The sequence below is a fragment of the Babylonia areolata genome, chromosome 9 (genome assembly GCF_041734735.1).
Source record: "Babylonia areolata isolate BAREFJ2019XMU chromosome 9, ASM4173473v1, whole genome shotgun sequence".
NCBI classification, from domain to species: domain Eukaryota; kingdom Metazoa; phylum Mollusca; class Gastropoda; order Neogastropoda; family Buccinidae; genus Babylonia; species Babylonia areolata.
In genome coordinates, this window is record NC_134884.1 from 48,710,752 (window position 1) to 48,782,840 (window position 72,089).

At 45.5% G+C, this 72,089-nt stretch overlaps 2 protein-coding genes and 1 long non-coding RNA gene across 3 annotated transcripts in view; 2 read left to right on the top strand and 1 right to left on the bottom strand.

Annotated features, from left to right (window-relative positions):
• The first annotated feature begins 8,404 nt into the window (after window positions 1-8,404).
• LOC143285904 (uncharacterized) lies at window positions 8,405-42,256 on the top strand. The gene is made up of 7 exons (XM_076593352.1): window positions 8,405-8,464; window positions 10,754-10,822; window positions 11,320-11,388; window positions 21,162-21,256; window positions 28,550-28,649; window positions 36,593-36,730; window positions 41,999-42,256. Exons 1-7 carry the CDS (start codon window positions 8,405-8,407, stop codon window positions 42,254-42,256), a joined length of 789 nt encoding a protein of 262 aa, XP_076449467.1.
• An 18,663-nt stretch (window positions 42,257-60,919) lies between these two features.
• Window positions 60,920-63,999, top strand: LOC143285563 (uncharacterized). The gene is made up of 2 exons (XR_013055699.1): window positions 60,920-61,799; window positions 62,037-63,999. It is a non-coding gene; the product is annotated as an uncharacterized LOC143285563 (long non-coding RNA).
• A 1,918-nt stretch (window positions 64,000-65,917) lies between these two features.
• Window positions 65,918-72,089, bottom strand: part of LOC143285561 (putative Na(+)/H(+) antiporter nhx-9) — a 73,635-nt gene continuing 67,463 nt past the window's right edge. The window contains exons 11-13 of the mRNA XM_076592948.1: window positions 70,144-70,345; window positions 69,406-69,561; window positions 65,918-66,742 (exon numbers count right to left, since the gene is read on the bottom strand). Coding sequence (XP_076449063.1) covers window positions 66,060-66,742; window positions 69,406-69,561; window positions 70,144-70,345 — 1,041 coding nt within the window. The 3' untranslated portion in view covers window positions 65,918-66,059. The remainder of the gene's footprint in view (window positions 66,743-69,405; window positions 69,562-70,143; window positions 70,346-72,089) is intronic.

Consider the following 72,089-nt stretch of genomic DNA (forward strand, 5'->3'; position numbering starts at 1 on the left):
CAGCAAGCAGGCATTGTCCAAGCCAACTGGCATGATGCACTGTGACCATTTCAGAAATATCAGTCTGATCAGTAGAGAACCATGCCATTTCAGAAGTATCAGTCTGATCAGTAGAGAACCATGCCATTTCAGTAGTATCAGTCTGACCAAAAGAGAACCATGCCATTTCAGTAGTATCAGTCTGACCAGAAGAGAACCATGCCATTTCAGTAGTATCCCCCTGACCAGAAGAGAACCATGCCATTTCAGTAGTATCCCCCTGACCAGAAGAGAACCATGCCATTTCAGTAGTATCCCCCTGACCAGAAGAGAACCATGCCATTTCAGTAGTATCAGTCTGACCAGAAGAGAACCATGCCATTTCAGTAGTATCCGTCTGACCAAAAGAGAACCATGCCATTTCAGTAGTATCAGTCTGACCAGTAGAGAACCATGCCATTTCAGTAGTATCCGTCTGACCAAAAGAGAACCATGCCATTTCAGTAGTATCAGTCTGACCAGTAGAGAACCATGCCATTTCAGTAGTATCAGTCTGACCAGAAGAGAACCATGCCATTTCAGTAGTATCCGTCTGACCAGAAGAGAACCATGCCATTTCAGTAGTATCCGTCTGACCAGAAGAGAACCATGCCATTTCACAAGTATCAGTCTGACCAGTAGAGAACCATGCCATTTCACAAGTATCAGTCTGACCAGAAGAGAACCATGCCATTTCAGTAGTATCAGTCTGACCAGAAGAGAACCATGCCATTTCAGTAGTATCCGTCTGACCAGAAGAGAACCATGCCATTTCACAAGTATCCATCTGACCAGAAGAGAACCATGCCATTTCACAAGTATCAGTCTGACCAGAAGAGAACCATGCCATTTCACAAGTATCAGTCTGACCAGAAGAGAACCATGCCATTTCAGTAGTATCAGTCTGACCAGAAGAGAACCATGCCATTTCAGTAGTATCCGTCTGACCAGAAGAGAACCATGCCATTTCACAAGTATCCATCTGACCAGAAGAGAACCATGCCATTTCACAAGTATCAGTCTGACCAGAAGAGAACCATGCCATTTCACAAGTATCAGTCTGACCAGAAGAGAACCATGCCATTTCAGAAGTATCCATCTGACCAGAAGAGAACCATGCCATTTCAGTAGTATCAGTCTGACCAGAAGAGAACCATGCCATTTCAGTAGTATCAGTCTGACAAGAAAAGAACCATGCCATTTCAGTAGTATCAGTCAGACAGGTGCAATTGCCGAATGGTTAAAGTGTTGGACTTACAATCTCAGGGTCCTGGGTTCGAATCTTGTTGGTGTCTGGTGGGTAAAGGGTGATTTTTCCGATCTCCCAGGTCAACATATGTGCAGACCTGCCAGTGCCTGAACCCCCTTTGTGTGTATACGCATGCAGAAAATCAAAAATGCACGTAAAAGATCCTGTAATCCATGTCAGTGTTCGGTGGGTTATGGAAATAAGAACATACCCATCATGCACCCCCTGAAAACTGGAGTATGGCTGCCTACATGGCAGGGGAAATAAAAGAAACAAAACAGTCATATACATAAAATGTTACATGTTTGTCTGAGTGTGTATGTGTGCGTGCCTGAAATCTGAATGACACAGGAAACAAATGATGAGCGCCCAATGGCAGCCATCAGTCGGTTCTACCCAGGTAGGCAGCCTGTTGTGTAAATGGCCCTGTGTTCATAAATCGCTTAGAGCTTGGTCTCCGACCGAAGATAGGCACTATATAAGTATCCATATCAATCAGTCAATCAGAAGAGAACTCCATGAATGCATCTCTGTGAGTGTCACTCAGATTTCCTGACCAACACTGCAGGTGTCCTTATTTCTTGGGCCTGCTTGATGCCAGCACACATTATGAAAGGAAGCTCAGACTTGAAAAAAACAAAAAAAACAAAAACAAAAAACAACCCTTGTCACATTGTCCCAAACAACAGGTTGGTGATATGGATAGAACACTTTTAAGTCTGAGACTCAGAAATGTACTTGTCATTATTTTTGTTGATGATGTTATAAAACTGATGTCAAACTAAAACATTCTGACAGAAACATAAGGTGTTGGTTCCAGCAAGTACAGCAATGGATCACACAACCCCCATTTTCTCATTATCTTTGAGCTCCACTGTTATTTCCTCACCACAGTTCACTTGTTCCTGTTTACCTGTTCTGTTCCTTAAAAAGAATAATGGCTGTGAGTTCTTTGCTTCTATTTAAACTTTAAATATTTCACACACTGAAGGGAAGAGTTGCTTGGTAATTGTTTGTTTTGCCATTGTTTTCAATCATAATGACCAGTTGCCTATAATCATGTATATATTGTGGAAAGTAGTCTTTCAGTTTGCTCTCTACCTCTTCTTAAAGATCTGTGTATGCCCCTTGCGCTTTCCAACTGTGTTGTGCTTTACATGAACTGGTACATGGTATCCAGGTGTTTCCCTCCATTTTGAACAAAACTTCATTTATTCAATATTTGTGAGAAAATATCAGACATTACACCATGAAACGTCTGTGTCCTTCCTGGAAGGGGGGGGGGGGTGGGGGGGACCTAGGAATTGACCTTTTAGGGCTGAATTACATCATGAAATGTCTGTGTCCTTCCTGGAAGGGGGAGGACCTAGGACATGACATTTTAGGGCTGAATTACATCATGAAACGTCTGTGTCCTTCCTGAAGGGGGGGGGGGGGGGGGGTTCCTATGACATGACATGACATTACATCATGAAATGTCTGTTCTTCCTGATGAGGGGGGGCGGGGGACCTAGGACATGACATTTTAGGGCTGAATTACATCATGAAACGTCTGTGTCCTTCCTGAAGGGGGGGGAGGGGGGGGTTCCTGTGACATGACATTACACCATGAAACGTCTGTGTCCTTCCTGGAAGGGGGGGGGGGGGACGTAGGACATGACATTTTAGGGCTGAATTACATCATGAAACTTCTGTGTCCTTCCTGAAGGGGGGGGGGGGTTGTTCCTGTGACATGACATTACACCATGAAACGTCTGTGTCCTTCCTGGAGTGGGGGTGGTACCTATGACATGACATTACACCATGAAACGTCCGTGTCCTTCCTGGATTGGGGTGGGGTGGTACCTAGGACATGACATTACACCATGAAACGTCTGTGTCCTTCCTGGAGTGGGGGTGGTACCTATGACATGACATTACACCATGAAACGTCCGTGTCCTTCCTGGAGTGGGGTGGGGTGGTACCTATGACATGACATTACACCATGAAACGTCCGTGTCCTTCCTGAAGGGGGGTGGGGTGGTACCTATGACATGACATTACACCATGAAACGTCCGTGTCCTTCCTGGAGTGGGGTGGGGTGGTACCTATGACATGACATTACACCATGAAACGTTCGTGTCCTTCCTGGAGTGGGGGTGGTACCTATGACATGAGATTACACCATGAAACGTCTGTGTCCTTCCTGGAGTGGGGGTGGTACCTATGACATTACATTACACCATGAAACGTCCGTGTCCTTCCTGGAGTGGGGGTGGTACCTATGACATGACATTACACCATGAAACGTCCGTGTCCTTCCTGGAGTGGGGGTGGTACCTATGACATGACATTACACCATGAAACGTTCGTGTCCTTCCTGGAGTGGGGGTGGTACCTATGACATGACATTACACCATGAAACGTCCGTGTCCTTCCTAGGGCCAGCCCTGGACACAGTGGGTGTCAGCTCACTGCCCTGATGGCAGTAAAGGGCCATGAGACCTTTTTAACCTTTAGTCAAAGATGACAGCCAGACCATGGGAAAACATGTCAGGTCAGAAGGCAGTCAAACTTGTTCAGGAAAATCGGTTTCACCACTTGAAAACACACAGAAAGCAGTAATTGCACTCACCCTTAAAGCCACAGTGATGATATTCCAGCAAGGGTCAGCAGTTAAGGGGTTAAATGGACAGTGACTGAAGGGCACGCTGCACGTTAAATGGACAGTGACCGAAGGGCACGCTGCACGTTAAATGGACAGTGACCGAAGGGCACGCTGCACGTTAAATGGACAGTGACTGAAGGGCACGCTGCACGTTAAATGGACAGTGACCGAAGGGCACGCTGCACGTTAAATGGACAGTGACTGAAGGGCACGCTGCACGTTAAATGGACAGTGACCAAAGGGCACGCTGCACACTATGGTACGATAGCTTCAGTGCGTGGTGGTAGGCAGGATGTGTTGACAAGTACCAGCTGAATGCTTCAACATAGGACTGTTTAATCTGACCAAAGTGAGAAGTTCCTGGCACAATTTTCAAAGTGACGTCGTTGTGTGATATCAGTAGCACTGGAATTTATTTAAAATTCTCTTGTATTCACTACACATTTGAAATTCCGGCGGCAAGCAAGAGTGTGGAACACTTCGGGCAAGTGTGGTAAAATGTGTGTATCAGCTTCTTTTTTACTTATTTTTTATATTTTGTTTGGGGAAAGGGAGAGATGTATATGACTTATCTACAATATCATATATAGCATTAAATATTTTGGTATTTCTTGATGAGCGTGGGATGTGGTTTGCTTGCTAACCTACACAATTATGAAATAGGTATCAGCTGTTGACTAGTGGAATAAATAAACTGACATGCAAATACGTTTGTGTTGTTATTCCTGTGTTGTGTTGCAACACGCCTTGTTACAGGATGGAACAGACTGAAGTAGATGTTTGTGTGTGTGCCCATAGTTATATGCATGTGAAGTTGTGATTGTGTGTGTGTGTTTCATGTGAGCAAGTTTTTATTCATTTTTTGTTTTTATATGCAATGTGTGTGGTCCGCTGGTGACCTTACTTCAGCAGTTCCCTGTGGACTGTCAGCACCGAGACTTTGGCAGACAAATAGGGTGTGACTGTGTGTGGGGGACTGGGAATGAGGGGTAAGGGGTGTGGCTGTGACAGGGGCACTGGGAATGAGGGGTAAGGGGTGTGGCTGTGTATGGGGCACTGGGAATGAGGGGTAAGGGGTGTGGCTGTGTATGGGGCACTGGGAATGAGGGGTAAGGGGTGTGGCTGTGTGTGGGGCACTGGGAATGAGGGGTAAGGGGTGTGGCTGTGTATGGGGCACTGGGAATGAGGGGTAAGGGGTGTGGCTGTGTATGGGGCACTGGGAATGAGGGGTAAGGGGTGTGGCTGTGTATGGGGCACTGGGAATGAGGGGTAAGGGGTGTGGCTGTGCATGGGGCACTGGGAATGAGGGGTAAGGGGTGTGGCTGTGTATGGGGCACTGGGAATGAGGGGTAAGGGGTGTGGCTGTGCATGGGGCACTGGGAATGAGGGGTAAGGGGTGTGGCTGTGTATGGGGCACTGGGAATGAGGGGTAAGGGGTGTGGCTGTGCATGGGGCACTGGGAATGAGGGGTAAGGGGTGTGGCTGTGTGTGGGGCACTGGGAATGAGGGGTAAGGGGTGTGGCTGTGTGTGGGGCACTGGGAATGAGGGGTAAGGGGTGTGGCTGTGTATGGGGCACTGGGAATGAGGGGTAAGGGGTGTGGCTGTGCATGGGGCACTGGGAATGAGGGGTAAGGGGTGTGGCTGTGTATGGGGCACTGGGAATGAGGGGTAAGGGGTGTGGCTGTGCATGGGGCACTGGGAATGAGGGGTAAGGGGTGTGGCTGTGTATGGGGCACTGGGAATGAGGGGTAAGGGGTGTGGCTGTGTATGGGGCACTGGGAATGAGGGGTAAGGGGTGTGGCTGTGTATGGGGCACTGGGAATGAGGGGTAAGGGGTGTGGCTGTGCATGGGGCACTGGGAATGAGGGGTAAGGGGTGTGGCTGTGTATGGGGCACTGGGAATGAGGGGTAAGGGGTGTGGCTGTGCATGGGGCACTGGGAATGAGGGGTAAGGGGTGTGGCTGTGTATGGGGCACTGGGAATGAGGGGTAAGGGGTGTGGCTGTGTGTGGGGCACTGGGAATGAGGGGTAAGGGGTGTGGCTGTGTATGGGGCACTGGGAATGAGGGGTAAGGGGTGTGGCTGTGTATGGGGCACTGGGAATGAGGGGTAAGGGGTGTGGCTGTGCATGGGGCACTGGGAATGAGGGGTAAGGGGTGTGGCTGTGTGTGGGGCACTGGGAATGAGGGGTAAGGGGTGTGGCTGTGTATGGGGCACTGGGAATGAGGGGTAAGGGGTGTGGCTGTGTGTGGGGCACTGGGAATGAGGGGTAAGGGGTGTGGCTGTGTATGGGGCACTGGGAATGAGGGGTAAGGGGTGTGGCTGTGCGTGGGGCACTGGGAATGAGGGGTAAGGGGTGTGGCTGTGTATGGGGCACTGGGAATGAGGGGTAAGGGGTGTGGCTGTGCATGGGGCACTGGGAATGAGGGGTGTGGCTGTGCATGGGGCACTGGGAATGAGGGGTAAGGGGTGTGGCTGTGTATGGGGCACTGGGAATGAGGGGTAAGGGGTGTGGCTGTGCATGGGGCACTGGGAATGAGGGGTAAGGGGTGTGGCTGTGCATGGGGCACTGGGAATGAGGGGTAAGGTGTGTGGCTGTGTGTGGGGCACTGGGAATGAGGGGTAAGGGGTGTGGCTGTGCATGGGGCACTGGGAATGAGGGGTAAGGGGTGTGGCTGTGCATGGGGCACTGGGAATGAGGGGTAAGGGGTGTGGCTGTGACAGGGGCACTGGGAATGAGGGGTAAGGGGTGTGGCTGTGTATGGGGCACTGGGAATGAGGGGTAAGGGGTGTGGCTGTGACAGGGGGACTGGGAATGAGGGGTGTGGCTGTGACAGGGGGACTGGGAATGAGGGGTGTGGCTGTGACAGGGGGACTGGGAATGAGGGGTAAGGGAGTAATGCCACTGACAGGATGCAGAAGATGGGGCAACTAGGAAGTAAAAATCTTGGTCCATACATGGAACTGGACAGTGCACACTTCCTTGTCTGGGGCATTGGCTCCACTTGTGACCTCACTTTGGATTTCCCTCCACTTCTATGCTTGAGAGGGAGTTCTGTTGTGGTCCACAGTGTTGGTAGATCCCCGATGACAGATGTAGAAAGATGTGGCGACCATCATTCCACTTCAGGTGCTCATCCAGGTTGCCTTTATGACTCAACAATAATATCAATGATACATTTGAATAGCACTTTGAAATGTATCAACACACTTAAAAGTAATGTGTCAGTCAGACACAGAGCACATTAGAACACACACACGCATGCATATACGCATACAAAAACACTGTGTTTAATCAGAGCAGGCACGTCTGAACATTAACAATCATAGAGCAGCTGAGCAGGGTCTCCCCTGATGTGCAGCTTCATGGTGACCTGACATTGACATAACTGTGGACTGTTGGCACTGGGACTGGCAAACCAGACTGGGTTTGGCTGTGTTCGGGGAAATGGGGATGAGCAGCATTCACTTGTTTCTGCAAGTAGGATGTTATGTGTTCAGCAGTTTTTGGCACCACCTTTCTGGCAGGCAAACGTTACTTTGGCAATGCACATGCTGGTATGCTTGTGTTTCCCATAACCTATATCATGTTTCCCATAACCTATATCAAACACGGATTTGACTTACCAGATCTTTCATCTTACACATTTGTTGGTCTACATGTGTATACATGCAAAAATAGTGAAGGCACTTGCAGATCCCTGCAGTTTATCTGTGGAGGTCGTGAAGAAGGAGATTTGTGGTGATCATTGCTCGGTAAACACGCTGACAGCATTCGACTCATATAGATCAGTATCTATGCAACTGACACTGACTGGAGATAAATACCTCTTCAACATTATATTGATACTGACAGGAATAGCAGGCACGTGCAGCTACTTGCAGACACTATCCCAAAAACAGAATCAGTTCCACCCTGACATACACAACACAAAATGAAGTATCATCATATCTAACCTCTTGACGCTGCCGATGTGCATGCTCGTCAGTGCATGAAGGATAAAGTAAGTGTTGCCAGAGATCAGATTTATTCATTTCCACTCTTTCTTCCTCTGACTGCATTGTTTTTGTTCAGCAAGCTCAGTTACTACACCGCTTAAAAGTACTCAAGAAGCAGTCCTTAAACTTCAAATCCATGCCAAACTGATCTCATTTCATTCACATTCAGAAGTCAAGGGGGATTATTCAGCCTACTACAATAACAGGTCTACTATTAACAAGGGGTCCAGACGAGTGGACAAACCATCGGGAATTCTTTCCCCTATAAGTGCAGCTACATCTTTTGAAGCGCTTTCAGACTTAATTGGGTTTGTTCTTGGACAAGAAGAAACGAACCCAGATCTAAGTTATTGAGAGCACGCGCGCGCCTTCAGTTTTTCAGAACATGACCAAGGGAAGTAATTCTTGCTTTCCGTGACGTCATTACACAACCCAGCAACCGCGAGTGAAATCTGCCGGAGCTCCCTGGCTTGACGCTGTTCCGCCAGGATGGCCAAATATCCTCAGCCGGATGATGTTTTCCAAGTGCTCCTTGCTAGAATTCAGCAGGTAATAGTTAATGATCAGTTAACGCTTGGTGTGATGTTTAGATCTAGTGTAAACAGCTGAACAACAGTTCAGTAGGCAGGGCCTATCGGATGATGTACGTTGCAGGTTTATGTTGGTCATCTCCCTCGGGGTTTCCTGAACAAAAACACGCATTGTCTTGATAACGGATATAAATTATATCCAGCGGCAGGAATGGGGAAGCGCATGATTTAGGGACTTTGTGCGCAGGTTTTATCGCTTTATTCTTCTACCTTAATATAAATTTTCTATATATATTAAAATATTATATATGTAATATGTATAAATAGATCCTAGATAGTACTTATATGGCGCAAATTCCCCATATAATGGGCTCCTATGTACCTCATGAAACAATACATATATATGCAAGTGCATAATAACATGCCTCTGCACATGAAAAAACAACACATATATGTGTATACACTGAGCCAGTACTACAAATTACAGATATGAACAGTCACACACACACACACACACACACACACACATGATAAGAAATACCCTTCATACACACACAAACACACTTGCACATTACATGGTGATTCCATGAAGTAGAGGGTAAAGTGGGGTGGGCAGGAGGAGGAAGAATGCAGACAAATAGCTGTGCTTCATCACACCCAAAGGCCTGTTTGAACAGGTGGGTTTTCAAGTTTGTTTTGAAAGAGGACAGCGTTGGTAAGTGATCCAGAAGAAGAGAATTCCGGACAAGAGGTGCTTGATACTGAAAGGTCCATTGGCCAAATGTTTATATGATATATCTTTCCTTTTTTTCCTGTCTTTTTTTTTCAAAATCTGGAGCAAAAAAGGTTGAAATTTTACAGACACAAAGATGATAATTATGATTTTTAATCCTTGCAAAAACTATAGCTAATGGTTTTGTGTATGTGACAGATCCTGAAATGTGTTGTTGTTTTATATATTAGTTACCCTTCCCAGTTGTCCCATTGTGTGTTTGTGTCTGTGTGTGTCTGTCTGTGTCTGTGTCTGTGCAAGAAGACAGTTTTGAATTTCAGGAGAGGATTGTTTTTGTGGACACTGCCAGATCAGTTATAGGACATGCATGAATTCCGTTTTTAGCATGTAATATCCAAAATCCTCTAGATTTATACCATATACTGACATGGTGTGTGCTTATGTTAAATCATTAGAAATAATAGGCCTGAATGACTTTTATGAAGAAAAAAAAAAGAAAAAAAAAAGTCATCAGTGTGAAGGGGTAGAGGAAAGGAGGCATGGGTGAGGTTGTTCACTTGCTGTCATGACTTGCCTTTCATATCTCTGTCAAACTTGGACATGTGCAGGAGACAGGCTGTGAGGTTGTTCACTTGCTGTCATGACTTGCTTTTCATATCTCTGTCAAACTTGGACATGTGCAGGAGACAGACTGTGAGGTTGTTCACTTGCTGTCATGACTTGCCTTTCATATCTCTGTCAAACTTGGACATGTGCAGGAGACAGGCTGTGAGGTTGTTCACTTGCTGTCATGACTTGCCTTTCATATCTCTGTCAAACTTGGACATGTGCAGGAGACAGACTCACCTTTTCACGTGCTGTCATGACTTGCCTTTCATATCTCTGTCAAACTTGGATATGTACAGGAGACAGACTGTGAGGTTGTTCACTTGCTGTCATGACCTGCCTTTCATATCTCTGTCAAACTTGGACATGTGCAGGAGACAGTGAGGTTGTTCACTTGCTGTCATGACTTGCCTTTCATATCTCTGTCAAACTTGGACATGTGCAGGAGACAGACTGTGAGGTTGTTCACTTGCTGTCATGACTTGCCTTTCATATCTCTGTCAAACTTGGACATGTACAGGAGACAGACTCAACTTTTCACGTGCTGTCATGACTTGCCTTTCATATCTCTGTCAAACTTGGATATGTACAGGAGACAGACTGTGAGGTTGTTCACTTGCTGTCATGACCTGCCTTTCATATCTCTGTCAAACTTGGACATGTGCAGGAGACAGTGAGGTTGTTCACTTGCTGTCATGACTTGCCTTTCATATCTCTGTCAAACTTGGACATGTGCAGGAGACAGACTGTGAGGTTGTTCACTTGCTGTCATGACTTGCCTTTCATATCTCTGTCAAACTTGGACATGTGCAGGAGACAGACTGTGAGGTTGTTCACTTGCTGTCATGACTTGCCTTTCATATCTCTGTCAAACTTGGACATGTGCAGGAGACCGACTCACCTTTTCACGTGCTGTCATGACTTGCCTTTCATATCTCTGTCAAACTTGGACATGTGCGACATGTGCAGGAGACCGACTCACCTTTAGAGAAGCTGCAGATCTTGTACTCATCCAAAGGCTACTTTGATGCAACACAAGTAAGTGAAAACGCTTTGGCCTGAATTGTAAACTGGCAAGAATGGGACACAATGATGACCATACTGAACTGAAGTGTAATTTGCAGATTGAAATGTGTATGTATGCATTCTCTTGGATGTGAGTGTAATGTTTTGTTGTTATTGTTGTTGTTTTTATAAAGCAATGGATACACTACATTTTAGAATCCATTTTGAAAAAGAAAGCAAAAACGTAAAAAAATCAGATAGCAAATATTGATTTGTTTATGATAATATTGTTTTATGACATGAATCTATCTCCTTCTGTGTATCACTGTCAGTGTGTGTTCTTTCTATAATGGTAAAATGAACTTGGTAGGGATTTTATGATATTGCTAGTATTTGTATAATGATTCCTTGTTTTGTTTTTTTTAAGTTTGTGTATTATGATTCTTTTTCTTGTGTGTGTGTGTGTGTGTGTGTGTGTGTGTGTGAGTGTTATGTGCATGTGTGTGTGTGTGTGTGTGTGTGTGTTTCAGGCATCACAGATATTACATGCTCTGAGCCGACCAGAGGACAAAATCCGGGCTATCAGAATGCTGGAGTCGGTAAACACAGCTTGATACAAGACTTTTTGTCTTTGTGAATGCAGATCAAGACAACAGCAACACAAATCAAACTATGATTACTGATACCCTGTAACAATTACTGGAAGTATGGAAGATAAGTGATATCAAACATGAAACTTGGTTAATGATATGATTTTAGTTGATTGATAAAATTTACTTTTTGGTATTGAATGTAGCTCCATAAGGTAATTGACATCCTGGCTGCCATCTGCAACAAAATATGGCACATGGGCCAGTGGCCCATGTCATGGACCCAGTCACTTATCATCAGCCTCCCTTTGAAAGGAAATCTCCAACACTGCCCAGACTACCACACCATCAGACTGATCAGCATTGCTGGCAAAGTAATGCTCAAAATCATTCTGAACAAATTACAGCCACAAACCATTATTGCAAAGGAATTAACAGAGAAGTACCATTGAACAGATCTTCACTGTGTTGGTATAGTCAAGTAAGAAGATCCAATGGCCTTGTTAAAACAATCCCTTAAGGATGTTTTGAGGGGGGGGGGAAGTGGAGGGGAAGACAGACAGAAAAAGGGTGGAGTGACAACACTGCACAATGGACAGGGAAACCATGTGCAGTGACCCAGGCTTTGACACACAGATCACAATGGACAGGGAAACCATGTGCAGTGACCCAGGCTTTGACACACAGATCACAGATCACAATGGACAGGGAAACCATGTGCAGTGACCCAGGCTTTGACACACAGCCCACAGATCACAATGGACAGGGAAACCATGTGCAGTGACCCAGGCTTTGACACACAGATCACAGATCACAATGGACAGGGAAACCATGTGCAGTGACCCAGGCTTTGACACACAGCCCACAGATCACAATGGACAGGGAAACCATGTGCAGTGACCCAGGCTTTGACACACAGATCACAGATCACAATGGACAGGGAAACCATGTGCAGTGACCCAGGCTTTGACACACAGCCCACAGATCACAATGGACAGGGAAACCATGTGCAGTGACCCAGGCTTTGACACACAGATCACAGATCACAATGGACAGGGAAACCATGTGCAGTGACCCAGGCTTTGACACACAGATCACAGATCACAATGGACAGGGAAACCATGTGCAGTGACCCAGGCTTTGACACACAGCCCACAGATCACAATGGACAGGGAAACCATGTGCAGTGACCCAGGCTTTGACACACAGATCACAGATCACAATGGACAGGGAAACCATGTGCAGTGACCCAGGCTTTGACACACAGATCACAGATCACAATGGACAGGGAAACCATGTGCAGTGACCCAGGCTTTGACACACAGATCACAGATCACAATGGACAGGGAAACCATGTGCAGTGACCCAGGCTTTGACACACAGCCCACAGATGTGGAGGAATGTGGTGAACAGTTGTGTGCAGTGCCCCATACTCTTCGCAGAGTTGAGGGAGAAAAGAGGATTTGTGTGAATGGTACCTGACTCTGGTGGAGGAAGGTTAAAGGAATGGAAGAAGAAGATTGGGCCCTGTCTTCCTATGCCGTGCCTTTGACTGTTTAACCTTTTTTTTATCTTATGAATTTACTCATTAAGTAAACTTTCTTCCATACAAAAAAAGGCTATGGTAAAGGAACATGTTTTTGGAGGAAAACAGATAGCAATAGATTTGATAGACTTTTAGACTTGAGAACAAAGCTGGATTCATCTCCGTTTAAATCTCTCTCTCTCTGTCTCTCTCTCTCTCTCTCTCTCACACACACGGTGTTGTTTGTCAGGGTGCAAACAGTGAACTTGTTTGGCAGGCTCGCGTTCTCATGTGCGGACGCAAGTGATGGACTGTGCGACGATATCACAGGTTCGTGAAGAGAAGAAAAATTATACTGTTACCTTCTTGCCATCGTATAATTAAAAAAAGGAACACAACATAATGGAGTCATCTACAAATGAAGCATTCACACATTTACTTCAGATGATGGACTGGCGATTTAACCAAATGATACAAATGATGAATTCACATTCCCGGAACATTGGCAACACTCTCAGCTGCAGTCTGGAGCAACTACACAGTGCCATAGGGAACATTAATGCTGAGATCCATACGATGAAAAGGACATGTGAGAGAGATAGAGAGGAAGTGAAAAGAGTCACAGACGACATCGCAGTTCTGAACGAAGACTGGGAATTGTTCGATCAACGACTCAACAAGTTAGAAGAACTTGTTGATCTCAACGAAGTGGACTTGAAATGCTGTAACCTGAGGTTCATGGGAGTACCAGAAGGAGGTACCTACTCTTTTCCAACAGTTGATGTAATTGTCGACATCCTGAACCAATATTCCTGTGAGCGAAGCTGGTGTCACAGAGACATCAACAGGGCGTATAGAGTGGGAGAGTGGCGTGACTCTTCAGATCATCCGAGGCCTATTGTTGTGCAGATGCACAGGTGGCAGGACAAGATGGCAATTCTGCAAGATCAAGACCTGAGGGAAGCACTACGCGAAGACAACATCAGAGTGGCCTCAGAGCTGACCACGAGACAAAGAGGGATGGTTGACTTCCACACCAAGCAAGGGAAAAGAGCCTACTATTGGAAAGGCAAACTACAAGTGGTGGAAAAGCAAGAATATTTTGGAGGCAATGATTATCCGGTGAGAGGCTCTGCTAACAGACGTTTTGATTACCGACAAGAAAGAGTGGCAGACTACCAAGATACGTGGTCAAGAGCTGAAGCTCACAAGGATGGCGGGCATTCTAATAACGGTGGAAAGCAATCTGGTGATGCTAGATTCAGACGAAGGTCAGCGGAGCCCCGTGTAGTTCCTGGCAACAAAACTTACAGCCAGGCTGTCAGGAGTGGACGTTCAACACAAGGGAATTCTGAACATGATTATTACACATCAAGAAACCACGCACGCTGGGAGAGACGGCAAGTACAAAACCCTTCAGAATGGGACAGGCGCAGAAGGCAGAACTCTATCTTTCGTGGTTCGTCGGGGGCAGAACACAGGAGAATAATTGTAAAGATTGGGGAGCAGAAGCGGACCTACTCACGGCCAAAGGAACAAACAAACAGACAAGTAATGACTGACCACAGTGGTGTCAGATTAGGAGTAAAAGCCAACGAGTACTCTGAACCACAGCATGAGACTACAACAACACGCACACGCGTATATCAGGTCAGTGACGTTAGAGATGCAGGGGAAGAGTCTCACGTCAACCAGCTATCGGACTGTAATACAGTACCGAATCCAGACCCACCATCTGGCGATGACGAGGAAGAGCAGGAGGACGACCCAGAAGTTTCCCATCAGTGTCCTACAACAGGTGACCTGTCACAAGTCCACAGAGAGTCACCGCCATCTTCAGTCAAAGATCGTCAGATAACTACGGAAGACCAGACAACGGGGCAGTTAGTGTCGACAGAAGTTCACGCAGCGGCACCAGAGTGGACGGCAGAATCAACAGGACCAGTCTGTGGGGCTGTCATTCCTCTCGGGCAGTCAGATGCAGTGGAGCACGGTCACACCCAGTGTGGAGAAGGCTCAGGGGATCAGCCTCTAGTGGACACTGAGCATGGACAGGTAAAGGCCAGGGTAGAAGACGCTGTCAAGGATGGCGTGTCGGACGTACACAGCCGTTTTCAGGCCAAGGTACAGACCAACGCAAAGGAACAGAGGCCATCCAGAATGTCAACACGGGCAGGAACCACCAAACAACGTTCAGGCAGCCAGGGCAATATCAAGGAGGCGTTCAAAAAGGCCAAAAACGGTGGTGGTTCTCATAGCAGTGATAGAGGCGGAGAAAGACAGGCAGCTTCTCCTGCGTGTCTTCGGGACAGCAAATAGGGGTCAGGCCGGGCATCAACTACCTCATGTGAACTAAAAAATACATGTCAAACTGCAAAACTGTCTGAACCTACTTTAAATGTAAATGTTAAGTCGAGTTGGTGCAATGATCCAAGCATGTGTCAAACCATCACATTTCTAAATTATAATGTTTGTGGGCTGATTGGGAAGTTGTCTAATCAAGATTTTGTAGATTATATAACCGCTTATGATTTCATTACATTGATTGAAACTTTTGTTACGGAAGATATCGATTCAACTATTTTTTAAAATTATGACTGTTTTATCTCCAAAGCGACAAAACTCACGAAGCAAGGGAGGCATTCAGGAGGAGTTATGGTGCTTGCGAACAAACGTTTTTCCAAATTCATCTCCCATATAAACACCGATGAAGATAATGTCATTGTATTAAGAATGTCTAAAGAATTGTTTGGGAGCGAATGTGATGTCATGTTTATTTCATCTTATATAAGACCATATGATTCCAATTACTGGAAAAACAATCACGGTGGATATGGTGTAGAAATAATTGATGAATGTATCATGTCTCTACACGAAACATATGGTAATTTTCATATTCTTCTCTCTGGAGACTTTAACGCTCGCACTGCAAACAAAAACTATGAGCCAACAGAGGACAATTTTGAGAAGGTAAGTAGCAGTGTTACACTGGATGATCACACATTTGCAAGAAAGTCTGATGATTTAGAAACGAATCTTTTTGGGAATCAGCTGGTTGATCTGTGTACGGTTACAGATTGTTTTATTGTGAACGGTATGGTACAGTGGAATTGTGACTCTGCATGTACATTTATGTCTAATAGTGGATCAAGTGTAATTGATTATTTTTTGATGTCCTGCAACTTATTGACTCAATTGTCAGATATGCAGTTAGTTGTAAAAGAACTTGTAGACTCTGATCATTTGCCAGTACAGCTGACATTGTTTACAGAGGTAAGAACTGATACAAATTCACAGAACAATATTAAAAGAAATGGATACAATACTATAGAGAAAATAGTTTGGGATGTAGACAAAGAAGACGAATACAAAGACAAACTTACAAACGAAGAGGGATGGACAAATCTGAATGAAGCCATAAACCAAATAGACAAGAATATTGACTTAGCACTGGCATTATTTAATCAGTACTTACTTGGAGCTGCTGAGTGTATGGTGAAAAACATGTCTCATAGGAAGAAGTCAAAAGGAGCAGAATGGTTTGATGAGGAATGCAGGCAGGCAAAGCGGGAATGTCGAAGACTGTTACGTTTATACCAAAAGCACAAACGCTTGGGACGTTGCACATGTCAGAACAAACGGATGACGTACATGGAAAATAAGAGTGAGTCATTTTGCAATTGTAAGTGTCCGGAAATGAGAATATTGTATGTGGAAAGTAGAAAAACATACAGAAAATTATTGAAAACCAAAAGGACGAGTTTCTGGCGTGAAACAGCAGAGAAACTGTGTAAAAATATGAAAAGTCTTCGATATTTTGGAATGATCTGAAAAGAATAGGACTAAAGAAAACATCATGCAACAGTGAAAATATAAGTATCCAGCAATGGTTTGAGCATTTCCAGACAGTATTCAGTTTTAATGAAGAGAGTACAGATAATCAAATAAACATAGAAAGTAATACCCAGGAAGAAGAAGAACATGCTTTAAATCAAGTAATCACACATCAGGAAGTAGAGAAATCCATTAAGAAAATAAAATGCGGAAAAGCCAGCGGAACCGATTGTGTTACAGGAGAAATGTTGAAAGCTGGTGGACACAATGTTATTAACTTTTTAACGATGCTATTTAAGCAGATTTTTGATAGTGGCGTATATCCCAAAGAGTGGGCCAAAGCTATAGTGGTACCAATTTTCAAAAAGGGTAATATGGATAATCCTGATAACTACAGGGGTGTATCTTTAATCAATGTTACTTGCAAATGTTTTACTTCAATTTTGAATGAACGATTATATGCCTGGTTGGAGAAAAACAATGTAATTGTTGAAAACCAGGCTGGGTTTAGACAAGACTATTCAACAATCGATCACATATTCAATCTGTATTCAATTGCCCAGAAAATATTAAGTAGCAATGGTCGAAAACTGTATGTGGCTTTTGTTGACTTTAAAAAGGCGTTCGATTCTGTCCATCATAACAAATTGTTACAAACATTGCACAAGGAGGGGATAAAAGGGAATTTTTTTTGTTGCCTTCAGTCTATGTATGATTCTCTCATTTCATGTGTTCGTTCGAATGGAGAATACTCCGAGTTTTTTGATTGCCCTGTAGGTGTAAGACAGGTTTGCGGGTTAAGTCCCACGCTTTTCTCACTTTTTATTAATGAGTTAGCCAATTATATAAATGATACTGGGGTTCATGGTGTACAGTTACTTCCCACTTTTATTGAAGTTTTCATTCTACTTTTTGCTGATGACGTAGCTTTAATTGCAACTACACCAGGTGGATTACAGACACAACTTAACTCTTTGAAAATATGCTGTGATAGCTTGAGGTTAAATGTTAATAGAAGTAAGACTAAGATAATAGTGTTCAGAAAGGGGGGATATCTGGGTAAAAAAGAAAAATGGTTTTTTGGAGGTGTGGAAATTGAGGTGGTAAACACCTACTCTTACCTAGGATTCACATTCACAACAATGTTGAGTGCTAATGTAGGCACAGGGCATCTAGTAACAAAAGCAAAAAAAGCACTTTACCTTCTATGCAGAGCATTTAACAATTGTAAAGAGATGTCCCGAGAAGTCTTTTTCAAAATATTTGACTCCAAAATTCAGTCTATTCTATTGTACTCAGCAGAGATTTGGGGGCTGCAACGTTTAGATAGCGTCGAAAAAATACATTTATTAGCTTGCAAAAGATTTCTCGGTGTTCCCCTCAAAACACCCAACAAACTAGTATACTCAGAATTAGGCAGATACCCATTATATGTTAACTCATACACGAAAGCCGTAAAATATTGGTTCAGATTATTAGAAATGAATTTAGATAGATTACCTAAACAGGCGTATCTTATGCTAGTAAACTTAGATGGGAACGGTAAAAGGTGTTGGGTAACAGGAATTAGAGAAATTTTGTGTAAAACTGGATTCAATTATGTGTGGTTGAATCAAGGAGTTGATAATATGCAGATGTTTATATTACAGTTCAAACAGAGACTGATTGATATGTATGTGCAAGAATGGTCGGCATCTGTCAGAGATAAGGAAAGATACGCTTTATATTCATCCATGCAAGATGGTTTCAGAACTGGACTTTATTTTGTACATTTGGATATTTATTGCCTCAGAGTCGCTTTGACACAAATAAGACTTGGAGTCTTGCCGCTAAATAAGAACTATGAAAGATACTCTGAAAATCCGGTTGCAAGGTTTTGCCCATTTTGTAAAGGTGTGAATGAGGATGAATATCATTTTATATATGCATGCCCTTTGTATGTTGATCTCAGAAAAAAGTTTCTTGGTTTGTATGTCAATGTTCAGATTAACATTCTGCTGGACGGTGTAGATAAACATCGATCTCGTTCTGTAGCAAAATATATTTTTCATTCAATTAAGCGCAGACAAGAAGCGATAACTAATCAATGAAGAAGAACATTTCTAGATATGTGTGTGATAGAAAATGTCGTATGAAAATCCATTTCAGTAAAATGATGACTATTTATACCAATCCTGTACAAAATCGTTGTTGTTACATGCAACTTCAGAGTATTGGATAATTTCTAATATTCATAGAAATGTCAACGGAATGCTATTGTCAGCACGTCCCCCTTCCCAGCATCCCAATGCAATGATGCCTATGGCCTGAATGCAATAAAACATTCATTCATTCATTCATTCTCTCACACACACACACACACACACACACACACACACACACACACACACAGAGCTTTCCTGCACAAAATGGGATGTTACAGTTAGCAAAAACAACATTTTCACATTCATGTTGAAAAAATCAGTTGCATGTTTGAGTAGCACATGACTTGACAAGCTGTTCTGTGAGGGATGATTCTACAGGACAGCACCACCCTTCGTGTTGTTCTTTGACAATGCTGTTTTTGCCATGGGTTCTTTTACCTTTGCTGAATGTGTGCTGCACACAGGACCATTGGTTTATCATCTGGTCAGGAAGCCCAGCACCCACACCACAAGAGGTCTTGTCAGTGGGTCCTTGCCTGAGCTGAACTGAAGAGCCCTGCTCACTATCACATACATCATGCACAAGGTGTTTGTGTGCTGTGTGTTTGACTGAATGCTGTGGTAAAGTGCTTTGAGAGGTCAATAAAACCAGATATAAAATTAATGTAGTTATTTTTGTCATGTCTTGGCTTTACAAACTGTGATTTAGGAAGGGTATGTTCATGTCTGCTGTAAGCTGGCTGGTGGCTGACAGAGGAAGGGGATGTTCATGTCTGCTGTAGGCTGGCTGGTGGCTGACAGAGGAAGGGGATGTTCATGTCTGCTGTAGGCTGGCTGGTGGCTGACAGAGGAAGGGGATGTTCATGTCTGCTGTAAGCTGGCTGGTGGCTGACAGAGGAAGGGGATGTTCATGTCTGCTGTAAGCTGGCTGGTGGCTGACAGAGGAAGGGGATGTTCATGTCTGCTGTAGGCTGGCTGGTGGCTGACAGAGGAAGGGGATGTTCATGTCTGCTGTAGGCTGGCTGGTGGCTGACAGAGGAAGGGGATGTTCTTGTCTGCTGTAAGCTGGCTGGTGGCTGACAGAGGAAGGGGATGTTCATGTCTGCTGTAGGCTGGCTGGTGGCTGACAGAGGAAGGGGATGTTCTTGTCTGCTGTAGGCTGGCTGGTGGCTGACAGAGGAAGGGGATGTTCTTGTCTGCTGTAGGCTGGCTGGTGGCTGACAGGCCAGTTCGGGACAGGCAGGTCTTGAAAGGGAAGGTCTGACTTGGGTCGGTTGCTATGACATCCTGGGTTTTCCTCCTTTTCCTTTTTTCCTCCAAGCAGGATCATCGAGTCTCCTTGTGTGAGGTGACGGCTTGGCAGATGGTGTGTCACCAGGTCGCACAATGTGCGGCTAGAGTGGACCTCTGTCGGTGGTCAACGTGACAGGTACAAGGGATTTCTTCAAAGTCCGTGTACCTCTTTCTGGGCAGCTGTCTGTCAGGGCGGCCAGTGGAGAGTTCCCCATACAGCAGGCACGGGTTCTCCATCCTGGACACATGGCCAGCCCAGCCCAGCACAGTTGTGTCTTTGCACCATGACCTCAGTGCTGGTGAGGACCCCGCTGTTGGAGTTCAGGCTTATGACCTCATTGCTGGTGAGGACCCCGCTGTTGGTGTTCAGGCTTCAGTTCATGTCGAGGATGGTGCCCAGGCTGTGTTGATGGAAACAGTCAAAAAGTCACAGGTGACAACAATAAATGACCCACCACTTAACGCTGTAGAAGAGAGTGGTTACAGCGACAGCTCTCTACACGCCAGTCTTTCTGCCTTTTTTTCATATGCCTGTTGTTCCAGACTCATCTGTAGAGTGCTAAAAGTGCTGTTTACCTTTGTTTTCCTTTGCAATTCTGTTTTAATTTTTTTGTAGATTTTGGCATCGGATGGTGTTATTAGTATTTTTTTTAAGGTACTCCCGAAAATGGAGTGTGACTGCCTACATGGCGGGATAAAACCGGTCATACATGTAAAAGCCCACTCGTGTGCATATGCGTGAACGTGGGAGTTGCAGCCCATGACCGAAGAAGAGGAAGATTGTTAAGGTTACCCATGCTTAGTTTCATGCAAATAATATTTCATAACACTCTAAATTTCTTGGAGAAAAGAAAGAATGACAAGTCATTTCCTATGAGCAGAAGACAGAAATGTGTGCAGCATTCAGTATTCTGATTTGATCAAATTGGCTGACCTGTGCTGAATGTTGTGGCCATGTTACGCTGAATGAAACCTTGGTGTTACAGCGTCTCTGCCGTATGACCTGCCGTGATGGACGGGATATCCTGACAGCTTTCAACATCCACAATGATCGGCTGATTGCTTTGGACACTTTGAAAAGGTCATTGGAACAGTGCTTTATATCTTTCCCAAATGATCGTGTGTCTGTTTCATATTGATATAGTGTGTTTATGTGTTTGTGTGTGTGTGTGTGTGTGTGTGTGTGTGTGTGTGCAAGTGTTTGCTTACTTTCCCACCCCCATGACAGTAGATTCAAGTGATTCTTAAAGCAAGTATGTTGAATATCATCTGTAGAAAATAAAAAAGGTGATTTTGGATTTAAAGGCATGCATCATGCATATACAGACTCCACATCATTTTGATATCACTACGGATTACATCACTCGTAGACAGTCACGCACATCCTCTTCAACTTGTGTGTTCTAAGTGTGAGTGGAGGCAAGTCAGTCACACACACGGCATTGCATGCAAAACTGCTTCTTCCGCAGTGCATATCATTTTGTGTTTTCACAGCTCTGTAGGATTTAGCTCATAACTGGTCAGATCCAAATACACTACACATCTGCTAGGAAGATGCCCAGTTAGCAGCATAACCCAACGCACTAGTCAGGATTTGAGTGCATGCATATATATATATATATATATATATGTGTGTGTGTGTTTATCTATCAGAGTGGCTTCTCTGGGTTTGACAGAATTTGCCAGAGGACAATACTTATGTTGCCATGGGTTCTTTTTCAGTGTGCTACGTGCATGTTGCACACGGAACTTGGGGTTTTTCTCATCTGAATGACCAGACGCTCAGTTTGATTTTCCTGTCAAACTTGGGAGAAAGAGTGAGACCAGGATTCGAACCCAGACCCTCATAGACATTGATTGACAGATACAGGATATATATATATATATTTCTGCCCCATCATCTGCACCATTTCAGTGGCATTACTCCCACACCGCTCATTTAGATTCCCCCATACACGGCCACACCCGGGGTCGTCCATCACAGTTCCAGCGTCGGCATTCTGCAGGGAACCATCGATGTTAAGTCGCCAGGAGGCCACACACCAGAGGAGACCCTGCACTGCTGCTGAGTCACTTCGGTGGTGTTTATTGGTGCCTGTTCTGATTCAACGTACTTAGGACACCACCTACTAAGCCCCTTACTAACGACAATAATGGCTTAGTTGCAGAGCCAGACTGAGTGAGTGCCCCTCCCTCAAACAGCAGTCCCCCATGAATCTGCCGACACTGAAGACACTGAAGACACTGACAGGACTCACCCCAACCACAGAAGTGGAGGAGTATCAAAACTGAGGTCACCATTAGAGCAGGGTATGAAAGGCCACAGACTTTGAGACTGTTTTTTTTTTTTTTTTTTTTGGCTCCCCCATCATCTAAGCTGTTTCAGTGGCATTACTCCCACGCCGCTCATTTAGATTCCCCCATACACGGCCACACCCGGGTTCGTCCGTCGCAGTTCCAGCGTCGGCAGTCCACAGGGAACCATCGATGTTAGGTCGCCTGGAGGCCACACATCAGAGGAGACCCTGCACTGCTGCTGAGTCACTTCGGTGGTGTTCAGTGGTGCCTGTTCTGTTTTAACGTACTTAGGACACCACCTACTAAGCCCCCTACTAACGACAATAATGGCTTAGTCGCGGAGCCAGACTGAGTGAGCGTCTCTCCCAGAGTGGAGACCGCCACCACGTCCCTCAAACAACAGCCCCCCATGAATCTGCCGACACTGACGACATTGACAGGACTCACCCGAAGCACGGAAGTGGAGGGGTATCAAAACTGAGGTCACCATGAGAGCAGGGCATGAAAGGCCACAGACTTTGAGACTATTTTGTTTGATATTGATGATGATGAAGGAGGAGGAGGAGGATGATTATGATGACGATGTTGCTATGGAGGTCCATTCTGGTTTGGGACTGCGTGACAAGGCTGTACTCTACGCTTCCTGTCATAATGATATCCCGGTGTTAACCAGGCCCGAGAGATAGACACTTGCATTGTTGGTCAGGTAATTAGAGCAACACCCAAATATGCATCCTTGAAGTGGATGACACTCGACTGTGTGGTCCCAGTCTCCCCATTTAAGTCCACAGCACACTCAACTCTGGGTAGGAGCCGGCCACGGGTCGAAAAACCCACCTCCGCTGGGATTCGAACACGCATCCTCCCAGCCGTCAGTCTGCGACACTAACCACTTCGCCGCGGCTGGTGTGTGTGTGTGTGTGTGTGGATAAATCAGCAGAGCAGAGACTGTATCAATTCTTTCAACATGGGTCCATCAGTATTGTGGGAATTGTGGAAAAGCTGTCAAAGAAGGCATTCCTGGTTGGACAGGCCCTGTATACAGCCTGGAAACTTGCTACGTCAGAGGACCAATTTGGCAACAAGAGCAATAATTGATCTTCATGTCATGATAAAGTTAACAAGGAATGCCTTGGCAAGCAATTGTAACTCACGTGTGAAAACTGTCTGCATGTAGTTAATGGATAGATGTGATAGGGGTGAGGGAACTACCCCCATGTAGTTAATGGATTAATGTGCTAGGGGTGAAGAAACTGTCTGCATGTAGTTAATGGATTAATGTGGTAGGGGTGAGGAAACTACCCCCATGTAGTTAATGGATTAATGTGGTAGGGGTGAGGAAACTGTCTGCATGTAGTTAATGGATTAATGTGGTAGAGGTGAGGAAACTACCCCCATGTAGTTAATGGATTAATGTGGTAGAGGTGAAGAAACTGTATGCATGTAGTTAATGGATTAATGTGGTAGGGGTGAGGAAACTGTCTGCATGTAGTTAATGGATTAATGTGATAGGGATGAGGAAACTGTCTGCATGTAGTTAATGGATTAATGTGGTAGAGGTGAGGAAACTTCCCCCATGTAGTTAATGGATTAATGTAGTAGTTGTGAAGAAACTGTCTGCATGTAGTTAATGAATTAATGTGGTAGAGGTGAGGAAACTACCCCCGTGTAGTTAATGGATTAATGTGTTAGGGGTGAAGAAACTGTCTGCATGTAGTTAATGGATTAACCTCTTGACTGCGCTGTTGACGTACGGCGTATGTCATGAAATGTCGCTCAGCAATGCTGTATTGACGTGCGCCGTACGTCATGTTACAACGTTCTATGTTTCGAGTCCCGCATTACAGAAAATACAGTCTGCTAACCATTAAATTAGCTCCCCTGAGAGCTCTTTTTCTCCTGAGTTCCATAGGCTAAAATTATTCATTGGATTGTCATATTTATGGCGAAAGTTTTGCAAGTTTGTACGAAGCTCAAGTTGTGTTTGCAAAGCCATGGCTGAACGCAGACAAACCCAAACACTTGCACTTGTATTGAAAGAATTCTTTCGCGATGCAAACAGTAGAGATGAAGATTGTGGACTGAATGAGACAGAACTGCGTGAAGTTGATGCCGAAGACGCTGATTTTGACAGTGGAGGGGGGTGGGAGGTGGCGTTGTTTGACGAAACTGAAGACAGACAAGCTCAGCTGATTCAAGATGCAGGTGGGTGTTTTCGAGGTTTGTCAGTTTATTATTTGCTCTCCGTTTGTTGTAACAATGAATATGACTGCATTGTGTGTGTTTTGAATGTGTTAGCTATGGTAAGTGGCTTCGTCAGTCACTGATCAGTGTGTGTGACTGAGAGAGAGTCAGTCACGTGGGTACTGTGTCTGACCATCACAGCCCAGGGGGGCGTGGCTTGCTGGCTGGCTCATTGTTGATGACAGCGTGTGTCGCTCGCCTGCAGCTTTCTGTGTGTTCGTTCCTGAGTGTGTATTGGTTTGTTGTTGTTATTGTTGTTGTTGTTGTGTGTGTGTGTGTGAGAGAGAGAGAGAGAGTGAGGTGGGGTGGGGGTGGGGGGGTGGGGAAGAGATGATGTTTATAAAACTGAAATCAGAGAATGATATACAGAACTGTATGCCTAAATTACTTTGTAAATGCAACACTTGTAGAAGTGTGTGTGTGTGTGTGTGTGTGTGTGTGTGTGTGTTGTCATTTTGTTTTGTATGAGAGAGAGAATGAAGGGGGTGTGGCATACCATGAACCAGTTTCAGTGTGTGTGTGTTTTGGGGGTTTGGGGTGGGGGGTGGGGTAGGTATGTGTGTGTTTGTATTTCAGCTTCTGAAAACAATCAGAAATAAAATGGTACCATTTCATGATCTTTTTATATGTAAAAAACCAAAAAAAAACAAAACAAAAAAAAAAACCCAAACCCAACAGACTTAGTCTTTTATGCAATGTGTTTCAGGTATGCAGCATGCTGATGATCATGATGTTCATCCTGGACTATCTGGAGTTGACAACTTGCCACAAACCTACAACTGAAGACCAGCAGCAGCAAGACCAAAAGGCAGTAAACAAGCCTCCAGCAATTCTGGATTACAACAAAAAACATGGGTGCCATGGACCATCATGACCAACAGCTGCAGCCCTACGATGTCACAGGAAAACCTTTAAGTGGTACAAATAGCTGTGTGTGCATTTTCTACAAATTGCCATGCTGAATGCACACATCCTCTACAAAAAAGCAGGCAACAGCAGTACACTCCTGGACTTCAGAAGGATGTAATTAGTGCCATGATTTTTGGTGACCAAGACACTGCTAAAGATGACCACGCTGTTTGTCTTGTGTGGACGACACTTCATCCCACCTACCCCACAGAAGGCCTGGCCACAAAGGAGGTGCAGTCTGCTGGAAGAAAGGACAAAGAAAGGGTGTGGGGTTCTACTGCCCAGACTGCCCCAGCAAACCAGCACTGTGTCTTGAAGACTGTTTCTGCAAGTACCCCACACAGCGTTTTTACTGGCGGTAGATCCTGGGTGAGTACATCCTTTTCATTCTTTGTGTGGACTGTGTTGGAGTCTTATGCACCTGGACACTGTTGCTCAGCCTTGACAGTGTGTGTGGTTGATCACAATAGTCACAAGAAAGACAGGTTGATAACCTGGTTGATATTATAGCACCTACATGATGGAATGACAGTCCCAGTTTTTTTTATTAATGCATTTGATGGAATTTTTCTGTCAGATTGACTCATTATTTGAACATGTGAGTATCAAAAACAAAATCTTGGTTCATTTTCCTTTCATTTGATATATACTTTTATGCACTTATCTTCAGTACTTTTTGAAATATAAGCAAATTAAAATCATTGGCGTGTTTTTCTTGTTTTTCTGAAAATTTTCTCAGCATAGGCCATAGCAAAACGTACTAGCAGTGAAGGGGTTAATGTGGTAGGGGTGAAGAAACTGCCTGCATGTAGTTAATGGATTAATGTGGTAGGGGTGAGGAAACTACCCCCATGTAGTTAATGGATTAATGTGGTAGAGGTGAGGAAACTTCCCCCGTGTAGTTAATGGATTAATGTGGTAGGGGTGAGGAAACTGTCTGCATGTAGTTAATGGATTAATGTGGTAGGGATGAGGAAACTGTCTGCATGTAGTTAATGGATTAATGTAGGGGTGAGGAAACTGCGAATAGATACTGGATTAGTCCGGTAGGGATGAAAACATTGCCTGCATGTAGTTAATGGATTAATGTGGTAGGGGTGAGGAAACTCTGCATGTAGTTAATGGGTTAATGTGGTAGGGGTGAGGAAACTGCATGTAGTTAATAGATCTGCATGTAGTTAATGGATTAATGTGGTAGGGATGAGGAAACTGTCTTCTGTAGTTCATGGATTAATGTAGGTTGAGGAAACTGTTTGTAGTTAATGGATTAATTTGGGGTGAGGAAACTGCCTTCATGTAGTTAATGGATTAATGTGGCAGGGGTGAGGAAACTACCCCCATGTAGTTAACGGATTAATGTAGGGGTGAGGAAACTGCATGTAGTTAATGGATTAATGTAGGGGTGAGGAAACTGCCTGCATGTAGTGTATGGATTAATATGGTAGTGGAAAAGCATTTTCAGGGGACTCACTCAGTGTGTGTGTGTTGTGGCAGAACCAGTTCAGTGTTGGAGTCACTCTGTGTGTGTGCGTTGTGGCAGAACCAGTTCAGTGTTGGACTCACTCAGTGTGTGTGTGTTGTGGCAGAACCAGTTCAGTGTTGGACTCACTCAGTGTGTGTGTGTGTTGTGGCAGAACCAGTTCAGTGTTGGACTCACTCAGTGTGTGTGCGTTGTGGCAGAACCAGTTCAGTGTTGGACTCACTCAGTGTGTGTGTGTGTTGTGGCAGAACCAGTTCAGTGTTGGACTCACTCAGTGTGTGTGTGTGTTGTGGCAGAACCAGTTCAGGGTTGGACTCACTCAGTGTGTGTGTGTTGTGGCAGAACCAGTTCAGTGTTGGACTCACTCAGTGTGTGTGTGTTTTGTGGCAGAACCAGTTCAGTGTTGGACTCACTCAGTGTGTGTGTGTGTTGTGGCAGAACCAGTTCAGTGTTGGACTCACTCAGTGTGTGTGTGTGTTGTGGCAGAACCAGTTCAGTGTTGGACTCACTCAGTGTGTGTGTGTGTTGTGGCAGAACCAGTTCAGTGTTGGACTCACTCAGTGTGTGTGTGTTTTGTGGCAGAACCAGTTCAGTGTTGGACTCACTCAGTGTGTGTGTGTTTTGTGGCAGAACCAGTTCAGTGTTGGACTCACTCAGTGTGTGTGTGCATTGTGGCAGAACCAGTTCAGTGTTGGACTCACTCAGTCAGTGTGTGTGTGTGTTGTGACAGAACCAGTTCAGTGTTGGACTCACTCAGTGTGTGTGTGCGTTGTGGCAGAACCAGTTCAGTGTTGGACTCACTCAGTCAGTGTGTGTGTGTGTTGTGACAGAACCAGTTCAGTGTTGGACTCACTCAGTCAGTGTGTGTGTGTGCGTTGTGGCAGAACCAGTTCAGTGTTGGACTCACTCAGTCAGTGTGTGTGCGTTGTGGCAGAACCAGTTCAGTGTTGGACTCACTCAGTCAGTGTGTGTGTTGTGGCAGAACCAGTTCATTGTTGGACTCAGTCAGTATGTGTGCGTTGTGGCAGAACTAGTTCAGTGTTGAACTCAGTCAGTGTGTGTGTGCGTTGTGGCAGAACCAGTTCAGTGTTGAACTCAGTCAGTGTGTGTGCGTTGTGGCAGAACCAGTTCAGTGTTGAACTCAGTCAGTATGTGTGCGTTGTGGCAGAACCAGTTCAGTGTTGGACTTGTGATCCAGTGTTGACCAGTGATCAGTTGGATCAGATCAGCATGGTGGCATGTCCTTGGAAAGGGCACTTTACTCCAGTTGACCTCACTTCTCCCGGGACCTGTTGTAGAAGGTGATGATGGTGGAAGGAGAGGACGTGCTGCACCTCCCTGTGCCCAGCTCAAGACACGCTGGGTGTGACAGCACGGCACTGATGACCATCAGAGGCTAGGGGACCTTTAACCTCTGACCTGAACCTTGAAGTGTGTGTGCAGGGTGTTGATGGATTATCTAACAGTGGTGGGGGAAGAGTACATACTGACCACCTTCCCCTTTGAGGGGGACAAGAAAATGGCCAAGGACATTCTGGGAACAGTGAGTACTGGGATCTTTCATTTCACACCTCGTGCTTGGCTGTGTACTTGGGGCTATGTGCCTGCATTCTTGTAGATATACATACATACATACATACATATATATATATATGTGTGTGTGTGTGTGTGAGGGTTTGCACACATGAATGTGGGAGAATGTATGAGTGCATGTGTGAGAGGGTGTATGTCTAAATACATGTGTATTCCACGTGTGCTTGCATGTGTGTTTATGTGAGATTCTCTCTCTCTCTCTCTCTCTCTCTCTCTATATATATATATATATATACACACACACATATACAGTATCCCACATATTGAAATACAGGAAGCAGTGGGACACTACTTACAGAACCAGCCAAAAGGAGACATACCACCAATGGAACTGCTTCTGAAGATAATGTCACATGTCTTAGAAAACAGCGCCTTCCACTTTGACGGCCAGTACTTTCTCCAAACATTCGGAACAGCCATGGGCACCCCATGCCCCCCCCCCCCCCCCCTGGGCCCCCCCCTCCCACTGTGGCATGTCTGTTTATGGGATGGTTGGAGCAACGTCTGCTTGCAGACAGCCCTGTACACGTTTGTGAGATGTGGAGACTGTTCATTGACGGTATGTTTGTGTTGTGGGCCGGCACTGAGGAAGATCTGCAGAAGTTCACACATCACTTGAACAGCTACCACAACACCATCACATTCACTATTTTATTTCATTCACTTGTTTCTTTTCTTTTCTTTTATCTTATTCAGTTTTTTTATTTCATCATTTTTCATTGATGTAAAATTCAACCCTTTCCCTTTCTTCCCCCTCATTAGTACATTTCTCAAATGCCTCTCTTTTTGTAATACAAGCCATTGTTTTCAACGATTTCATTGTTTATAATGGTAACCTCCCCAGCCCCACTACCCCCCGTCTTTTCTTTAGTTTTCACATTTTATTCATTTGATATTATTATCATTATCTTTTCTTTTCTTTTTTTTTTAACCTAATTTCTTTTTCTCCCCCCCCCCCCTTTTTTTCTCTAGATATTTATTTTCTTTATTTATTATATATGATTGATTTTTTATTTCATTTTTTATTCTTGTTATTATTAATTATCGTTTTATTTTTTATGAAACCCCTCCCTTTTTTTTTCCTTTTTTTTTTCAACTACTTTTAATTGAGTTATTCAGTAAGTTAGGTTTTAAGGAACTTATTTTTTGATAGTAGAAGAAAATAGACAATTGCAGTTCTTTAGGCTTTGGGCGAAACCTGGCAGCAGTGAATCTGCATCACAACATGTGCGTCATGGTGTGCCTAGGACATAATAACTGCGTAAGAGTGACCCTGGTAACATGTAAACAACTTATCCCTTGAGGAAGGAACGTGATTGTTCCGAAAATTTGGAATATGTGTCAGATTGATGATTGTTTTTCTCTTTTCTTTTCTCTGTCTCTGTTTCTCTGTCTCTCAGATTGATGATTGTTTTTCTCTTTTCTTTTCTCTGTCTCTGTTTGTCTGTCTCTCAGATTGATGATTGTTTTTCCCTTTTCTTTTCTCTGTCTCTGTTATATTTATATGTAAAGATTGTGTGGTGTACTGTATGTATATGTATGTGCTAGTTGTCCATTCTGCACAGTTATTGGCCTCTATATTTCCCAGTACTACCAGAATCTGAACAGCTATATTTATATGTAAAGATTGTGTGGTGTACTGTATGTATATGTATGTGCTAGTTGTCCATTCTGCACAGTTATTGGCCTCTATATTTCCCAGTACTACCAGAATCTGAACAGCTATATTTATATGTAAAGATTGTGTGGTGTACTGTATGTATATGTATGTGCTAGTTGTCCATTCTGCACAGTTATTGGCCTCTATATTTCCCAGTACTACCAGAATCTGAACAGCTATATTTATATGTAAAGATTGTGTGGTGTACTGTATGTATATGTATGTGCTAGTTGTCCATTCTGCACAGTTATTGGCCTCTATATTTCCCAATACTACCAGAATCTGAGCAGCTATATTTATATGTAAAGATTGTGTGGTGTACTGTATGTATATATATGTGCTAGTTGTCCATTCTGCACAGTTATTGGCCTCTATATTTCCCAATACTACCAGAATCTGAGCAGCTATATTTATATGTAAAGATTGTGTGGTGTACTGTATGTATATATATGTGCACTAGTTGTCCATTCTGCACAGTTATTGGCCTGTATCAGTATATGGCTCTTTTATGATTTTTTGTAATCTGGGGATGATAAATTTAGTGGAAGGGCTGACATTCTCAGCACAGCCTTGTTGTATTTGCCTTAAAGCCTGAACCGGACTATAAATGGCGGGCGATTTGAATCAAGCCAGTTTCTCACCAGAGTCTGACACTGTGACGTCGGTGAAGGTTTATTCAAAATAAAAGCCTAATAAAGCTACGGTTTGGCTTCATTTATGGCAGAGAGCGAGATTTGCCTAGCAGCTTCCAATCTAGACCTGAATTGACTTTGGAAAGTACAAAATGTGTCAGCTACACGTAATACAAAATTTGAATGCAGAGAAAAGGGGCGGAGCTAGAGCCGTTTGTGTTTGCGCTAGACGTGTCTGTCAGATAAAAATAGCACCAGCACGTGGTACTGTCCGGTGAGAATTGGAAAGCATGCAGACAGCCCCTCGACGTTGGCAACCGTAAACGACCACATTGTTTGTAAAACATGCAAACGGAGAGAAATATGACGATCTACTAACCTTTCACCACCACATGTGACCCATGTAGGGAAGGTCGTCTGGATTTGGATACAAGTCCTGGATAGGCTCTAGTGCGCATGCGCAACCGAAACCTTGCTCTCGGGAGTTAAGACTTTAAGGATAAAGGAGCTTCATGGTTAAAATGAGGTGTCATCAGGTATGTGGGTTTTTTTTCTGTTTTTTTTGTTGTTGTTTTTTCGATGTGAGTTTTGTGTTGATGTTTTTTTTGTACAGTTGAGCTGTCCTGATGTGGGTCTGTGTGGCTGAATGGACTGATCAACAGTGTCATTGTCCATGTTTTTTGTACAGTTGTCCTGATGTGGGTGTGTGTGGCTGAATGGACTGATCAACAGTGTCATTGTCCATGTTTTTTGTACAGTTGTCCTGATGTGGGTCTGTGTGGCTGAATGGACCGATCAACAGTGTCATTGTCCATGTTTTTTGTACAGTTGTCCTGATGTGGGTCTGTGTGGCTGAATGGACCGATCAACAGTGTCATTGTCCATGTTTTTTGTACAGTTGTCCTGATGTGGGTCTGTGTGGCTGAATGGACCGATCAACAGTGTCATTGTCCATGTTTTTTGTACAGTTGTCCTGATGTGGGTCTGTGTGGCTGAATGGACCGATCAACAGTGTCATTGTCCATGTTTTTTGTACAGCTGTCCTGATGTGGGTCTGTGTGGCTGAATGGACCGATCAACAGTGTCATTGTCCATGTTTTTTGTACAGTTGAGCTGTCCTGATGTGGGTCTGTGTGGCTGAATGGACTGATCAACAGTGTCATTGTCCATGTTTTTTGTACAGTTGAGCTGTCCTGATGTGGGTGTGTGTGGCTGAATGGACTGATCAACAGTGTCATTGTCCATGTTTTTTGTACAGTTGTCCTGATGTGGGTCTGTGTGGCTGAATGGACCGATCAACAGTGTCATTGTCCATGTTTTTTGTACAGCTGTCCTGATGTGGGTGTGTGTGGCTGAATGGACTGATCAACAGTGTCATTGTCCATGTTTTTTGTACAGTTGTCCTGATGTGGGTCTGTGTGGCTGAATGGACTGATCAACAGTGTCATTGTCCATGTTTTTTGTACAGTTGTCCTGATGTGGGTCTGTGTGGCTGAATGGACTGATCAACAGTGTCATTGTCCATGTTTTTTGTACAGCTGTCCTGATGTGGGTCTGTGTGGCTGAATGGACCGATCAACAGTGTCATTGTCCATGTTTTTTGTACAGTTGTCCTGATGTGGGTCTGTGTGGCTGAATGGACCGATCAACAGTGTCATTGTCCATGTTTTTTGTACAGTTGTCCTGATGTGGGTCTGTGTGGCTGAATGGACTGATCAACAGTGTCATTGTCCATGTTTTTTGTACAGTTGTCCTGATGTGGGTCTGTGTGGCTGAATGGACTGATCAACAGTGTCATTGTCCATGTTTTTTGTACAGTTGTCCTGATGTGGGTCTGTGTGGCTGAATGGACTGATCAACAGTGTCATTGTCCATGTTTTTTGTACAGTTGAGCTGTCCTGATGTGGGTGTGTGTGGCTGAATGGACTGATCAACAGTGTCATTGTCCATGTTTTTTGTACAGTTGTCCTGATGTGGGTCTGTGTGGCTGAATGGACCGATCAACAGTGTCATTGTCCATGTTTTTTGTACAGTTGAGCTGTCCTGATGTGGGTGTGTGTGGCTGAATGGACCGATCAACAGTGTCATTGTCCATGTTTTTTGTACAGTTGTCCTGATGTGGGTCTGTGTGGCTGAATGGACTGATCAACAGTGTCATTGTCCATGTTTTTTGTACAGCTGTCCTGATGTGGGTCTGTGTGGCTGAATGGACTGATCAACAGTGTCATTGTCCATGTTTTTTGTACAGTTGAGCTGTCCTGATGTGGGTGTGTGTGGCTGAATGGACCGATCAACAGTGTCATTGTCCATGTTTTTTGTACAGTTGTCCTGATGTGGGTCTGTGTGGCTGAATGGACTGATCAACAGTGTCATTGTCCATGTTTTTTGTACAGTTGTCCTGATGTGGGTCTGTGTGGCTGAATGGACTGATCAACAGTGTCATTGTCCATGTTTTTTGTACAGTTGTCCTGATGTGGGTCTGTGTGGCTGAATGGACTGATCAACAGTGTCATTGTCCATGTTTTTTGTACAGTTGTCCTGATGTGGGTCTGTGTGGCTGAATGGACCGATCAACAGTGTCATTGTCCATGTTTTTTGTACAGTTGTCCTGATGTGGGTCTGTATGGCTGAATGGACTGATCAACAGTGTCATTGTCCATGTTTTTTGTACAGCTGTCCTGATGTGGGTCTGTGTGGCTGAATGGACCAGATCAACAGTGTCATTGTCCATGTTTTTTGTACAGTTGAGCTGTCCTGGTGTGGGTCTGTGTGGCTGAATGGACCGATCAACAGTGTCATTGTCCATGTTTTTTGTACAGTTGTCCTGATGTGGGTGTGTGTGGCTGAATGGACTGATCAACAGTGTCATTGTCCATGTTTGTGGTACAGTTGTCCTGATGTGGGTGTGTGTGGCTGAATGGACTGATCAACAGTGTCATTGTCCATGTTTTTTGTACAGCTGTCCTGATGTGGGTCTGTGTGGCTGAATGGACCGATCAACAGTGTCATTGTCCATGTTTTTTGTACAGTTGTCCTGATGTGGGTCTGTGTGGCTGAATGGACCGATCAACAGTGTCATTGTCCATGTTTTTTGTACAGTTGAGCTGTCCTGATGTGGGTCTGTGTGGCTGAATGGACTGATCAACAGTGTCATTGTCCATGTTTTTTGTACAGCTGTCCTGATGTGGGTCTGTGTGGCTGAATGGACTGATCAACAGTGTCATTGTCCATGTTTTTTGTACAGTTGTCCTGATGTGGGTCTGTGTGGCTGAATGGACCGATCAACAGTGTCATTGTCCATGTTTTTTGTACAGCTGTCCTGATGTGGGTCTGTGTGGCTGAATGGACCGATCAACAGTGTCATTGTCCATGTTTTTTGTACAGCTGTCCTGATGTGGGTCTGTGTGGCTGAATGGACTGATCAACAGTGTCATTGTCCATGTTTTTTGTACAGTTGAGCTGTCCTGATGTGGGTCTGTGTGGCTGAATGGACCGATCAACAGTGTCATTGTCCATGTTTTTTGTACAGTTGTCCTGATGTGGGTCTGTGTGGCTGAATGGACCGATCAACAGTGTCATTGTCCATGTTTTTTGTACAGTTGAGCTGTCCTGATGTGGGTCTGTGTGGCTGAATGGACTGATCAACAGTGTCATTGTCCATGTTTTTTGTACAGTTGAGCTGTCCTGATGTGGGTCTGTGTGGCTGAATGGACCGATCAACAGTGTCATTGTCCATGTTTTTTGTACAGTTGAGCTGTCCTGATGTGGGTGTGTGTGGCTGAATGGACTGATCAACAGTGTCATTGTCCATGTTTTTTGTACAGTTGTCCTGATGTGGGTCTGTGTGGCTGAATGGACTGATCAACAGTGTCATTGTCCATGTTTTATGTACAGTTGTCCTGATGTGGGTCTGTGTGGCTGAATGGACCGATCAACAGTGTCATTGTCCATGTTTTTTGTACAGCTGTCCTGATGTGGGTCTGTGTGGCTGAATGGACTGATCAACAGTGTCATTGTCCATGTTTTTTGTACAGTTGTCCTGATGTGGGTGTGTGTGGCTGAATGGACCGATCAACAGTGTCATTGTCCATGTTTTTTGTACAGTTGAGCTGTCCTGATGTGGGTCTGTGTGGCTGAATGGACCGATCAACAGTGTCATTGTCCATGTTTTTTGTACAGTTGAGCTGTCCTGATGTGGGTCTGTGTGGCTGAATGGACTGATCAACAGTGTCATTGTCCATGTTTTTTGTACAGTTGTCCTGATGTGGGTCTGTGTGGCTGAATGGACTGATCAACAGTGTCATTGTCCATGTTTTTTGTACAGTTGTCCTGATGTGGGTGTGTGTGGCTGAATGGACCGATCAACAGTGTCATTGTCCATGTTTTTTGTACAGTTGTCCTGATGTGGGTCTGTATGGCTGAATGGACCGATCAACAGTGTCATTGTCCATGTTTTTTGTACAGTTGTCCTGATGTGGGTCTGTGTGGCTGAATGGACTGATCAACAGTGTCATTGTCCATGTTTTTTGTACAGTTGTCCTGATGTGGGTCTGTGTGGCTGAATGGACTGATCAACAGTGTCATTGTCCATGTTTTTTGTACAGTTGTCCTGATGTGGGTCTGTGTGGCTGAATGGACTGATCAACAGTGTCATTGTCCATGTTTTTTGTACAGTTGAGCTGTCCTGATGTGGGTCTGTGTGGCTGAATGGACTGATCAACAGTGTCATTGTCCATGTTTTTTGTACAGTTGTCCTGATGTGGGTCTGTGTGGCTGAATGGACCGATCAACAGTGTCATTGTCCATGTTTTTTGTACAGTTGTCCTGATGTGGGTCTGTGTGGCTGAATGGACTGATCAACAGTGTCATTGTCCATGTTTTTTGTACAGTTGTCCTGATGTGGGTCTGTGTGGCTGAATGGACTGATCAACAGTGTCATTGTCCATGTTTTTTGTACAGTTGAGCTGTCCTGATGTGGGTCTGTGTGGCTGAATGGACCGATCAACAGTGTCATTGTCCATGTTTTTTGTACAGTTGAGCTGTCCTGATGTGGGTCTGTGTGGCTGAATGGACCGATCAACAGTGTCATTGTCCATGTTTTTTGTACAGTTGTCCTGATGTGGTTGTGTGTGGCTGAATGGACCGATCAACAGTGTCATTGTCCATGTTTTTTGTACAGCTGTCCTGATGTGGGTCTGTGTGGCTGAATGGACCGATCAACAGTGTCATTGTCCATGTTTTTTGTACAGTTGAGCTGTCCTGATGTGGGTCTGTGTGGCTGAATGGACCGATCAACAGTGTCATTGTCCATGTTTTTTGTACAGTTGTCCTGATGTGGGTCTGTGTGGCTGAATGGACTGATCAACAGTGTCATTGTCCATGTTTGTGGTACAGCTGTCCTGATGTGGGTCTGTGTGGCTGAATGGACTGATCAACAGTGTCATTGTCCATGTTTTTTGTACAGTTGTCCTGATGTGGGTCTGTGTGGCTGAATGGACCGATCAACAGTGTCATTGTCCATGTTTTTTGTACAGTTGTCCTGATGTGGGTCTGTGTGGCTGAATGGACCGATCAACAGTGTCACTGTCCATGTTTGTCCAGGTGCGGTCAGATATTGAGGACAGGATGGGGTCCGGCGGTTTCCAGACATATGGGTCGTTGGGGATGTTGGTGTCACAGGCCCGACCCATGGATCCCCACATGTACGGCAGTCTGCCACACCAAGCCAGGTCCATGCCGGTGAGTGCTCTTCACTGCTCCTGGCTGCTCCCTGGCTCCGCTTCTCTCTTGGCTTCTCTCTTTTCTCTGATACACCTTCAGCTTTAAAGGTCTTTCACCGCCATCAGGTAGTGAGTTCCTAGTGCCAGGGCAGGAATGATTAGGACAATAACCTGTCTTTAGTGGCCAGCCAGGAATGACTAGGACAGTAACCTGTCTTTAGTGGCCAGCCAGGAATGATTAGGACAGTAACCTGTCTTTAGTGGCCAGCCAGGAATGATTAGGACAGTAACCTGTCTTTAGTGGCCAGCCAGGAATGATTAGGACAGTAACCTGTCTTTAGTGGCCAGCCAGGAATAGATAGGACAATAACCTGTCTTTAGTGGCCAGCCAGGAATGATTAGGACAGTAACCTGTCTTTAGTGGCCAGCCAGGAATGATTAGGACAGTAACCTGTCTTTAGTGGCCAGCCAGGAATGATTAGGACAGTAACCTGTCTGTAGTGGCCAGCCAGGAATAGATAGGACAATAACCTGTCTTTAGTGGCCAGCCAGGAATGATTAGGACAGTAACCTGTCTGTAGTGGCCAGCCAGGAATAGATAGGACAATAACCTGTCTTTAGTGGCCAGCCAGGAATGATTAGGACAGTAACCTGTCTTTAGTGGCTAGCCAGGAATGATTAGGACAATAACCTATCTTTGGTGGCCAGCCAGGAATGATTAGGACAGTAACCTGTCTTTAGTGGCCAGCCAGGAATGATTAGGACAGTAACCTGTCTTTAGTGGCCAGCCAGGAATAGATAGGACAATAACCTGTCTTTAGTGGCCAGCCAGGAATGATTAGGACAGTAACCTGTCTTTAGTGGCCAGCCAGGAATGGTTAGGACAGTAACCTGTCTTTAGTGGCCAGCCAGGAATGGTTAGGACAGTAACCTGTCTGTAGTGGCCAGCCAGGAATGATTAGGACAGTAACCTGTCTTTAGTGGCCAGCCAGGAATGGTTAGGACAGTAACCTGTCTTTAGTGGCCAGCCAGGAATGATTAGGACAGTAACCTGTCTTTAGTGGCCAGCCAGGAATAGATAGGACAATAATCTGTCTTTAGTGGCCAGCCAGGAATGATTAGGACAGTAACCTGTCTTTAGTGGCCAGCCAGGAATGATTAGGACAGTAACCTGTCTTTAGTGGCCAGCCAGGAATGGTTAGGACAGTAACCTGTCTTTAGTGGCCAGCCAGGAATGGTTAGGACAATAACCTGTCTTTAGTGGCCAGCAAGGAATGGTTAGGACAATAACCTGTCTTTAGTGGCCAGCCAGGAATGATTAGGACAATAACCTGTCTTTAGTGGCCAGCCAGGAATGGTTAGGACAGTAACCTGTCTGTAGTGGCCAGCCAGGAATGATTAGGACAATAACCTGTCTTTAGTGGCCAGCCAGGAATGATTAGGACAATAACCTGTCTTTAGTGGCCAGCCAGGAATGGTTAGGACAGTAACCTGTCTGTAGTGGCCAGCCAGGAATGATTAGGGCAGTAACCTGTCTTTAGTGGCCAGCCAGGAATGATTAAGACAGTAACCTTTCTTTAGTGGCCAGCCAGGAATGGTTAGGACAGTAACCTGTCTTTAGTGGCCAGCCAGGAATGGTTAGGACAATAACCTGTCTTTAGTGGCCAGCCAGGAATGATTAGGACAGTAACCTTTCTTTAGTGGCCAGCCAGGAATGATTAGGACAGTAACCTTTCTTTAGTGGCCAGCCAGGAATGATTAGGACAATAACCTGTCTGTAGTGGCCAGCCAGGAATGATTAGGACAATAACCTGTCTGTAGTGGCCAGCCAGGAATGATTAGGACAATAACCTGTCTTTAGTGGCCAGCCAGGAATGATTAGGACAATAACCTGTCTGTAGTGGCCAGCCAGGAATGATTAGGACAATAACCTGTCTTTAGTGGCCAGCCAGGAATGATTAGGACAGTAACCTGTCTTTAGTGGCCAGCCAGGAATGATTAGGACAATAACCTGTCTTTAGTGGCCAGCCAGGAATGATTAGGACAGTAACCTGTCTTTAGTGGCCAGCCAGGAATGGTTAGGACAGTAACCTGTCTTTAGTGGCCAGCCAGGAATGATTAGGACAATAACCTGTCTGTAGTGGCCAGCCAGGAATGATTAGGACAATAACCTGTCTGTAGTGGCCAGCCAGGAATGATTAGGACAATAACCTGTCTTTAGTGGCCAGCCAGGAATGATTAGGACAAGAACCTGTCTGTAGTGGCCAGCCAGGAATGATTAGGACAGTAACCTGTCTTTAGTGGCCAGCCAGGAATGGTTAGGACAATAACCTGTCTTTAGTGGCCAGCCAGGAATGGTTAGGACAATAACCTGTCTGTAGTGGCCAGCCTTATAGTCGCACTGTTCTGAAAAGTGAGCTGAGGTGATGATAGAACGAAGGTTCCTCTATGACGAACTGGCCTCAAAACTCCTCCAGGCTGGGGAATTGTCCAGGAGAGTTTCCTCTGAAAATTGACCGGAGTCCAGGGTCTGCCTTAGGCCCCTGGGTGGGTGCAGGGGCAATGCCCTGTTGGAAAGTGCAGGGGGCCAACGAAAACAAAATCAGTGAATTTTAAGGTTTTGGGGGCCTCCCCGAAAGCTAAAACAATAATTCACAGAGATGGACTTGGAATGGACTGGATGAAAATAAAACGAATTTGTCAATTTTTTTTTCCACTGAAAATTTTTTTTTCTCCCTCAGAAATCAACTGGTCTTGTAGTGAAAATAGTGGATCAGCTGAGGGTTCCCCAGTCTGTCATCTCTTCTCAGCAGTATGTTTGATTGTGCCATGTCCTTCCACACACTATGTACTCATGTACATGTGCTGTGCTGACTGTCAGTGTATTCATATATGTGTGTGTGTGTGTGTGTGTGTCTATGTATGTATGTATGTATGTATGTATGTATGTGCACACATATATCCATGTGTGTGCGAAGGTGTGTGTTTGTGTGTGCAGGTATACGTGTGTGAATGTGTTTTTGTGTGTGTGTATGTTATGTATGCGTGTGTGGAGAGGGGATGGGTATGTATGTATGTATGTTTGAATGTATGTCTATAGGTATGTATGCATTGTGTTTACATGCCCATATAGTTTGCCAGGTACATTTTGTGTATATATGAAGCAATGCAATGTTTTATATATAATATTGTGTGTTTTGTAAAGCACCGTACTTTTTGTGAGTATATAAAGCATTAATGCAATGTGTTATGTGTATCATGTGTTTCGTAAAGTGTCATACTTCATATGTGTATATGTAGCATTGGTGCAATGTTTTATGTATATAATGTGTTTTGTAAAGCATCATACATTTTGTGTGTATATGTAGCATCAATACAATGTGTTATGTATGATATAATGTGTTTTGTAAAGCACCATACATTTTGTATGTATATTTAGCATTAGTGCAATGTGTTATGTATATCATGTGTTTTGTAAAGCACCATACTTTTTGTGTGTATATATAGCATTCTTGCAATATGTGTTATGCATGATACGTGTTTTGTAAAGGACCGCACATTTTGTGTGTATATGTAGCATTAATATAATGTGTTATGTATATCTTGTGTTTTGTAAAGCACTGTACATTTTGTGTGTATATGTAGCATTAATGCAATGTGTTATGTATTATACAATGTGTTTTGTAATGCACCATACATTTTGTGTGTATATGTAGCATTAATACAATGTATTATGTATGATACAATGTTTTTTGTAAAGCACCGTATATTTTGTGTGTATATTTAGCATTAATGTTATGTGTTATGTATGATACAATGTGTTTTGGAAAGCACCGTGCATTTTGTGCGTATATGTAGCATTAATGCTATGTGTTACGGATTATACATGTGTATTGTAAAGCACAGTAGTTTTTGTGTGTATATGTAGCATTAATGTTATGTGTTATGCATCATACAATGTGTTTTGTAAAGCACCTCGATCAGGTTTGTGGCCAGAGTGCTGTATATCCCTAACAGTATCAGGTTTGTGGACAGAGTGCTGTATATCCCTAACAGTATCAGGTTTGTGGCCAGAGTGCTGTATATCCCTAACAGTATCAGGTTTGTGGCCAGAGTGCTGTATATCCCTAACAGTATCAGGTTTGTGGACAGAGTGCTGTATATCCCTAACAGTATCAGGTTTGTGGCCAGAGTGCTGTATATCCCTAACAGTATCAGGTTTGTGGACAGAGTGCTGTGTATCCCTAACAGTATCAGGTTTGTGGCCAGAGTGCTGTATATCCCTAACAGTATCAGGTTTGTGGACAGAGTGCTGTATATCCCTAACAGTATCCGGTTTGTGGCCAGAGTGCTGTATATCCCTAACAGTATCCGGTTTGTGGCCAGAGTGCTGTATATCCCTAACAGTATCAGGTTTGTGGCCAGAGTGCTGTATATCCCTAACAGTATCAGGTTTGTGGACAGAGTGCTGTATATCCCTAACAGTATCAGGTTTGTGGCCAGAGTGCTGTATATCCCTAACAGTATCCGGTTTGTGGCCAGAGTGCTGTATATCCCTAACAGTATCAGGTTTGTGGACAGAGTGCTGTATATCCCTAACAGTATCAGGTTTGTGGCCAGAGTGCTGTATATCCCTAACAGTATCAGGTTTGTGGCCAGAGTGCTGTGTATCCCTAACAGTATCAGGTTTGTGGCCAGAGTGCTGTATATCCCTAACAGTATCAGGTTTGTGGCCAGAGTGCTGTATATCCCTAACAGTATCCGGTTTGTGGCCAGAGTGCTGTATATCCCTAACAGTATCCGGTTTGTGGCCAGAGTGCTGTATATCCCTAACAGTATCAGGTTTGTGGCCAGAGTGCTGTATATCCCTAACAGTATCAGGTTTGTGGACAGAGTGCTGTATATCCCTAACAGTATCAGGTTTGTGGCCAGAGTGCTGTATATCCCTAACAGTATCCGGTTTGTGGCCAGAGTGCTGTATATCCCTAACAGTATCAGGTTTGTGGACAGAGTGCTGTATATCCCTAACAGTATCAGGTTTGTGGACAGAGTGCTGTATATCCCTAACAGTATCAGGTTTGTGGCCAGAGTGCTGTATATCCCTAACAGTATCAGGTTTGTGGCCAGAGTGCTGTGTATCCCTAACAGTATCAGGTTTGTGGACAGAGTGCTGTATATCCCTAACAGTATCAGGTTTGTGGACAGAGTGCTGTATATCCCTAACAGTATCCATGATCACTATCAGTAACACTGCTCCCCACTGTCCCGGCCACTCTTTGCTCCACAGGGGAAAGGCCGGGTGGAGGCCCCTCCATACGCCCGGGTGGGCGTGGTCCCCTCCATCTACACGGGCCACCCGTCCTACGCCTACCCTGTGGATAAAAGCTACGGGCAGGAGAAGGGCTACCCGGGTACCGTGGGCTTCCCCGCCAAGGAGCACGGCCCCAGGCACTACCCTGGGGGGGCACCTGCCTTGGGCAACCACAGCGGTGCCATGTACCCCACTGGCTTTCCCAACCTGGACGCCAGGGGCTTTGCCTACTGACGGGCTGGCTGGCTGCTGGGGCTGGTGTTGTTGGAGGTCGGCTGGTGTTGGGTGGGGGGGGAGGGGGAGGCAGCTGTCTTTCCCAACCTGGACGCCAGGGCCTTTGCCTATTGAGGGGCTGGCTGGCTGCTGGGGCTGGTGTTGTTGGGGGGGTGGGGGGGGGAGGCAGCTGTCTTTCCCAACCTGGACGCCAGGGCCTTTGCCTACTGACGGGCTGGCTGGCTGCTGGGGCTGGTGTTGTTGGGGGGGTGGGGGGGGGAGGCAGCTGTCTTTCCCAACCTGGACGCCAGGGCCTTTGCCTATTGAGGGGCTGGCTGGCTGCTGGGGCTGGTGTTGTTGGGGGGGTGGGGGGGGGAGGCAGCTGTCTTTCCCAACCTGGACGCCAGGGCCTTTGCCTATTGAGGGGCTGGCTGGCTGCTGGGGCTGGTGTTGTTGGAGGTCGGCTTGTGTTGGGGGGGGGGGGGGGGGGGAGGGGGAGGCAGCTGTCTTTCCCAACCTGGACGCCAGGGCCTTTGCCTATTGAGGGGCTGGCTGGCTGCTGGGGCTGGTGTTGTTGGAGGTCGGCTTGTGTTGTAGGGGGCAGCTGTGTGCTGTGCTGTGGGCTTTTTTCACTCACTTGTGTAAACTCAGTGAGTCTGTGTTATAACCCATTGTTTATGTGTCTCTCTCTGTGTATGTCTGTGTCTGAGGTAAACTTTAACATTGCCATTTTTTCTGGAAATACTTTGTCCACTGAAACCAAATTTGGCTTAAACATAATGGAAAAAAATCTTCACAGTCATACCAATAATAGGTTGTAATTCTTCTGAATTAAGCTGTATTCCCTGATCATTAATGGTTTATTTTGTTGAGGCATGTTCCAGAACCAGAAACACAATATTACTGCTACCCAGTGGCCAGAATGCAGGCTGTGTTTGGTAAGAAGATGGCATGACCTGGCTTTTCTTGTTCGCAATAAAAAGAAAGAAATGCAAATTCTGGACAGAAAACATACTGTGACACTAACTACACCATCGACGTCTTTACTGCTTATAAGTATTCTACAGTGGACACTGAATTAACTGGAATGAACATAAAAGAAAAATTGAATAAACCATTAGAGTTTCAGTCAGCCTTGTCTACACTGGTCTGTGCAGATCTTGAGTAAACAGTTACATGTTGCAGTGTGCCTGAGGCGATGGCAACATCTCCTTTACTGCTGAATTATAAGAATTTCTTTGTTAAAGATATAACCCCTCCCCACCCACCCCCCCCAAAAATAATCATGATTTAAATGGTTTTATTACCTCCAATACAATAGTATGTCTATGATGCTAAAAAAAACAAACCCACATAGCTTTAAATATTAAATTTGGTTGTATGAACGTCAGATGCACCGCACGGTGTGGATAAGCCTTACTTGCTTCCAAACTGAACATGCTGGTTCGACCCTGCTCACATGGCTTTTTCTTTTCTCCCAGGCTTATTGATATATAGGATACACAATTTACCATTTTTTTAATCTCTTTTCTCTTTCCTGTATAAAATGCAGATCACAAGTGAGTCTTGAAGGCCTTGCCTCTCTTGTTATTTGTCTTTATTTTGGGGGTTGTTAAGATGTGTGTCATTGATTGATAGAAAAGGGGGTGCATGTGTGGCTGGAGGTTGTGTACATACATGTGTGGATGGAGGTTGTGTAAATACATGTGTGGGTGGAGGTTGTGTACATACATGTGTGGATGGAGGTTGTGTACATGCATGTGTGGATGGAGGTTGTGTACATACATGTGTGGATGGAGGTTGTGTACATGCATGTGTGGATGGAGGTTGTGTACATACATGTGTGGATGGAGGTTGTGTACATACATGTGTGGATGGAGGTTGTGTACATACATGTGTGGATGGAGGTTGTGTACATACATGTGTGGGTGGAGGTTGTGAACATACATGTATGGATGGAAGTTGTGTACATACATGTGTGGATGGAGGTTGTGTACATACATGTGTGGGTGGAGGTTGTGTACATGCATGTGTGGATGGAAGTTGTGTACATACATGTGTGGATGGAGGTTGTGTACATACATGTGTGGGTGGAGGTTGTGTACATGCATGTGTGGATGGAAGTTGTGTACATACATGTGTGGATGGAGGTTGTGAACATACATGTGTGGGTGGAGGTTGTGTACATACATGTGTGGATGGAGGTTGTGTACATGCATGTGTGGATGGAGGTTGTGTACATACATGTGTGGATGGAGGTTGTGTACACGCATGTGTGGGTGGAGGTTGTGTACATACATGTGTGGTGGAGGTTGTGTACATGCATGTGTGGATGGAGGTTGTGTACATACATGTGTGGATGGAGGTTGTGTACATACATGTGTGGATGGAGGTTGTGAACATACATGTGTGGATGGAGGTTGTGTACATACATGTGTGGATGGAGGTTGTGTACATACATGTGTGGATGGAGGTTGTGAACATACATGTGTGGATGGAGGTTGTGTACATACATGTGTGGGTGGAGGTTGTGGACATGCATGTGTGGATGGAAGTTGTGTACATACATGTGTGGATGGAGGTTGTGTACATACATGTGTGGGTGGAGGTTGTGTACATGCATGTGTTGGTGGAGGTTGTGTACATACATGTGTGGATGGAGGTTGTGTACATGCATGTGTGGATGGAGGTTGTGTACATGCATGTGTGGATGGAGGTTGTGAACATACATGTGTGGATGGAGGTTGTGTACATACATGTGTGGATGGAGGTTGTGTACATGCATGTGTGGATGGAGGTTGTGTACATGCATGTGTGGGTGGAGGTTGTGTACATACATGTGTGGATGGAGGTTGTGTACATACATGTGTGGATGGAGGTTGTGTACATACATGTGTGGATGGAGGTTGTGAACATACATGTGTGGGTGGAGGTTGTGTACATGCATGTGTGGGTGGAGGTTGTGAACATACATGTGTGGATGGAGGTTGTGTACATACATGTGTGGATGGAGGTTGTGAACATACATGTGTGGGTGGAGGTTGTGTACATACATGTGTGGATGGAGGTTGTGTACATGCATGTGTGGATGGAGGTTGTGTACATACATGTGTGGGTGGAGGTTGTGAACATACATGTGTGGATGGAGGTTGTGGGATGGAGAGAAGTTATACAGTCAGAGTGTCTGTTGGAAAGGTGTGTTGTCTGAACAGACATGTTGATGTTGTGGGATGGAGAGAAGTTATACAGTCAGAGTGTCTGTTGGAAGGTGTGTTGTCTGAACAGACATGTTGATGTTGTGGGATGGAGAGAAGTTATACAGTCAGAGTGTCTGTTGGAAAGGTGTGTTGTCTGAACAGACATGTTGATGTTGTGGGATGGAGAGAAGTTATACAGTCAGAGTGTCTGTTGGAAGGTGTGTTGTCTGAACAGACATGTTGATGTTGTGGGATGGAGAGAAGTTATACAATCAGTGTCTGTTGGAAAGGTGTGTTGTCTGAACAGACATGTTGATGTTGTGGGATGGAGAGAAGTTATACAATCAGTGTGTGTTGGAAAGGTGTGTTGTCTGAACAGACATGTTGATGTTGTGGGATGGAGAGAAGTTATACAGTCAGTGTCTGTTGGAAAGGTGTGTTGTCTGAACAGACATGTTGATGTTGTGGGATGGAGAGAAGTTATACAATCAGTGTGTGTTGGAAAGGTGTGTTGTCTGAACAGACATGTTGATGTTGTGGGATGGAGAGAAGTTATACAGTCAGAGTGTCTGTTGGAAGGTGTGTTGTCTGAACAGACATGTTGATGTTGTGGGATGGAGAGAAGTTATACAGTCAGTGTCTGTTGGAAAGGTGTGTTGTCTGAACAGACATGTTGATGTTGTGGGATGGAGAGAAGTTATACAGTCAGAGTGTGTGTTGGAAAGGTGTGTTGTCTGAACAGACATGTTGATGTTGTGGGATGGAGAGAAGTTATACAATCAGAGTGTCTGTTGGAAAGGTGTGTTGTCTGAACAGACATGTTGACGGAAAGGGGGAAGTGGGAAGAATGTCACCATGCATTTTTGTACTGAAACATAATGTGGCATGCTTGTTTTTGTTTTTGTATAAGTTGTGTGTGTGCGTGCGTGTGTGCGTATAAGCACAGCGTGTGTCTTTACACGTGTTTGTGATCTAGCTTTTGTAGTTTTTGGTTCCTGTGTGTAAACAAAGTGAGTGTGTGTAATAACCCTGTTTGGTTGCCCTTGTCAATGTGTGCAAATGGTAAATTGAAACATTTATCTGGGCATATTTATTAACACCAAATATGGCTTTAAAGCATTTTCTTACAATGAGCTCTTTCCACACTTTACAATTACAATAAGAGTGCATTTCTGGGAAACAGTCAAGAAAATCATGAAGAAGCAATAAACTTTTCCAGATACTGTTATATTTTGATTTCTTTTTCACTAAATTTCAGCACTTAACCTAACAAAAAAAGCAAGACACATTCATTGACAGTAGTTATTTTTATAATTGTCAGTAAAAATGATAATTTATTCTGCATTGTAAGGAAGTTATATTGATGCATACATTTGCCAGAAGCAGCAAACTTCTGCCATGTAATGGGACATAAACCGGACAATACTGTTGCCACTTTTCTTTGGTTTTTAACTTGCATCTCGCTCAACCAAAGCCTTGTCAAAAAGAATATGTGTTAATGCTTGGTAAGGTGTTTACACTGTATGAAGGCTTTATATACTATTTACATTAGCCCTGACTTGGCTGGAAACGTTGAGCCACCAGCACAAAAACAGGTTTTCTGATGGTGAGCAAAATGAGTTCAAGACTGATCTTTGGTTGTAGAGAGCTTGATTGGAATAATGGGCAGTGTGTAACCTACATTAAAAGGCTGTCAAAATTCTGCAGTTTGACAACAGTGTGAGTGAATGCAGGAGAGAATGCAGGACTTAGCACTGAAGCAAAAAGCGCACTCCAGAATTCTTAGGGGGAGACAAGTCAGCCTGCAACCTATCAGCATGGCACAGAGCAGGCACAGAAAGGTGTCGTGTTCCCCACCCCTGTCATCAAACATCACCCAGGTCAGCCATCATGACCACAGACATCAGAAAGGTGTCATGTTCCCCACCCCTGTCATCAAACATCACCCAGACCAGCCAGCCATCATGACCACAGACATCAGAAAGGTGTCATGTTCCCCACCCCTGTCATCAAACATCACCCAGACCAGTCAGCCATCATGACCACAGACATCAGAAAGGTGTCATGTTCCCCACCCCTGTCATCAAACATCACCCAGGTCAGCCATCATGACCACAGTCATCAGAAAGGTGTCATGTTCCCCACCCCTGTCATCAAACATCACCCAGACCAGTCAGCCATCATGACCACAGACATCAGAAAGGTGTCATGTTCCCCACCCCTGTCATCAAACATCACCCAGACCAGCCATCATGACCACAGACATCAGAAAGATGTCATGTTCCCCACCCCTGTCATCAAACATCACCCAGGTCAGCCATCATGACCACAGACATCAGAAAGGTGTCATGTTCCCCACCCCTGTCATCAAACATCACCCAGGTCAGTCAGCCATCATGACCACAGACATCAGAAAGGTGTCATGTTCCCCACCCCTGTCATCAAACATCACCCAGGTCAGCCATCATGACCACAGACATCAGAAAGGTGTCATGTTCCCCACCCCTGTCATCAAACATCACCCAGGTCAGCCATCATGACCACAGACATCAGAAAGGTGTCATGTTCCCCACCCCTGTCATCAAACATCACCCAGGTCAGCCATCATGACCACAGACATCAGAAAGGTGTCATGTTACTCACCACTGTCAAACATCACCCAGACCAGTCAGCCATCATGACCACAGACATCAGAAAGGTGTCATGTTCCCCACCCCTGTCATCAAACATCACCCAGGTCAGTCAGCCATCATGACCACAGACATCAGAAAGGTGTCATGTTCCCCACCCCTGTCATCAAACATCACCCAGGTCAGTCAGCCATCATGACCACAGACATCAGAAAGGTGTCATGTTCCCCACCCCTGTCAAACATCACCCAGGTCAGTCAGCCATCATGACCACAGACATCAGAAAGGTGTCATGTTCCCCACCCCTGTCATCAAACATCACCCAGACCAGCCATCATGACCACAGACATCAGAAAGGTGTCATGTTCCCCACCCCTGTCATCAAACATTACCCAGACCAGCCATCATGACCACAGACATCAGAAAGGTGTCATGTTCCCCACCCCTGTCATCAAACATCACCCAGGTCAGCCATCATGACCACAGACATCAGAAAGGTGTCGTGTTCCCCACCCCTGTCATCAAACATCACCCAGGTCAGCCATCATGACCACAGACATCAGAAAGGTGTCATGTTCCCCACCCCTGTCATCAAACATCACCCAGACCAGCCATCATGACCACAGACATCAGAAAGGTGTCATGTTCCCCACCCCTGTCATCAAACATCACCCAGACCAGCCAGCCGTCATGACCACAGACATCAGAAAGGTGTCATGTTCCCCACCCCTGTCATCAAACATCACCCAGGTCAGCCGTCATGACCACAGACATCAGAAAGGTGTCATGTTCCCCACCCCTGTCATCAAACATCACCCAGACCAGCCATCATGACCACAGACATCAGAAAGGTGTCATGTTCCCCACCCCTGTCAAACATCACCCAGGTCAGTCAGCCATCATGACCACAGACATCAGAAAGGTGTCATGTTCCCCACCCCTGTCATCAAACATCACCCAGACCAGCCATCATGACCACAGACATCAGAAAGGTGTCATGTTCCCCACCCCTGTCATCAAACATCACCCAGGTCAGTCAGCCATCATGACCACAGACATCAGAAAGGTGTCATGTTCCCCACCCCTGTCAAACATCACCCAGGTCAGTCAGCCATCATGACCACAGACATCAGAAAGGTGTCATGTTCCCCACCCCTGTCATCAAACATCACCCAGACCAGCCATCATGACCACAGACATCAGAAAGGTGTCATGTTCCCCACCCCTGTCATCAAACATCACCCAGGTCAGCCATCATGACCACAGACATCAGAAAGGTGTCATGTTCCCCACCCCTGTCATCAAACATCACCCAGGTCAGTCATCATGACCACAGACATCAGAAAGGTGTCATGTTCCCCACCCCTGTCATCAAACATCACCCAGACCAGCCATCATGACCACAGACATCAGAAAGGTGTCATGTTCCCCACCCCTGTCATCAAACATCACCCAGGTCAGCCATCATGACCACAGACATCAGAAAGGTGTCATGTTACTCACCACTGTCAAACATCACCCAGACCAGTCAGCCATCATGACCACAGACATCAGAAAGGTGTCATGTTCCCCACCCCTGTCATCAAACATCACCCAGGTCAGTCAGCCATCATGACCACAGACATCAGAAAGGTGTCATGTTCCCCACCCCTGTCAAACATCACCCAGGTCAGTCAGCCATCATGACCACAGACATCAGAAAGGTGTCATGTTCCCCACCCCTGTCATCAAACATCACCCAGGTCAGTCAGCCATCATGACCACAGACATCAGAAAGGTGTCATGTTCCCCACCCCTGTCAAACATCACCCAGGTCAGTCAGCCATCATGACCACAGACATCAGAAAGGTGTCATGTTCCCCACCCCTGTCATCAAACATCACCCAGACCAGCCATCATGACCACAGACATCAGAAAGGTGTCATGTTCCCCACCCCTGTCATCAAACATTACCCAGACCAGCCATCATGACCACAGACATCAGAAAGGTGCCATGTTCCCCACCCCTGTCATCAAACATCACCCAGGCCAGCCATCATGACCACAGTCATCAGAAAGGTGTCATGTTCCCCACCCCTGTCATCAAACATCACCCAGACCAGTCAGCCATCATGACCACAGACATCAGAAAGGTGTCATGTTCCTCACCCCTGTCATCAAACATCACCCAGACCAGCCATCATGACCACAGACATCAGAAAGGTGTCATGTTCCCTACCCCTGTCATCAAACATCACCCAGACCAGTCAGCCATCATGACCACAGACATCAGAAAGGTGTCATGTTCCCCACCCCTGTCATCAAACATCACCCAGACCAGTCAGCCATCATGACCACAGACATCAGAAAGGTGTCATGTTCCCCACCCCTGTCATCAAACATCACCCAGGTCAGTCAGCCATCATGACCACAGACATCAGAAAGGTGTCATGTTCCCCACCCCTGTCATCAAACATCACCCAGACCAGCCATCATGACCACAGACATCAGAAAGGTGTCATGTTCCCCACCCCTGTCATCAAACATCACCCAGGTCAGCCATCATGACCACAGACATCAGAAAGGTGTCATGTTCCCCACCTCTGTCATCAAACATCACCCAGACCAGCCATCATGACCACAGACATCAGAAAGGTGTCATGTTCCCCACCCCTGTCATCAAACATCACCCAGGTCAGCCATCATGACCACAGACATCAGAAAGGTGTCATGTTCCCCACCCCTGTCATCAAACATCACCCAGGTCAGCCATCATGACCACAGACATCAGAAAGGTGTCATGTTCCCCACCCCTGTCATCAAACATCACCCAGACCAGCCATCATGACCACAGACATCAGAAAGGTGTCATGTTCCCCACCCCTGTCATCAAACATCACCCAGACCAGCCATCATGACCACAGACATCAGAAAGGTGTCATGTTCCCCACCCCTGTCATCAAACATCACCCAGGTCAGTCAGCCATCATGACCACAGACATCAGAAAGATGTCATGTTCCCCACCCCTGTCATCAAACATCACCCAGGTCAGTCAGCCATCATGACCACAGACATCAGAAAGGTGTCATGTTCCCCACCCCTGTCATCAAACATCACCCAGACCAGCCATCATGACCACAGACATCAGAAAGGTGTCATGTTCCCCACCCCTGTCATCAAACATCACCCAGACCAGCCATCATGACCACAGACATCAGCAGCTCTGATCGCCATCAACGGGAAACAGGGACAATAGCTGAGTGGTTAAAGCTTTGGACTTTGAGTGTCCTGAGTTTGAATCCAGGTCACAGCACCTGGTGGGTTAAGGGTTAAGGTCCTGGTTTTGAATCCAGGTCACAGCACCTGGTGGGTTAAAGGCGCAGATTTTTCCCATCTCCTGAGTCCGATGTTCACAGCTGCTTGTGCCTGAACCCCCTATGTATGTAGAGAAAGCATGTTTTGGACTCTTCCTTCTAGAGGGGTGGGTGGTGTAGAGAAAGCATGTTTTGGACTCTTCCTTCTAGAGGGGTGGGTGGTGTAGAGAAAGCATGTTTTGGACTCTTCCTTCTAGAGGGGTGGGAGGAGGGTGTAGAGAAAGCATGTTTTGGACTCTTCCTTCTAGAGGGGTGGGTGGTGTAGAGGAAGCATGTTTTGGACTCTTCCTTCTAGAGGGGTGGGTGGGCAGTGTAGAGAAAGCATGTTTTGGACCCTTCCTTCTAGAGGGGTGTGTGGTGTAGAGAAAGCATGTTTTGGACTCTTCCTTCTAGAGGGGTGGGTGGGCAGTGTAGAGAAAGCATGTTTTGGACTCTTCCTTCTAGAGCGGCGGGAGGAGGTTGTAGAGAAAACGTTTTCGACTCTTCCTTCTAGAGGGGTGGGTGGGCAGTGTAGAGAAAGCATGTTTTGGACTCTTCCTTCTAGAGGGGTGGGTGGTGTACAGAAAACATGTTTTGGACTCTTCCTTCTAGAGGGGTGGGTGGTGTACAGAAAACATGTTTTGGACTCTTCCTTCTAGAGGGGTGTGGAGTGTAGAGAAAGCATGTTTTGGACTCTTCCTTCTAGAGGGGCGGGAGGAGGGTGTAGAGAAAGCATGTTTTGGACTCTTTTTTTTTTCTAGAGGAGTGGGTGGTGTACAGAAAACATGGTTTGGATTCCTTTCAGAGGGGTTGATAGATTATAAGAGACCATGCTTTGGACTGTACCTTTCAGAGGGGTGGATGGAATAGAAGACAGTATGCTTTGAACTCTTCCTTTTAGAGGGATGGGTGTGTTAGGAGACAGCTTGTTTGACTCTTCCTTTTAGAGGGGTGGTGTGTATGGAGACAGGATGTTTGACTGTTCCTTTTAGAGGGGTGGTGTGGATGGAGACAGGATGTTTGACTGTTCCTTTTAGAGGGGTGGTGTGTATGGAGACAGGATGTTTGACTGTTCCTTTTAGAGGGGTGGTGTGTATGGAGACAGGATGTTTGACTCTTCCTTTTAGAGGGGTGGTGTGTATGGAGACAGGATGTTTGACTCTTCCTTTTAGAGGGGTGGTGTGTATGGAGACAGGATGTTTGACTCTTCCTTTTAGAGGGGTGGTGTGTATGGAGACAGGATGTTTGACTGTTCCTTTTAGAGGGGTGGTGTGTATGGAGACAGGATGTTTGACTGTTCCTTTTAGAGGGGTGGTGTGTATGGAGACAGGATGTTTGACTGTTCCTTTTAGAGGGGTGGTGTGTATGGAGACAGGATGTTTGACTCTTCCTTTTAGAGGGGTGGTGTGTATGGAGACAGGATGTTTGACTCTTCCTTTTAGAGGGGTGGTGTGTATGGAGACAGGATGTTTGACTGTTCCTTTTAGAGGGGTGGTGTGTATGGAGACAGGATGTTTGACTGTTCCTTTTAGAGGGGTGGATGGAATAGAAAGTATGCTTTGAACTCTTCCATTTAGAGGGGTGGGTGTGTTAGGAGACAGCATGTTTGACTCTTCCTTTCAGAGGGGGTGGGTGGTGAATAGCACTGTGGTGACATGCTATCCCCAGAGAGAGCAGTCCAAGTTTCACACAGAGTAACACAGCGCAATACAACAGGTCTGTCATAATGGTGGTCTTTGCCGTGCTGCTGTGTGGAGGATGGGTTTGGCCTGTGGGTATGGGACACGTGTGGGTCAGTACAGTGTCTGTTGTTTGTTTCCATCCAGTCTTTCCCACCTGCACAGAAAGGCTGGCAGTGTGCATTGCAGCTTTTTGTTGTTAGTTTGGTGGGTTTTTCCATTGTACGCAGTGGTTTTCAGTAGCTGTTGAAACTGATTGAAAATCTGCCACTGCATACTCACGCACACACACACACACAATTGCACAAACACACACAAACAAACACATGCATGTGCACGCACACACTCATGCACATGCACACAATTATGTATGCATGCACATACCTTCACATTTTTTGTTAGTGTAACTGCAGTATCCAAAAAACAACCAGAAAAAAACCTGAATGATACAAGACAAACCAAAGGGAAACTGATTTCATTCTTTATTCATTTCCTTCACTCCATTGTTTGCTTTGTTTTTGTTTTGTTTATTTCATTCAAACCAATGATCCTATTTCATCGAAGCCTTTCAATACCAGGTGATCAAATCAGGAACAAACAAAATCATCATCAAATACAGCATAAAACATCAGTCACTAATATTCATCCTTCACATGGACAGCAACATGACAAGAGATGAACTTACACAGCCTTCCTGCTGAGATTGTACACATTACACAACTCACACAACTATGTATTTCATCAAGCATAATGCACTTCAACACATCCCCTTTCCAAACAGAAATGTGGAGTGTGTGTTCCCTGTTTGATGCCTGCCTGGACCACCTTGAAATAACCAAGACAGATCCTTGTGGGAACACTGGTCTCTGCTGAAACCGGACAGCTGTGGTCTATGGCACACTATTTCTTCTCTCCAAAATAATGCACACTAGGCCAGTGCTTTGACTTGCAGATTTTTGAAGTCACTGGCGTTTCGATTTTCAGACTCAAAGTTAAAAAAGTCAAACAAAACAGTTTTCTTCGCTTGTTCATTTTGTGGTTGATTTTCAATTGTTGACAGTCCCATTTTGAAAAAAAAAAACAAATTGGAGAAGACAAAAACACAAAAAAAGTCTGACCTTGCATGAATATCCTGCTGAGTTTAGGTTACTGCAATTCAAATTTTGAAAGGCAAAGTTAGAAAATAAAGTTTAGAGAAAACATGGAGGAAGTGTAAATATGTGACCCCTGAAAATAGGAGTAGAGCTGTTGATATGGCAGGATGGAAATGGATGTGTACATTGAATCTGACTCCTAGATCCACCTGTCAACAATGGAACTGCAGACCATGGATGTAGAAGAAACATCTTTGATAATATTTATCAAAGATCACATGAATCTTATTTACTGTAATTGATGTATTCTTTTTTCTTTTCTTTCTTCTTCTAACTTTTCTTGAATTTGTTAATGGTGTGAGTTGTTTCAAGGTGTTGACAGATCCAGGAGTTCAAAGGTCATGACTAAATGGGGCCGACCGTGGAACTTCACACTTTTAAACAGACTTTTTCTTCTTGATATAACTCACCAGCTGACTGAAACACACAGCAAACTCATGTCTAGGCTTTATCACAAAGAAATGAATGCTCCAATTTTCTGTTTTATAACAGTAATGGTCTTCAGTTCCACTCTAAATGATATAAGACAAAATAGTTTTAGCATGTCGTCTTTCCATAATATTTTATACTTCATTGTGTGAAACATTTTCAGTGATTCATAATGCATGACAATGATGTTTAATGTACTTATTTCTTATCTTGGTCTTTTAATGGTTGTTTCTTTGCCGCCCCAGTAGAGATCAGCAACAAATTATTGAATCAGAAACTGATTTTAAAATCACCACTCAACAATGGAGGCATCTAGACAAGTGATGTATTTTTGCAAATTCAAATATATGGTAAGTAGTTGAAAAAAACGAAAACAATGTAATCATTAACTTGAATTCCTGGATCACATTACTTAATACTCCGTAAATGCTGAAAAGACTGAAATTAATGATTTGAAAATACACTTAAACAGCATTATCATTACCACAGGCACACTGCAGAGATTGCCACATTTTGTTTTTCACAACACACAGTGTAATAAATCATAAATGTTTTGGCAAACCATTGTACAAGCAATCTTGATCCTGAAATAAATTAATACATTTATTACATAATTATATGTGTGTGTGTGTGTGTGTGTACACACATACATATATATACACATCCCTGATTTCAGAACAAAGTCAGTTCTTAATCTATTCAGCTGTGCAATAATAAATTGAAATAATCACTGTCTCAAGTTAATCAGCTTCATGCTATCAGAGTACTGGTGATGGAAAGAAACATGTGCCTGTATACATAGACAACAAGAGAAAGCCAATGACAAAGCACATGACGTGGACAGGACAGTGATGAGTGAGTGAAATCAGTCTGTCCTTACTGATCCCAACCCTGCTACATGCTGAGTTCTGAGCTGGAGCCGACTCATAGACTGCTCAGGGAGGAGCAACACTAATTCATGCTGCGTGTGTGTCCAGAGAGAAAAGTTCTTAAAGTCTGCACATAAACAAAATAAATGTGCATGTCAATTGCTGATGGTCTTAATTAAATGGATATATTCAAACCAACCAGAAAGGGGAACCACGGTGAGCGTTGATGTAAAAGAAACAACAGTTTAGAGTGGATGAGCGACAGGGAAATGGGTCACTGAAACACAACAGCCAGTCATACACTTGTCCAGAAAGGAATTGTACAGGCTCTCTGTTACTCATGTGGTCCTGTAACATGTTAGAAAACTGACACTTTCACCCACACACCTCCAATGTTCTTGAGCAATACATAGGTTAGTTGTCAGCAAAAACTTCATTCCCCCCCCCCCCCCCCCCCCCCCACTGGCACCAAACACTGTTCACCAACATTCTTCTACATGCATACAATCATTTTTCTGTAGCCTGGCCTGTAGCCTGTAATGAAACAGCTGTTGTATGTGGTATGTACATGTTTGTCTCACCCTCCTGCAGTGTGTGATGCAGGTGTGGCTTGGCCGTGATGCGTTGTCTGTGTGTGTGTGTGTGTGCTCTTCCACATTGTTGTGTATGTATGATTATTTTGGTTTGCCCAGTAAGTAATGTGGACACGTTCCCTGACAAAGCACCAGGAACTTTTTCCATCCTTGGTTTCTCGGCCTGCTGTCCGGTCTTCATCGTGTGAATCAAAAGTTGTGTCCTTCACCCTCCATACACAGTCACACATGCATGGCCAGTGTCGGTGCTCTGATTTGTTTCAGCACAATATGAATACATCATTATTGTTAAACTAAACCGTGCAGATTGCAGCGTTCTGACACATCCAGTGATGATGGCTCACTGACAACTGGGGGGGGTGTGTGTGTGTGAATATCATGAGTGGTAAACAGACCAAGCACGGAGTCAACACTCTCTCCACTCCATCAATTCAGTCACTGCACTCAACCAAGCAATGGACTGACTGATCAGCAATCCTGTCAAACCAAGCAATGTTCTCTCATTCAGTCGAGTCATAGGGAAAGAAAGAAATGAGGAAAGTGGTACAAAGGGGTCAATTTGTTCTCTGCCGGCGCAAGACACTGGGGTCAGAACTGTGTAACAAAGTGCTGGTTCAGCAGAGATCACAAGTTGTTTCACACCATTCACATGGCGCCGTCAACAGTCAAACTTATCTGTTGACACTCCAGTATTTTCACTGAGGTGTTCTCTTTCATTCTACCATTTCCACTGAGGTATTGTAATCTGACGGTCTACCATCTCCATTGAGGTATTGTTTACCATCTCCACTGAGGTATTGTTTACCATCTCCATTGAGGTATTGTCTACCATCTCCATTGAGGTATTGTAATCTGACGGTCTACGCCAAGTCGGAGTTCACGCGGGGTGGACACCGTGATGTCATGTGGTTTAACGTCAGTCAGTCAGTTTCTACTGTCAGTCAGGTCAGTTTTGATCACAGCACAAGGTGATGGATGCTGTTTGACACAACACCACACAAATCACTGTTCGCACACTACAAACTGTGGCACAGAAAAAATGCCTGAATGTTTTTTTCTGTTAAAACATGACCACCCTCACTTCTCGTTTACTGATATACTTCCAGCTCCTGTGTTCTCTGCTGAAAAGGAAAAAAAAATCCAATCCACTGTCGTAATAACACTTAACTGTTACAGTAATTAATGCTCAAGTGTTTCAATAACTCAAGTGTTACAGTAACTCAACTGTCACAATAATTAACCAATACAGAAACTTCACTGTAACAGTAACACTCAAGGCCAAGTACAGTATAACCGAGGTGTGTCCACCAGTGATAAAAACAAAGGCCCATACATTTCATTAACATTGTAAAAAAAAATTTAAAGGGCAAGTAAAAAAAACATCTTCAATACTCCTGAAATTTTTGTTTTTTTCATGTCTTGCTACTGCACACTGCAACCAAGACCGAATGACCAGAATGCATCACCTCCCTCCTCACTTCTACAGCCCGTCTCTAGACAGCTGTTGTGGAATGGTGGATTTTCACAAAGTGTGTGTGCTGAAGTGTGCTTATTCCGCTACCTTGAATGTGTGTAGTGCGTGTGTGTGTTTAGATGATGAAGTTAATTGTGTGTGTGTGTGTGTGTGTAAACATGATGATGATGTGTAAGGCATAATAACAATCACCATGCATCATAATGTGATTGTTGTGGGTTTCTTTCTGTGTACAAATGGTCACCATTCTACCACAAATTTACCTTGATAAAACATCAAAAAACCCAGTGCAACAGTCTGCAGGGTCAAGTTCAGGATGATGTGTGACAACGTCATTACATGAATCGCACATAGAGTCCAACAAGACACACATAACAACACCCTTTCACAGTGGAAAAAGCTTTCAACGGAATGCAATTTACAGGCACGTTTCAAAGTTCACTTTTAGGCTTTGCAACACTGCTCCAACGACCAGATGTCACACATGCAGTAACCTACTGTTTGTGCTTTGCAACACTGCTCCAACGACCAGATGTCACACATGCAGTAACCTACTGTTTGTGCTTTGCAACACTGCTCCAACGACCAGATGTCACACATGCAGTAACCTACTGTTTGTGCTTTGCAACACTGCTCCAACGACCAGATGTCACACATGCAGTAACCTGTTTGTGGCAGGAGATAAAACGAGCAGTTTATTTGTTTACATTTTTGTGACAATAAAACAAGCAATTTTACTCTTACGCACACACATGACATAGAAAGTATACATGCATACATACATACACTAACTGAGCTGATTTCAGCTGAACAGCTTTTAAAAACCTAAAACACAGTGTATACATCTATAAAATTTGGAATTACTGTTTAAAATGTACATCATTTCAGGCTGACAAGTGTATAGGCCTGAACTTCAACCTTGCTTTCAATATTCCGCACCCCCAAAAAGTAAAAGACTTTCCGTAAACATACACATGACACTTAATAATGTTTGACGGATTAAAAAAATGAATTGCTGCCAACTTTAGCTTTCTTTTACCCCCTGAAGATATAAGCAGTAAGTGAAAAATAAAAACAACAACCCAAAATGTCATAAATACTAAACAATGATGATGTACATGCAAACTCTATCAGCTTTAAACCCATAACTTTTTAAATAATGAACTAAAAACAATTGAAGACAGCTGTATGTATATAAATATAAATTTCATGAATATATATACGTATGCACACACATCAAAGAAAGCCTGAAAATGCAGCAGCTTTCAGAAGCAAAAAAGACGGTTTCCTGACAGGTGAAAACCAGAAAAGCCAGGAACTCCTTTCTGGCACAGTCTGTCCATCATTCTGACCAGCTGTCTGTTCTGTCTCACAGCGTGTTCCTCACATCAAGCTGAAAGGTCCAACAGCCATCAGGGGAGGGAATTCATGTCCATGGACAGCCATCAGGGGAGGGAATTCATGTCCATGGACAGCCATCAGGGGAGGGAATTCATGTCCCCTGACAGCCATCAGGGGAGGGAATTCATGTCCACAGACAGCCATCAGGGGAGGGAATTCATGTCCACAGACAGCCATCAGGGGAGGGAATTCATGTCCATGGACAGCCATCAGGGGAGGGAATTCATGTCCACAGACAGCCATCAGGGGAGGGAATTCATGTCCATGGACAGCCATCAGGGGAGGGAATTCATGTCCATGGACAGCCATCAGGGGAGGGAATTCATGTCCACAGACAGCCATCAGGGGAGGGAATTCATGTCCATGGACAGCCATCAGGGGAGGGAATTCATGTCCACAGACAGCTATCAGGGGAGGGAATTCATGTCCCCTGACAGCCATCAGGGGAGGGAATGCATGTCCCCTGACAGCCATCAGGGGAGGGAATTCATGTCCACAGACAGCTATCAGGGGAGGGAATTCATGTCCATGGACAGCCATCAGGGGAGGGAATGCATGTCCATGGACAGCCATCAGGGGAGGGAATTCATGTCCCCTGACAGCCATCAGGGGAGGGAATTCATGTCCACAGACAGCCATCAGGGGAGGGAATTCATGTCCACAGACAGCCATCAGGGGAGGGAATTCATGTCCACAGACAGCTATCAGGGGAGGGAATTCATGTCCCCTGACAGCCATCAGGGGAGGGAATGCATGTCCACTGACAGCCATCAGGGGAGGGAATTCATGTCCACGGACAGCCATCAGGGGAGGGAATTCATGTCCCCTGACAGCCATCAGGGGAGGGAATGCATGTCCCCTGACAGCCATCAGGGGAGGGAATGCATGTCCACTGACAGCCATCAGGGGAGGGAATTCATGTCCATGGACAGCCATCAGGGGAGGGAATTCATGTCCACGGACAGCCATCAGGGGAGGGAATTCATGTCCACGGACAGCCATCAGGGGAGGGAATTCATGTCCATGGACAGCCATCAGGGGAGGGAATTCATGTCCCCTGACAGCCATCAGGGGAGGGAATTCATGTCCACGGACAGCCATCAGGGGAGAGAATTCATGTCCACGGACAGCCATCAGGGGAGAGAATTCATGTCCACGGACAGCCATCAGGGGAGGGAATTCATGTCCATGGACAGCCATCAGGGGAGGGAATTCATGTCCATGGACAGCCATCAGGGGAGGGAATTCATGTCCATGGACAGCCATCAGGGGAGGGAATTCATGTCCATGGACAGCCATCAGGGGAGGGAATTCATGTTCATGGACAGCCATCAGGGGAGGGAATTCATGTCCACAGACAGCCATCAGGGGAGGGAATTCATGTCCATGGACAGCCATCAGGGGAGGGAATTCATGTCCATGGACAGCCATCAGGGGAGGGAATTCATGTCCACGGACAGCCATCAGGGGAGGGAATGCATGTCCACAGACAGCCATCAGGGGAGGGAATGCATGTCCATGGACAGCCATCAGGGGAGGGAATTCATGTTCACTGTGGGTAGGGTTCAGCACAGGAAGGCACCTCCCAGTCTTATCTTCTTCACCCAAGTCAAGCGCCCATTCACACCCAGATGGAGTGAGGAAAACGGGAGAAAAGTGCCTTTCCCAAAACACACAGCAGGTCAAATGTTGGCCTTGAACCCTGATGACTGGGGAACACTGGGCCAAGTCAGGACCTCCAAACAAGGACAGTGGACATGGCCTTGAAGGACTGGAGAACACTGGGCCACAAGTCAGGACCTCCAAACAAGGACAGTGGACATGGCCTTGAAGGACTGGGGAACACTGGGCCACAAGTCAGGACCTCCAAACAAGGACAGTGGACATGGCCTTGAAGGACTGGGGAACACTGGGCCACAAGTCAGGACCTCCAAACAAGGACAGTGGACATAGCCTTGAAGGACTGGGGAACACTGGGCCATGTCAGGACCTCCAAACAAGGACAGTGGACATGGCCTTGAAGGACTGGGGAACACTGGGCCACGTCAGGACCTCCAAACAAGGACAGTGGACATGGCCTTGAAGGACTGGGGAGCACTGGGCCACAAGTCAGGACCTCCAAACAAGGACAATGGCTGGCTGTGGAGGACAACAAAACATCAGAGGAAGGAGCAGAAAGTTGAATCACGGATGTATTTTCAAAAGAACCTTGACAGCATCATTTCCAACACACCAGCCCTGGACACTTAGACTTCAAGACCATCAGCTGATAGATCGTTAACCCCAACGGCATCATTCCCAACACACCAGCCCCGATAGATTGTTAACTCAAACAGCATCATTTCATGTTGAATTCCAGAATGGAGCTTTACTTAATAATTCCTTTTTCAAATGTTGGCTACCTGTGGTCTTCACTGATGGCGGAGGGGGTTTTCAGGAAGGATTTCTCTTGCGCTGATCATGTGGGTCAGCTTGCAGCCCGGAAAACAGGGAATGACCATTGGTGGCTTTTGACAGGCACTGCTGTAACGTGAATGCCCATTGGCTGAAGAGAAAATGGGTCAGTGGAAATGACTGGAGGGTAAAAGCTGACTATCCAGTGAATCAGTGTGCCATCACCATTCTGAAACACAGAGTTTTTTGTTGCTGTTTTTTTCAGGGTGTTTTGTTGTTGCTGTTTTTCAGGGTGTTTTGTTGTTGCTGTTTTTCAGGGTGTTTTGCTGTTGCTGTTTTTCAGGGTGTTTTGCTGTTGCTGTTTTTCAGGGTGTTTTGCTGTTTTGTTGTTGCTGTTTTTCAGGCTGTTTTGTTGTTGCTGTTTTTCAGGCTGTTTTGTTGTGCTGTTTTTCAGGCTGTTTTGTTGTTGCTGCTGTTTTTCAGGCTGTTTTGTTGTTGCTGTTGTTTTTCAGGGTGTTTTGTTGTTGCTGTTTTTCAGGGTGTTTTGTTGTTGCTGCTGTTTTTCAGGGTGTTTTGTTGTTGCTGTTTTTCAGGGTGTTTTGTTGTTGCTGTTTTTCAGGGTGTTTTGTTGTTGCTGCTGTTTTTCAGGCTGTTTTGTTGTTGCTGTTTTTCAGGGTGTTTTGTTGCTGTTTTTCAGGGTGTTTTGTTGTTGCTGTTTTTCAGGGTGTTTTGTTGTTGCTGTTTTTCAGGCTGTTTTGTTGCTGTTTTTCAGGCTGTTTTGTTGTTGCTGTTTTTCAGGGTGTTTTGTTGTTGCTGCTGTTTTTCAGGGTGTTTTGTTGTTGCTGTTTTTCAGGCTGTTTTGTTGTTGCTGTTTTTCAGGGTGTTTTGTTGTTGCTGTTTTTCAGGGTGTTTTGTTGTTGCTGTTTTTCAGGCTGTTTTGTTGTTGCTGTTTTGGCTTGAGCAGACTGACCTCCAGCAGGGGAAGAGTGGAATGCAGGTATTTGGGGGAAGAATAAAATCTGTGGACAGCAGAAGGGCTGACAGGTTGCAGAAGTTCCTGGCTGGACAGAACACCTGTGAGAGACAGAGAAACTGACCACCGCCCGTTAGATGTGGCTGGAACGGAGACACACAAATGATCAGGTCATACTTTGAAAGCAGCTTTGTTGACCAACAGTAGACCTTCCACACCCCTCTCCAAAATGTGGACAGTGTTCAGAACATGAAGACAACTTATCAACATGACACACACACAGTGTGATGAAAACATGCATGTGTAGCTAAAGACCCTTTTGACACTGACTGATGGAGTGTCACCATGCTGGTAGAACAAGGCACAAGCAGCCAACATTGATGGGCTCAAGTTTGGAAACTGCTGGCACAAAATTTCCATTAAAAATGGGGGGAGGGAGGAGACTGCCTACACAATCTAAGCTTTGAAACTATTCTCACACCAATCCCAAACAAAAACAAAAAACATGCTTACACACAAAATAAAACATCCCTGACATTCTATTCACAGTGCCCTTTTTAAAAGGACAGACACGGTGACACAAGCAAATGACCACATCCAGCTTCCACAGTTCCGACAGAAAGCAAAGCCCCAGTTTGTTGTGATTTGAACTCTGTCAGTGTCCCGTCCTGAGAGGTGCTGCAAGAAGCAGGGAAAACAGGTCCCAGCAACAAACTCTCTTTGTTGAGAGGAACAAACACAAACATAAACCAGTTCCAGTTTCAGGGAGTGTGGGAGTGGCCACTGAGTCCTGTACACTGCACGGCGTCAGCTTTAAAGGGAAACAGGGAGCAGGTGCCAGGCCTGACACATTAACCAATGCACTGGTCACGGCTTTCACTGACAAAAAACATTAACACTGGTCACGGCTTTCACTGACAAAAAACATTAACACTGGTCACGGCTTTCACTGACAAAAAACATTAACACTGGTCACGGCTTTCACTGACAAAAAACATTAACAAAGGAAAACAAACCACACACAGGGCAGCAGTCTGCCTGCTGGTCTTCAGGACCCAGGAAATCCTGACACAGGAACCTTGAGAGGATTTTGTTGTTTTTCTCTTCTGGTTCAGCTGACTGACTGTATCATACAGACACAGGAACCTTGAGAGGATTTTGTTGTTTTTCTCTTCTGGTTCAGCTGATTGACTGTATCATACAGACACAGGAACCTTGAGAGGATTTTGTTGTTTTTCTCTTCTGGTTCAGCTGACTGACTGACTGTACCATACAGACACAGGAACCTTGTGAGGATTTTGTTGTTTTTCTTCTGGTTCAGCTGATTGACTGTATCATACAGACACAGGAACCTTGAGAGGATTTTGTTGTTTTCCTCTTCTGGTTCAGCTGACTGACTGACTGGATCATGCAACACTCTCATTCTTTCAACACTTTTTTCTTCTTTCTTCCTTCATTTTAATACTTGTTCTGTTCCTTCCTCCCAGTCTTCAGTTCTTCCCTCAGAAAATACAAACAGCATGACCAAACTTCTCACTCACTGACCTCTCTCTACCTCTCTCTCTCTCTGTACCTGTGTGTCCATGCACTGACCTCTCTCTACCTCTCTCTCTCTCTGTACCTGTGTGTCCATGCACTGACCTCTCTCTACCTCTCTCTATCTCTGTACCTGTGTGGCCATGCACTGACCTCTCTCTACCTCTCTCTCTCTCTGTACCTGTGTGTCCATGCACTGACCTCTCTCTACCTCTCTCTCTCTCTCTCTGTACCTGTGTGTCCATGCACTGACCTCTCTCTACCTCTCTCTGTACCTGTGTGTCCAGGCACTGACCTCTCTCTACCTCTCTCTCTCTCTGTACCTGTGTGTCCATGCACTGACCTCTCTCTACCTCTCTCTCTCTCTGTACCTGTGTGTCCATGCACTGACCTCTCTCTACCTCTCTCTCTCTCTGTACCTGTGTGTCCATGCACTGACCTCTCTCTACCTCTCTCTCTCTCTGTACCTGTGTGTCCATGCACTGACCTCTCTCTACCTCTCTCTCTCTCTGTACCTGTGTGTCCATGCACTGACCTCTCTCTACCTCTCTCTCTCTGTACCTGTGTGTCCATGCACTGACCTCTCTCTACCTCTCTATCTCTCTGTACCTGTGTGTCCATGCACTAACATGCACACACACACACAAATCAGCCATGTCCTCATTTTCATCTAACATTAAACTTTCTCCCCTCCTGCCCCTTTATTTTTCAATTTTTCAGCAAGCAAGCCCTGACAACTTTCTGGCTGTTATCCCGTTCTGCAGATGGCAAAGACATGTTGGTCAGCTGGACAGCGGCACATTTCACCACCAGCACCAATTCCCATTTTGTTCTCAGCATGTTAGTGAGTGCTGTGACTGGGTGGGTCTGGTCTTCACTCAGGGCATGGCTTTGAGGTCTTCACTCAGGGCACGGCTTTGAGGTCTTCACTCAGGGCATGGCTTTGAGGTCTTCACTCAGGGCACGGCTTTGAGGTCTTCACTCAGGGCATGGCTTTGAGGTCTTCACTCAGGGCACGGCTTTGAGGTCTTCACTCAGGGCATGGCTTTGAGGTCTTCACTCAGGGCATGGCTTTGAGGTCTTCACTCAGGGCATGGCTTTGAGGTCTTCACTCAGGGCACGGCTTTGAGGTCTTCACTCAGGGCACGGCTTTGAGGTCTTCACTCAGGGCACGGCTTTGAGGTCTTCACTCAGGGCACGGCTTTGAGGTCTTCACTCAGGGCACGGCTTTGAGGTCTTCACTCAGGGCATGGCTTTGAGGTCTTCACTCAGGGCATGACTTTGTGCTATCTTTGGAAAGCTGTTAGGCACTGGAAATAATAACATGCAGCACATTGTTGAAGTGTCAACAGTTTACAGTTGTAACACACAACACTCTCCCAGATCAGAGCCAGCTTGGACTCTTTCCTCCCACATCAAAGCCACTTTGGACGTGCTGTTGTCGTGTGTGTGTGTGTGTGTGTGTGAGTGCATCAAGAATGATTCCATCAAGAATCATCCATCAGCTTTAATATATATATATATTCTTTTTATTTTAAATTGAACTGTAGGTCATACACGAATCAACTCATGTCCAGTTTTTGACAGTTTTCAAACATCATAATTTTCTGCTGACTCTGAACGATCAGTGCCACGAAACATTCCACACCACACCACCACACACTGGTGTGGGCAGCAGTCGAAAAGACCCACACTGGCTTCACTCACTCACACTTTGCTATGAAACAGTAGTTGTTGTCCCCCCCCCCCCCCCCCCCCAATTCCCGACTGTAGTCCTGATCAGCCTGACCGGCACGACGTCAGCCAACAAGGGAAGTTCCGTCAGCACAGGCCCCCAACACCCACAGCAACAGGGCAGAGGGGGAGAGATCAACCACACAAAAAACAAAAAACCTCCAGAAAAGGCAGCCTGACCCTACAGATAGGTGTCTATATGCAAGTCGTCAAGGTCAATGTCGTCCACAGACTGGTCATGCAGGTCATCGACATCATCACCATCTTGGTGGGCCCCCCCTACAGGGCTGAGGTCCTCAAAGTCGTGGTCCTCGTCCGAGGGCTCACTGCTGTCCAGCCACGACTGGACCCTGGTCACCAGCCGCTCCTGGTAGTCAGCCTCGTCAGCGATGATCTCCTCCTGGATGCCGTGCGGGGAACACATCTCCTCAAGCTGCAGCGGCTGGAAGTGCTTGGGGGAGCTGGAGGGCCGCAGTCTGACCGACCCCCCTGAGGGCACGGGGGGGGACCTGGGGGCAGTCCTCCGCCGACACCAGGCAGTTGTGGTGGGTGGGGGGATAGAAGTTGTGGGAGGACGACTGCAGGTAGGTGCTGGCCTTCTCCCCCCCAGCCCCCACCACATCCCGCCCCTCGGGAGAGGTCAGCGGGGGGTCATTGTCACCACTCTCTGAGGCCCAGGGCAGGGGCAGGGAACTCTGGGAGGTCCAGGGCGGGGGCAAGGTGTCGCAGGGCTTGTCAGCCTTGTGGTCCTCACAGGGACTGCTGGAGGCAGCGGCGGCAGGGGGGGAGGTGTCCGGGGTGGTGGTGGTGGTGGTGGTGGAGGGGAAGATGTCAAACACAGGTGTGCGGTGGGTGGTGGGTGCGGGGGCACCGATGGTGTTCTCCGGGGACACGTAAGGGGACCCGGACTCCGTCAGGTGGTTGTAGGCCAGGTTGTCTGCCCATGATGGGGCCTGCGACATGAGGGGGTGGTCGTCGTCAGGCATGCTCAGCGAGATGGACGACCTCACTGGGGGCAGCTGGGTCGTTCGTTTCCACGGCAACACACGCTCCGCTTCGGTCTCCTCCGGGGGGGACGCTAGATCATCATCCAGATCCGATGCTCCCGAGTCTGGGGACAGAGATGGCGGCATGAGTCGTGGTCTGCAGGCCGGGACCGTCAGCATTTCTCACACACACACACACACACACACACACACACAGACACACACAATGCACACACACACACACAGACACACACAATGCACACACACACAATGCGCACACACACACACAATGCGCACACACACACACACACGCGCACACACACACACACACACACACACACACACACACACACACACACACACACACACACACACACACACTGCATTCCTTCCTTTCTTTTCCAAAAACATCTGCCCCCAAATACAGCACAATACAATGTCATACAGCTAAATACCATACAATACCACACAATACAATGCATCATAATACCAGACAATAACACACCACACCGTACAATAACATACATTACCATACTACACAATATAATGCAACACCACACAATACAACACCATTCATACACAATACCACACAGCACAACACCATACATACACGATACCACACACACACCACACCACACATACACCACACCACACACACACCACACCACACACACACCATACCACACACACACCACACCACACATACACCATACCACACACACACCACACCACACACACACCACACCACACACACACCACACATACACCACACCACACACACACCACACCACACACACACCATACCACACACACACCACACATACACCATACCACACACACACCACACCACACACACACCAACCACACATACTGATACACCACACATACACCATACCACACACACACCACACCATACATACACCATACCACACACACACCATACCACACACACACCATACCATACACCACACCACACCACACACACACCATACCACACATACACCACACCACACATACTGATACACCACACATACACCATACCATACACACACCACACCACACACACACCACACCACACATACAACACACACCATACCATACATACACCACACCACACACACACCACACCACACATACACCACACCACACATACACCACACCACACACACACCACACCACACACACACCACACCACACATACTGATACACCACACACACACCACACCACACATACACCACACCACACACACACCATACCACACATACACCACACCACACACACACCACACCACACATACTGATACACCACACACACACCATACCATACATACACCATACCACACACACACCACACCACACACACACCATACCATACATACACCACACCACACACACACCACACCACACATACTGATACACCACACACACACCATACCACACACACACCACACCACACATACACCACACCACACACACACCATACCACACACACACCATACCACACACACACCACACCACACACACACCACACCACACATACTGATACACCACACACACACCATACCACACACACACCACACCACACATACACCACACCACACACACACCACACCACACATACTGATACACCACACACACACCATACCACACATACACCATACCACACACACACCACACCACACACACACCATACCACACACACACCACACCACACATACACCATACCACACACACACACCATACCACACATACACCATACCACACATACACCACACCACACATACTGATACACCACACACACACCATACCACACATACACCATACCACACATACACCACACCACACACACCACACCACATACACCATACCACACATACACCACACCACACACACACCACACCACACACACACCACACCACACACACACCATACCACACATACACCATACCACACATACACCACACCACACATACTGATACACCACACATACACCACACCACACACACACCATACCACACATACACCATACCACACATACACCACACCACACATACACCACACCACACATACACCACACCACACACACACCATACCATACACACCATACCACATACACCACACCACACACACACCACACCACACACACACCACACCACACACACACCACACCACACATACACCATACCATACACACACCATACCACACATACACCACACCACACATACACCATACCACACATACACCATACCACACATACACCATACCATACACACACCACACCAAACACACACCACACCACACACACACCACACCACACACACACCACACCACACACACACCACACCACACACACACCACACCACACACACACCATACCACACACACACCATACCACACATACACCATACCACACATACACCACACCACACACACACCATACCACACACACACCATACCACACACACACCACACCACACACACACCATACCACACATACACCATACCACACATACACCACACCACACACACACCATACCACACATACACCACACCACACATACTGATACACCACACACACACCACACCACACATACACCACACCACACACACACCATACCACACACACACCATACCACACATACTGATACACCACACATACACCATACCACACATACACCATACCACACACACACACCATACCACACACACACCATACCACCTATACACCATAAAACACACACACCATAGCACACAGCACAATACCACACAATACAAGGCAGTACATACCCAGTGAGGTCAGTCTGGACTCCATGGGAGCTCCAAGAGTGAACTTGACGGCTTCCCTCAAGGCGTCCTCTTCCTCCTCCCCCATCTTTCTCTCTCCCTCCTCCTCCCCTTCCTCCCCTCTTCCCGTCCTTTCCTCTTCCTCCCTGCCTGCTTTCTCTGGAACCAGAGACACACATCACCGTGCCAGCTGGCTGCTTCCTGCTGCTCAACTTCCTTCATGACTTGGGGATCAAATGCTCTACTTTGTCCATTCATTTTTTGGATAACCAAAAAAAAATGTTAATGACTATGACTGTGAAGGAAGCACTGGGTGAAAAACACACAGGTGAACAAAGCTGACAGTGTTGATATGAACAACTCAATTAAGAACAACAACAACAAAAAATCATTAATCTGTTTGCTGCTGTGGACCCATTATGTTTACCAAATCCATAAATTTTCCTTTGTGTGTGTAAACAATGCACACACACACACATAGACACACCATACACACACACATACACACACACACACCATACACACACACACAAACACCATACACACACATCACACACACACACACACACACACACACACACGCACACACACAAACACCATACACACACATCACACACATGCACACACACACACATCACACACACGCACACACACACACACACACACACACATACCATACACACACACATAATCCCATCCCAACCAATACACCCCTCCCCAAAAACCCCAACCCACACAGACCTTTGACAGTGTGTTTGGTTTCGTCCATGGTGGTGATGTTGGCGTGGGGAGGGGGCGTTTTGAGGGGGGTGACCCCCTGCTGTCGCTGGACTTCCAGGCTGATGAATCGCCGCAGCTGTTGGTGGGCCTGGTGGTGGGACAGCTGCCCTGCCCCGCCCTCCCCCTGCCCCTCTCCCAGGGTGTGCCTCCGCTCCATCACGAACTGTCACCATAATGATAATGATAACAACAATCCGCTCCATCACGAACTGTCACCATAATGATAATGATAATAACAATCCGCTCCATCACGAACTGTCACCATAATGATAATGATAACAACAATCCGCTCCATCACGAACTGTCACCATAATGATAATGATAATGATAATAACAATCCGCTCCATCACGAACTGTCACCATAATGATAATGATAATGACACTCCGCCCCATCACGAACTGTCACCATAATGATAATGATAACAATCCGCTCCATCACGAACTGTCACCATAATAATGATAATGATAATAACACTCCACTCCATCACGAACTGTCACCATAATGATAATGATAACAATCCGCTCCATCACGAACTGTCACCATAATGATAATGATAATAACAATCCGCTCCATCACGAACTGTCACCATAATGATAATGATAATAACAATCCGCTCCATCACGAACTGTCACCATAATGATAATGATAACAATCCGCTCCATCATGAACTGTCACCATAATGATAATGATAATAACAATCCGCTCCATCACGAACTGTCACCATAATGATAATGATAATAACAATCCGCTCCATCACGAACTGTCACCATAATGATAATGATAACAATCCGCTCCATGATGAACTGTCACCATAATGATAATGATAATAACAATCCGCTCCATCATGAACTGTCACCATAATGATAATGATAATAACAATCCGCTCCATCATGAACTGTCACCATAATGATAATGATAATAACACTCCGCTCCATCACGAACTGTCACCATAATGATAATAACAATCCGCTCCATCACGAACTGTCACCATAATGATAATAACAATCCGCTCCATCACGAACTGTCACCATAATGATAATGATAATAACAATCCGCTCCATCATGAACTGTCACCATAATGATAATGATAATAACAATCCGCTCCATCACGAACTGTCACCATAATGATAATAACAATCCGCTCCATCACGAACTGTCATCATCATAATGATAATGATAATAACAATCTGCTCCATCACGAACTGCCATCATCATAATGATAATGATAATAACAATCCGCTCCATCACGAACTGTCATCACCATAATGATAATGATAATAACAATCCGCTCCATCACGAACTGTCATCATCATAATGATAATGATAATAACAATCCGCTCCATCACGAACTGTCATCATCATAATAATAATGATAATGATAATAACAATCCGCTCCATCACGAACTGTCATCATCATAATGATAATGATAATGATAATAACAATCCTCTCCATCACAAACTGTCATCATCATAATTATGATGGAGTCTCCCGTCGGACCAACGGACAAGTAGGCAGGCAGGCTTATCTGTCGGTGTGTGTCCTCATATGGGAGAAGAGGCCGATTCTGGATGCGCAGCACTTCCCACAGGTGTTGCAAGGGAAAACGTCTCCAGAAGTTGAGCACTGCTTCCTTCGCTCACACTTCTCCTTAATGGCCAGCGTTCTCTTGTTTTCAAACGTCTTTATGCCACTAGAGCACAGCATCCTCCAGTGAGAGCGGTCAAGGGCATCAGTTTCCCAGGAAGCGATGTCTATGTCACAGGCTTTGAGGTTTGTCTTCAAGGTGTGCTTGAAGTGTTTGCAGGGTCTTCCAAGTTCCCGGTGGCCTTCCTTCAGCTGGCCATACAGTAGCATCTTCGAGATCCTGCTGTCTGTCATGCGGACAACGTGTCCTGTCCAGCGTAG

What these genes read in the sequence shown, in the direction of transcription:
- LOC143285904 (XM_076593352.1), top strand. Translation starts at nt 8,405, where the DNA reads ATGGCCAAATATCCTCAGCCGGATGATGTTTTCCAAGTGCTCCTTGCT. An exon ending in GCTTTGGACACTTTGAAAAG is followed by an intron (nt 21,257 to 28,549) that starts GTCATTGGAACA and finishes GTGTGTGTGCAG; the next exon opens with GGTGTTGATGGATTATCTAA. An exon ending in ACCAAGCCAGGTCCATGCCG is followed by an intron (nt 36,731 to 41,998) that starts GTGAGTGCTCTT and finishes TTTGCTCCACAG; the next exon opens with GGGAAAGGCCGGGTGGAGGC.